The sequence below is a fragment of the Lepidochelys kempii genome, chromosome 1 (assembly GCF_965140265.1).
Source record: "Lepidochelys kempii isolate rLepKem1 chromosome 1, rLepKem1.hap2, whole genome shotgun sequence".
In the NCBI taxonomy this organism is placed as follows: Eukaryota; Metazoa; Chordata; order Testudines; family Cheloniidae; genus Lepidochelys; species Lepidochelys kempii.
The window spans coordinates 146376416-146448504 of NC_133256.1; the positions used below are offsets into that span (position 1 = coordinate 146376416).

General features: G+C 42.8%; 1 protein-coding gene across 3 annotated transcripts; it reads left to right on the forward strand.

Moving 5' to 3' along the window:
* Positions 1-9029: 9029 nt before the first annotated feature.
* On the forward strand, positions 9030-55423 carry GK (glycerol kinase). 3 transcript variants are annotated; one of them, XM_073357779.1, is made up of 20 exons: positions 9031-9252; positions 18202-18275; positions 19055-19161; positions 19679-19756; positions 20744-20823; positions 21630-21767; positions 22339-22448; positions 23108-23174; positions 26199-26234; positions 27257-27324; positions 33545-33587; positions 34675-34755; positions 35640-35718; positions 37929-38025; positions 40071-40155; positions 41186-41306; positions 43199-43342; positions 46120-46200; positions 49482-49568; positions 52852-55423. In XM_073357779.1, the coding sequence occupies exons 1-20, from the start codon at positions 9175-9177 to the stop codon at positions 52863-52865; spliced, it is 1668 nt and encodes a 555-aa protein (XP_073213880.1). In that variant the 5' UTR covers positions 9031-9174; the 3' UTR covers positions 52866-55423. The 3 variants fall into 3 exon arrangements, with proteins under 3 accessions (XP_073213894.1, XP_073213880.1, XP_073213883.1); XM_073357793.1 differs by lacking the exon at positions 21630-21767 and having other exon boundaries at positions 9030-9252; XM_073357782.1 differs by lacking the exon at positions 49482-49568 and having other exon boundaries at positions 9033-9252.
* The last annotated feature ends 16666 nt before the right edge of the window (positions 55424-72089 follow it).

The window sequence follows — 72089 nt, forward strand, 5'->3', positions numbered from 1 at the left end:
GTGTGGGGCCAAAACTGGACACAGTACTCCAGATGAGGCCTCACCAGTGCCAAATAGAGGGGAATGATCATGTCCCCCGATCTGCTGGCAATGCTCCTACTTATACAGCCCAAAATGCCGTTAGCCTTCTTGGCAACAAGGGCACACTGTTGACTCATATCCAGCTTCTTGTCCACTGTAACCCCTAGGTCCTTTTCTGCAGAACTGCTGCCTAGCCGCTCGGTCCCTAGTCTGTAGCAGTGCATGAGATTTCCGTCCTAAGTGCAGGACTCTGCACTTGTCCTTGTTGAACCTCATCAGATTTCTTTTGGCCCAATCCTCTAATTTGTCTAGGTCCCTTTGTATCCTATCCCTACCTTCCAGTGTATCTACCACTCCTCCCAGTTTAGTGTCATCTGCAGACTTGCTGAGGGTGCAATCCACGCCGTCCTCCAGATTGTTAATGTCTGATTATCCTCATTTTCCAGATGAAGAAGTTGAGGCACGGAGAGTTTAAGTGTCTAAGATCACACAGGACAGAACTGAACCCATCCCTCTTGACTCAAAATCCTGTACCTCCGTCACAAGACCATCCTTCCTCCTTGGTTTGTATTTTTTTCTTAAGCCATTGGTCTTCCTTTCAAAGCTCGCAGATCTGCCATGAATGCTGAGACTGCACAAGTACAGTTCTAAAGTAGAATATTCAAATGTACAAACCCCATACATAATAATTGTCAGGTAAGTTACATTTTCCAGAGCTACCCGCAAGCCCTAGATTGTGCTTCTGCAGTAGCTCTGCAGTGTCCCAACTGTGTGGAGTTTGGAGGGCGGGGAGTGGGAATGGGTTTCTGCTCCCAAACCTAAAGAGGAAAAACTGGCAGTTTACACAACTTGAAACTATATTCATTTGTGCTGCTGTCCCTCTGTGCTGTGGAACCTTCTTGTGGGGACATTGTGGGGAGGGAAGTGGAGTGTCCAGGAGCACTATTCCTGCAGAAGCCCTACTTGCCAGAGATCATGCAGCAATACAGAGGCAAAGGGCATCCACAAAGATGCTCTCTGTCTCCTGCGAAGCCCCTGAGATATGAGAGTTCAGGGGGTTGAACATCCAGCTTTTTCCATGGAGCACACAAACTCCACATCCATATGGGACAACATATAGGAAAATCCACAAGTCAAAACTGAGAGCACTCTCCCACTCGCCCTTCCCAATGCAGGTTCTTCCCATAAAGAAGCAAATGCGAGGGCCCTAAAACCATGAAGAAAAGCTTTCAGGAAGAGAAACATCTTCTTCACAATGAACATATAATAATCTCAGATGCTATGAAGGCCCAAAGCTCCTCTCATTATACATAAGACACAGGAATGTTGCCTCCCCTCCCCTACCTCTTAAAAGCTTCCCTGCATCTTTACAGTTTTTGCAGCTGTCTGTAGTAACTTTGATTTACAGGGCTTAAAGAGGTTTTGGCTTTGCCCTGACTCCTCTCACATTTCCAAAGACAGCACAGACCCTTCTTTGATTTTGCAGGTAGTCTGAGGTTCTGCATCGGACCATAATAGTACTATGTGCTGGTTTGGCAGCATCAGAGGTTTTAGTTTGTATATAAAATTTGGAAATGGATTTTATAGTAAATGGCAACAATTTTGGCATGCAAACCAGGGGATAAAATGTCTTATAGCTATGACTTGTGAGGCAGAGAATACCCAAGACCCTGCTCATAAGTATTTATTTCTCCAGTATTTTTTTATTCTAGTTTTCCAGAAATGTTGATTTTCTAACTATTAGATTCTTTTAATGTATTATTTTTGCTTGATTTTCCTTTTTTTTCTTTTAGTTATATGACTGTAAATTACTTTACATACAGGGGTTTATTGAATTAAGCAAAGAAGCACTTAGGATAGTCCAACATATTCTACTTCTTAAATTTGAATTAACTTAATCTAAGATTTGCTTTTGGCCACAAGAATAATACAAAGACTGAACAATGTGTGACAGAGCCTTTGTGTAAAAGGTCATCCTGCGGCAAACAATTCTTTAATACCTGTTCAAAAGTAAGATGCCTACATACTACAAGCTATAAATTTCAACATTACAATTGCAGCTTCATGATTCAACACTTCTGGCCAAATGCTAGCAGGGCGCTGCACAGAGAAAAAACCCAGCACAGGGAGCATGGAGTGGAAGTTTTCCACTCTAATCTTGACTTCCCCTACATCCACAGAGAAGCATATTATTTATGACAGGAATTATAAATGATCATTTTAAGGTGGAGCCTTAGCATTCGGGTCATGATCTATTTGTGGGTGCCTCCTGACCCTAACAGAACCTGTGTGCCAACAAGTGCGCTCTGACACATTATTCATGCTTTCAGCAGGGCACAGGAGGGCATGTAACCAATGACCCAGAATGTGAGTATGCATCAGTGCTTATGATGTGCACCTTCTTGGAATAATGTGCACACTGAGTTGGAATATGATCCTTCAGATCTATCTACAGGAATACAAAATCGGAACAGATTTGTGTGGGATGTTAAATATTTGGATTCAAGTCGCTGGTCTCTCACTAGCATTCAGAGACAGTATGGAAAGATGTGTTGACAGCTGACATCTATGCCTTAATTTACACTGTCACATGCTTGGACAAGCCTGGTGCAGTCACATTTTCCCCTCGGGTTTTTAATTCCAGCAACCCAAAAGTCCCTTTAACGTGCCCACCCCTTCTCTTATCAGTTGCTGTCCTTGGCCAGTTCAGTCCCAGAGTTCAGAGATGCATCTGCAGAGTTCACCTCCCACCCTCGGGCGGGAAGGGGGTAAGGAGGCACCTTACTCGCTCTGCTGCTTGGGCACTCACTCGCCGCCCCTCTCTGCAAGGCTCTGCTCTGGCACTCTCTGCCAGCTGCCCTGCTGGCCACTCGCCACGCCTCTCCACCAGCTGCGCCTCTCCACCAGCTGCCCTGCTGGTCACGCTTCTCATCCAGCCATGCCAAGATGTCTTCAGGGTCCCCCACTTAATACAGCTCTTAGTGATTTCAGCTGTTAGTGGGGGAGCCTTGCTGCTGGTACACACTGGGCAGTCTCTTGTGTCAGAGACACTGCCCCAAAACAGGTCTAATACTTAGACCCAGGTATAAGTGATTTGAGCTCTGCAGCATGTAACAAGACTCTCACTGAGTCTAAATTAGCTCTGTTATTACACAGTGGAGAGAGGAAGGGTCAAATGGTGTCTGGGGCCCTTAGGCAAAACACACACCACCTGGTACAAGAACCTGTCCCTACCCTCTCTCAACCCACTGGGCTTTGGAACCCATGTCCCCTGCCTAGTGAGTGTCATTTAACTGAGGGTGAGTCCCTCAATCGGGAAATGCCAAGCAGAGTTCTGCTGCCCTGGATTCACACAACAAGGATAACAACACTTTATTACTCCTGCCCCAATAATAGGGAGACTGGCTATGTCAAAAGGAAGCTTGGGGTCAGAGGAACTGAGTATTGGCAATTTCCATTTGTGCTACAGCGGGAGCTTAGTATGTTGGCAAAGTCCCTTTTCCTGCTGTAATGACAAATGAATCAGCCATATAAAGATAATTTGCATAAGCACATAAAGATTAAAACCAGGAAAAGGTAGTAAGGAAGAACTACTTATCTGAGCGCTCAGCACTACTCTGCAGTGACCTAACTATGTCTCTTTCCCCTTCTATTATGCAGAACACAGTCCTTCCCTGAAGAATTAAATAAGTTTATTCTTTATTCTTTCTGTCTTTGAACATGCCAGCCAAAAGTGACTATTTGGGCAACCAATCCCATCATGCAGATCACCTGATCAGCTCCTGAAGTCCTTTTCTACAGATCACCACTAGATGTTAGGGGAGAATTCATTCAGACTCTGCTTACACTAAAAATCATGAACTTAATAAAGACACCGGATTTATGGCTCATTACAACAATCTATAACCCATTAACTATAAGGTGACGGGTCATCCCTGTACTAGAACCTGATTAAGCCACATGCATTGAATAGTTATTCTTGTGCTAGGCTCCAACCAAACCACAAACCAGGAGGTAGTCTGGTGACTCTCAGAGCAGATGTATAAGCCACTGTCAGAAACTGTGATGAGGATGTGGGGCCTAGTGGCCGGATCTGTGGCAGTTGGGCCTAATGGTCAAAACCAGGGGGTCAGAGCTGGAGTCAGGAGTCCACAGCAGGATTGAAGCAAGGCTGGAGCAGGACTAGGAATGTGGCTGGAGCAAGAGCAAGTCTAGAGCAGACTAAGACTTGTGATTCTGTTATCAGGCAGGGGAGAATTCCAAGCCATGAAGTGACACTCAGCAGACTGAGCTGCTGTTTCTCCTGTGAAACTTATATACCTGCCCGGAGGGTCATCAAACCAGCTCCTGGCTTGTGGACTGGCTGGAGCCTAGCACAGGAATGACTCATCAGTGCATGTGATTTAAAAAGGCTCTTGTTCAGGGATGACTTGAAGGTCCACCAGGTTAATCTGTTGAATGATCCCTTAGGGATGTGTAGTTTCCTTGAGGGTCAAGAGGTATACAAGTGTTGAGTTGAGAGCTATACCCTGTCTCTGACAGCCATGGGAGGATGGTCCTGTTGATGGTCAGCGTATTGTTTGTAATCCTCCTTGGCAGAGTTTAGGTGTGATTTTAATTCCTCTTGATTGCAGTGGACATGTTGAATCAAATCAGAGGCCACATGGACATGGGAGAACAGCAATACAGATGTATGAAATGAGGGGTAGAAGCAATAACTGGCATAGAAAGGACTGTGGCAGATTGATCTGTGATCAGAGTTATTGTAAGCAAATCTGGTGAAAGGCAAAAGTCAGAGCCAGTCATCTTGATGATAGTTGATGAAGCAGCAGAGATATTGTTCTAGAACAGTGGTTTTCAACCTGTGTTCCGGATTTAATTGACCCACCCAATTCAGTAGTTCATTGATCAATGGAAAGGCATATTTACTCTTGATAGTGATACTGTTCAGCACATGATAGTTTATGCAGAGGCACAGAGTGCCATCCTTGTTTTTGACAAACAGGATTGGGGCCTCAGCAAGGGACATCGAAGGGTGGATAAAATTCTTCACTAGATTTTCATCAAGGAGAATTCTGGGACAGTTGTAGGGCCTGTGTGGGGGCAGAGCACTGGCATTTCTTTTATTGAATACAACCACAAAGTCCTTATATTTTGTGGGGATTGGTGAGTGATCTTCACTTGGAGCCTGCCATTTGCAGAAAATGGTGGCCTTGCCCAGATTGCATCTAACATCCTCGACATCAGGTTGGACTAGGCACTGATGCTGACAATAATCAGACTCAAATTGCATTTCTCATGTTCTCCAGGAAATGCCCAAATTGTGAACGTAGAGCCAGGGGATGCCAAGCACGAAGGACTCACTCCACTTCCCAACCAGGTTAAATCTCAGGATTTTCTGGTGGTCTTCAATTACAGCTTGGAGTGGTGCAGTCTCATAGATGATGGGGCCCAAGGACAGCAAGCTGCCAATGATTGCCTCCACTAAGTCAGGGGTGCGCTTTCTGTACACCAGCATCTCTGCTGTGCACCTGATTCTGTAAGACACTCTTTCTGTAAGGATGAATTTTCTGTTCTTTATCTACTTCTTGTCTTATGTTTTCTTCCTGTTTTTCTCCTCTAGTTTTCTCCTTTTGTCTCTCGTCTCCTCTCCTCCCTCTTGTTTTATTCCTCTTCCCATTGTCTTGCTGTCCTTACCTCCTTGCCCCTGTCACCCCATTCCTTATTTTCTCCCTCGAATAGCTCTGTAGTGCATTCACAGATACACCTGATCACCCTCATGTGGATCTTCCCATGCCTCCAAGGATATACCAAACTGGAAACCCTCACCATATATAGCAAAGTGGTGGGGTTGTTTGGGTGGGTGTTTTGTTTTGTTTTTGCTTTGTTGGGGTAGGGGTGGGAGGCTGTATTGCACTAATGTACCTCTAGTAAACTTAGGAAAAAATAAATGTTTTCACTGAAATTCAAAGCCAATTTATTTAAAATAATTACATTCATATTGGAATTGGATTTGTACATATTTTTTCTTTTACAAAAGAAAATATTAGGCATATGCACATTTACAAATACCTAAATGTTACACATAGACTGATACTGCCCCTTTAATAAAGTTTAGGTGAACTTAGGAGTTACTTAAGCCTGGCAGTAATCTTTCAAGTTCCTGTTTTGTGTAAATACCACTAACTTAGCTGGAATGATTACAAATCATATTATTGGCATCATTTCATATAGAGGGTGGAGCAGTAACCGTAAACTTTGTAAATGGCAAGATTCAACACATTCAAGTAGAAAAATATTCAGAAATATCTCAAATTACTGTGTCCACATCAGCAAACTGTGATACATTTTTCTAATGGCTGCAAGCAGATATGATTCAATGTTACTTATTCTCACTTTAACATTCTTATTGCCATGCTGCCCTGCATCTCAACTCTCCTTTGTAAGGATAACTAAAAGAGACATTCTTCATTTTAGACTCAAATTTACTTCCATCCCACACAAAAACAAACTTTCCTGTCTCTTCTGTTATGGGAAGATGTTGTCTCCTTTTGTCCAAACCAAAAACATGGCCTCTCTTCCTGACTCTCCTCATGGATGTCTAGCTATTAGCTCAAACTCAACATGGCTAAAACAGAGATCTAGCTCTGATGCAGGGAACAGAACCTATGTTTACACCATGCCGCAGTGCAGATTACGGGGGTGTGAACTGCAGAGTGTACCAAAGTGTTGCGGTGTATTTCCTCCATGTAGGTGCTGCTGGCCCAAACTAAAAGATACTTAGTTCGTATTAACACAGTCCTCTTCAAACAAGAGTTTGTTAACACAAGCTAGGTACCTTTAGTTTTAGTTCATGTTAACACCATGCGCACAGGGCAGTTACAGTGCAGAACTCTGGTGTGCACTGCAATTCACCGCCCTGTAGTCCAAACTGCAGAGCCGGGTAGACAAGCCTTTAATCTCCCCCCACAAAACCCTTCCCACTATCTGCTTTCTCAATCACTGTGGACAAGACCAGTATCTTGACTGTCAGTCGGGGTTTGACTAGATTTGACAGTTTCAGATCAACTTGATTTCTGGAGAGAGAAACTGTTTTGCTTCCACATACAAAACTGTTTTTGGTTTCTTTTTTTCAAATTAATTGATGTCTCACCCTCCTCTAATTAATCCACTTTGGAAGCAAGTTACCACATTTGGGATATATTTTCCCACAATAAGGTAGGTGTGGACACATCCCCATTATAATTAAACTGCTCTGCCTCAGCCATCTGCTCCTGGAACTCGGTCCACTGCTGCAACAAAGAAAAGGAGCTCTGCTAGGGTACAAAAATATCAGGGACAATAACAGGACCTCTGGCAGAGCTTGTATGGCCAGTATCTACTATGAGGAGTTGTGCTATATTTTTGAAAGGAAGGCCACCATCAAACACTGGCATGTTGTGGACTTCACTGAGGATGCCCCCATGGACATGAACCAGGATACATAGCAGGAGATTGACCCAGACACCCAGGATCTCTTCAATCCTCTAAAAAGTAAAGCAGAGACAGTACCAAAGACCGAGGAGATCCCTGAATCACAGGTGGAGAGCCAACCTGACTGCTGAAGAGGGGACTTCTTCCAAAAAGTATGATGTGTTATATTACAATACAAATGTGCGGGGTTATTTAAATAACTTTGTTCCGGGTACTGTCAGGGCACCACCATGTTTGGCTAGACTTTCTCCGCCTCCTCAGATTTTAGCTGTGGTGTATTGAAAATTTTGTTAAAACTAAAAGCTCTCACTTTAATTTTTAAGGGATTTCCTGGTCCTGTTTGCAGGCTAAGGAAGCATGTGATCTGAATCAGCCTGAAAGAAGCCAGCCTAGATCAACCTGGATTGAGTTGTGCCTTTCTGCCTGCTTTGTCTCTCTCTCTCTCTGGTTTTCGTTCTTGTGTGCTAGAGTTCTGGATTCTAAGAAAGTAATGTTATGTGGCAACCTTCCAGAAAAACATAAAATACTCTAACTTCTCTGTTGCATCCGATGAAGTGAGCTGTAGCTCACGAAAGCTCATGCTCAAATAAATTGGTTAGTCTCTAAGGTGCCACAAGTCCTCCTTTTCTTTTAACTTCTCTGTGTGTATGCTGAGAACATAACATTACATATCCCCTCTGCCAAATACAGCTGCGCTAGAGAATTTCAAAGCTCCATACAAATTATTCATCTGAAATATCAAATTCTAAAAGCATCAGGAGTAAACGTTCTTGATCCCTGTGACCCTAAGAGCCCCTTTATGCCAACTGGCAAATGGCACATCCAACAAACTGTTGTCACAATATTTAGCCAAACAGCATCATCTAAGGTATCATATCATATAAAAACCGGTGAGACACCCGTCATGGAAATCATTGTGTGACACGTGAATGGGTTGTGTACGAAGAGTTTTGTAGGTATGCTGGTAATATGGTCTTAACACATTGTGAAGGTAGCTGGTAAGTTTATTCTAGAACGTTTCCATTGTAAATCAAGCAAAGGCAGTGCCGGAGACAAGGGAAGTTCATTTGTACCTTTCATTTCTACCTGAATCCACATGAAAAGTAAATTAAGAGGGAGCAAGGATGGCATCAGCTTCCTTCAGCACAACCAGCAAGGGAGAAAAACTTTCTCTGGGAGCATGTTTGTTTGAAAGTCTTCTTGGAGTGAGACCTCCCCAGGTTAGCCCAGCTCGTTGAAGAAAAAGGGCGGAGGGCTGCTTTGCCAGAGAGAGAAACGGGCAGCGGCTGAGGGAGTGAGAGAAATACAGCACACCCCCTGCCTTCGCCCTCTCCCGTCCCTCGGGGTTCACGATTTGACTCCCAACCCGCTCGCAGAGCCAGCGCCCCGCCTGCGACACGTGACCGCCTCCAGCCGCAGCCGCAGCCGCAGGCTCAGCCTCGAACGTTGCCCCGTTGCCCGCGCCTCGCCCCCGCTCCGCGCCCCGCGCGCTGATTGGCCGGGCCGGCGCAGCGTGTCGGCCGGCGCCCCCTTCCCTCTCCCCGCCCCCGGAGCCCAGAGTGGAGCCACGCGCCGGTTACGTACGCAGGCAGAGAGGGCGCTGGAGACGCCGGGGAGCGTTCTGCCCTCCAGCCCGCGGCCAGGGTCGCCTAGGAGACGCGCGGCTCGCGAGCGGCTCCCATGGCTGCGTCGCACCGAGTGGTGCTGGGGCCGCTGGTGGGTTCGATCGACCAGGGCACCAGCTCCACGCGCTTCCTGGTGAGTGACCCGCCCCACGCGGGCTCCGCCTGCGGCTGGGGCGGCGCGGTGCCCTGGCACGGGAGGCCGCCCGCGGCCGGCCGGTGCCCCCTGGCTCTGCCCGCGGCGGCGGCTGCTGCTGCGGCGGCGTCCAGTGCGCCTCTGGTCCCGTGGCGGGGGCCGCCCCCGGGGAGACCCACCGGTCTCTGCTCGGAGACCCGCCGCCCCGCCTGTGGGCATGGGGAGCTGGCCAGCAGCACCTCTGGTAGGCGGCGTGGTAGCCGGGCCTCGTTGGGTATGTCCACACGGAGCCCTGGCTCAGACTCCGGTTTGACCTCCCTTGGAGAGACCAGCAAGCCCTCCCTGCCATCTGCACGTAAATCACTCTGACTCGGACCTGCAGTCCCAGGTGCCTGCTTAGGGGTGGGTCAGAGCCTGAGTCCCCTTGTGAATTGGGTCCAAGCCCTGTCACTTTGCAGGCCGGTGTTACAAGGTCTAGGTAAAAAGAAAAGGAGGACTAAGGTGCCACAAATCCTCCTTTTCTTTTTCGCGGATACAGACTTACACGGCTGCTACTCTGAAAGGTCTACGTAGTGCCCTATGGCTGAGTTAGCAGCACTGTGAGAACTGGGTCTAGCAGTTGTAAACCTAGGTTCACAATGTTGTATGGGTGATCAAGCGTGGGTTTGGAAACACTGGTACACTACCATAGCGCTTGGGTCAATTGACTTAAACTCGTAGGCTTCGGGGCTAAACATTGCAGTGTAGACATTCAGGCTTGGACTGGAGCCTGTACTCTGAGACCCTCCCTTTTTGAGGTGTCTCAGTGTCTGGACTCCAGCCTGAGCCTGAAGGCTACACGGCAGTTTTTAGCCGTGTGAGACCACATCAGCTCTGGGTCCCATGGACCTGGGCTTAGTGTGCAGCGCACCGTTGAATCCACTAGGTGTTTCGCCACTGAGTTCAGAGGCTGCAGGATTCTCCCCATGGCTCTGATTCTCTGCGGCTACATTGCACCTTGTGTTGTTGCTGACACCTACGAAATGTTACTTTTCTGATTTGGAAGTGGCTTACATCCACTGTGAACCTAGCCAATATGTGTGGATGTGAAATGTGTAAACCAGGTGTCCGCACAGAATCCGGTCCCATGGCTTGCCTTAAAGTTACTGATGATGTGTAGTGTAAAATAGCACAGTGACTCAACTGCACTGCCACTCTGAAGCCTGTTTCTGCCTGTATGAATAATGACTCCTGCTAATGCCATGGGTAGGCCCTAATTCTGCGAAGACTTAGCACACACTTAGCTTTACACACTGAGAAGTTCTAGTGACTTAAATGGACTTTTCACAGTGCATAAAGTTTAAGCATATGTGTAAGTCTTTAGTCTACAGGTCTTCGATAGGTCCTCAAATGATAAAGATAATTAAAGGCCCTGGTATGCACCATAGCTTAACTAAAATATATTTGCTCTGAAAGCTAGTGCACAAAGCTTAAGGCCAGTAATGGTTCTTTTATTTTATTTAAAAAGCCAAATTGTGAGTTATTTGTGAGGGTGATTTCCGAATTGGTTGTCAGCTTATTTCCCAGAATTAATTATCAGCTTGTTTCCCAGAGCAGAAAGTGAAACTAAATTGTAGAGAAGGGAATTGTAAAAATAAATTAATGGATTATTTAATAATAACCTCGTTTAATTGCAAAATGGAGGCCCCAGCCATTTGGGTGCTGTTATAATATAAACCTTCATTCAACCTTCCCACCATCACACTGCATGCAGAGCTTCCCTTGAATCTCACTGGTGATCTTATGCAAAAATTGTGGACTCAGCATATTTTTGTGAGTAGGAATGAGTTTTAAATTATGTAAATTGCCTATAAATGTTTTGTTTCTGATCAACAGAGTGGAAGAGTGTTGGACTATTAGAGATCATAGTAGGCTAAAAAAAATGTGGGAACTAATCATACAGAGAGACTGAAACTTACTATATACAAGGTGCTGCCAAATGCACAGAGTATACAAGCTGAGGGGGGGGGGGGGGGGGTGGAATATTCTTGTTCTTGCAGGTTGCCAAAAAAAAATTCCTAAATTGAATCTATTCCATGCAGATGAGTTGCTGAAGAGGGAGACTAGTCTGGAATTGAGTGTCATCTTGACCGATGTGAAAATTTATTTCCCCTTGCCCTTTTCCTTATAGAATTGTCAAATGACAAAATAAAATCTGGGCGTGGAAAGGAATTCTAGACTTGCAGCTGAGGATTGTCCCTTGTGGTGGCAATAGATGCAGCTACCTTGCAAGTGCCAACTAGGAAAATGAAAATATGGAAAAACTTAACCTAATTTCAAGTGTTAATCTGCTTTATTTGTACCAGTAAGTTTATTTGGCAAAAGCTCCTTTTGAGTAGACTTAAGAGACTTACCCAACTTCAAAATTCCCTTTTTTTTTTTTAAATCAACTTTAGTTACATGTAACATGTCAGGTTACTTTATAAGGATTGGAGAAAGTCTGTTTTGTTTTGTTTTTAAATGTCTCCTTTTGACAGCATTTTGTATATAGTCAGACTATCATTCACTCTTGTGAGATTAGTTTCCTCTTCTGGTTGTATTATAAACACACAAAGAAGAGGAAAATATTTTTAAAAAACAGAAGTGTGATTGTAAATTTCCAGGAATATATAGGTGCAGGTGTAGAACCTGCAACCACTCCTAATTCTTTTTTAATTTAAAAAATTGCAAAATGTAGCTGTTTTCTTAAAATAGCGGTGTGATTGAAATATTACAAAAATAAAAAGTGCCATGAACTTGAATGTCAAGAGATCTCCTTTTACCTCAGTGATCAGAGAGTTAACTCATAAACACCAACATTGTGAAAATAGTATAGAGGGACCTATGCTCTACTGCACCATTCGCTCAGAAAAAATGTATATGCATAAAATAACACTAAATGGGGGGGGGGGGGGAGACTTGCTGAGGGAACATACCATTTTACAAGGGAAATGTTTCATGTACCAGTCTACTGTTACAAATCTAGTGTTCTGTTAGTCTGTTTTTTCACTAGATCTAGCCTCTTCTTACCTGTCCACCTTAATGTCTTGGCTTCTATGCTTGTTTTCATCTTCATGTATGTCTTTCCCTATCATTTCCAACTGTTTTTCTTTCTTTTTATGTCTGCATCATCCATCTCAGTAGGAGGCAACAGTTACTTACCTTGCTTATGCCTATTATTAATACAGAAGCACTTGTAGCAGCGGTGTGACTATTACTCTGGCCACGTGATTTTAGGCAACTTCCAAGTGATATTTGCTATTGTCAGGAGTAAAGATATGGTCATGGAGTTAAAATGCTGTGCCATTCTCTTCCTTGGGTGAGTGAGAAGAATGTGTGTGAATCCTACATTGCATTTAAACCTTCTGGATACCACTAAAAGATATTCAAAGCATGGGTGGAAAAATCAGGTAGACAAAACAAATGCTCCTAGATGGATTAAGATGGTACCTTGTGATACGTCCTGACAATTACTTTAGCAAAGCTTTTGACACGGTCTCCCACAGTATTCTTTCCAGCAAGTTAAAGTAGTTTGGGCTGGATGAATGGACTATAAGGTGGATAGAAAGTTGGCTAGATTGTCGGGCTCAAAGGGTAATGATCAATGGCTCCATGTCTAGTTGGCAGCCGGTATCAAGTGGAGTGCCACTAGGGTCATTCCTCGGGCCGGTTTTGTTCAATATCTTCATTAATGATCTGGAGGATGGTGCGGATTGCACCCTCAGCAAGTTTGCAGATGACACTAAACTGGGAGGAGAGGTAGATACGCTGGAGGGTAGGGATAGGATACAGAGGGCCCTAGACCAATTAGAGGATTGGGCCAAAAGAAGTCTGATGAGGTTCAACAAGGACAAGTGCGGAGTCCTGCACTTAGGACGGAAGAATCCCATGCACCGCTACAGACTAGGGACTGAATGGCTCGGCAGCAGTTCTGCGGAAAAGGACCTAGGGGTTACAGTGGACGAGAAGCTGGATATGAGTCAACAGCGTGCCCTTGTTGCCAAGAAGGCCAGTGGCATTTTGGGCTGTATAAGTAGGGGCATTGCCAGCAGATCGGGAGACGTGATCATTCCCCTCTATTTGGCACTGGTGAGGCCTTACCTGGAGTCCTGTGTCCAGTTTTGTGCCCCACGCTGCAAGAAGGATGTGGAAAAATTGGAAAGAGTCCAGCGGAGGGCAACAAAAATGATTAGGGGACTGGAACGCATGACTTATGAGGAGAGGCTGAGGGAACTGGGATTGTTTAGTCTGCGGAAGAGAAGAATGAGGGGGATTTGATAGCTGCTTTCAACTACCTGAAAGGGGGTTCCAAAGAGGATGGATCTAGACTGTTCTCAGTGGTAGCAGATGACAGAACGAGGAGTAATGGTCTCAAGTTGCAGTGGGGGAGGTTTAGGTTGGATATTAGGAAAAACTTTTTCACTAGGAGGGTAGGGAAGCACTGGACTGAGTTACCTAGGGAGGTGGTGGAATCTCTTTTTTTAGAGGTTTTTAAGGTCAAGCTTAACGAAGTCCTGGCTGGGATGATTTAGTTGGGGATTGGTCCTGCTTTGAGCAAGTGGTTGGACTAGAAGACCTTCTGAGGTCCCTTCCAACCCTGATATTCTATGATTCTATGAAAAGGAAAAATAAAGTAAAATTTAGCACAACTGCAGACTGTCACCTTTTGTCCCTTAAACTTATTTCATTCTTTGTCAGTAGGTACTTTCTTTGTGTCTGTCAAGTGGCAGCCCTGGAAGCAATAGTTTATGGGGGAGGACTTTTTAGTCCCTCCCCTTTTTACCAAAAATCCTAGCTGTTTGACTTCAAACACCCTTTTCTACCTCTTTTTAGAGGCTGATGATTAAGTTTTTATGAGGGTTTTGTTTTCTTTGCCAAACGGCAAAAGGCACAACTTAAACCAACAAAACTGGTTTAACTTAAAAACAAAACTTTTTCAGAATAACAGGGAGAATCACATTAAAACAAAAGAAATGGCATATCTAACATATTGCTTGACACACCTTAGAGATTTTTTTTTGTAAATATGACTTCATTAAATTTGTTGCAGCATTGACTGTACAGCTATACAATTAAAGATGTATGCAATAAAATTGTTTAAGGGAGAATGCTGGTTTAATTTTTCAATAATTTGTTGTAAGACTACCTGTACATGACGAGAGCTTTGCAACACCTTTAACCAGACTTTTGTGATTAAATCTCAGTGTTAGTAAAGTAGAAACTACATATAGACAATGCTATACAAGAGAGCATGGAGATATATAAAGTATCTTAGAGGTCACCAAGGGATCATCAAACTAGCATTTTTTTGCACTGGAACTTCCTCAGGGAAGGATTTCCCTCGCCCTGTGATAGGTAGATTCAAGAAACTGGTAAACTTTATTCACTGCAAGGAATATTCACCCTCTCATCCTTCCAATGCTCAGCCTGTGTCACATCCCTCCTCTTGTCTCCAATTCCTTCCTCAGTTATAGTCTGTAATCCTGGTTTGAAAGATGTTACAGAACTCACCAGGCAGATGTTACATTGGCATTTCAATAATTTAGTGTTTTATCAGGTGTTCCATAGCAGGATGGGCATTCAGCAGTCTTTTCTGCATATGGTGGTTACTGTCCCCTGTACAATCTAACCCCTGACTTTCCAGACTCTGGGGCTCAACTTTATCTCAAAACCTAGCATTTTAAATGCCCGTTTGATCTTATCTATGACCTAGTCACCCAAAGGTTCAAAGTGACTGAATCTTAGTTTGCATGTCAGTTATTCCTGGCTGAAGCAGTTAGCTTGAGCCAAATCTGGTCTCTTTTTTTGGGCAACACTATTCTATCCTGTTGTCCAGCTGAAATTACATGTAGAGGCTGTAAGTAATCCCTCAAGGGGTTGGGGAGAATTTCCTCACCACAGACATTCTGTTGGGCTGTTATAATAGCTGGTCTCTCATGAATCCCAGTGCAGGGCATCTGTCAGGAAGGCAGAGCTGTAATGCATGCCACAATGGTCACTGGCAGCGTTGGGCTGACTGCTATAACTCAAAGCAGCCCCGAGGAGTGCTCAAGTTTTGCTGGCAACTGTCTTGCCCCAGGATATATTGTGTCAATGTTTGACTTTGTTTTTGTTTTGTTTTTCGATATACCATTGCAAGAGGTGTATGTTAATGTCATGCTGTACAGTAACCTATTACATTGCAAATGGCTCCAAAGCTATTTCCTTATATCATGTTAGTCCCTGCCATAATTTAATGCCATGTATTGCATCAAGAGAAGCAAAACAGTGTCACAGGTACTAAGTCCATAGTCTCTGTAAGCAAAATGACAAATACAGCACTAAAACAACTGACCAGTTTGTTCTCTCACACTGTTACCTTCCACTTCTGTATAGAAAGATTTTGACTTACTCTTGGCACATTAGTTTATGCTGCTTCTCCATTCTTATTTATACCTTTGGTGACTAAACTTTGTAATGGAATTCAGTGTGTGTGTGTGTGCTGGGAATTGAATGAGCACATAAGTCTGTGTATTGCAAAATGACTGCAGACGTCGAGTAGTAAGAAGTTTTATGTGGCTGCTAAGTGCACATTCAGGCCAAAATGAACTTTTGATTGCTCTTGCCTGAGATCATCTGAATCAGTGGGGGAGGAAAACTGATTGGGGGAAGGGACAGGAACTGTCTCAAAAACCTGGTTTTATTTTTGGCTTACCTGCATCACTGATATCAGAACAGATTTTGTCAGTCTGGCTTGTTTTTTCTGTTTTGTTAAGTATTGGTCTGGTGTCTAAAGCATGTTTTGGTTTTGCTCCATGTGTTAGGAGGTTAGGATTGCTATATAGGAATGGATTGTTTTCATTTGTTTTCAGGTTTTTGATCTCTCTGTCTCTGGTAGAGACAGCGTCTGCTGCTTTGGTTGAGATTGTGCTAGAAGTAGACTGAATGCATCTAAGGAGACCAGAGGGAACACTTACCCAGTTGTGCTCTGTCAGTATTCTGGCAGGTGTTCTCTGTAGGGATGATATTTGATTGCAGTGGTGGAGGATTTCTATTGAGAATTTGTCCCAGTTGATGACAGCATCCTAGTGGTGGTAAATAGTTATGTGAGAACCAACACCAAGGCTGGCAAAATGGGGATGAGCGTGCTGCATTCCAACTACTTCAGCCCTCATTGGCTTGGGAGTGAAAGCTTTGCCTGGCTTAACGTGCTGCCATTAAGCTGTCTGAGTGACTTCACCCATTTGTGCCAGCATCCTTCTTAGCTGAAAGAAAGACAGGAATACGCTGTCCTCCATTTGGGAGTGTGTATGAATGTTGCTAATGTGCCAAAAGGTGTAGTCTGATCTTAGTGAAATAAATGCTTAGCAAATGGTTTTGTTACTCGGCTTTTGACTTTTTTTTTTTTTTTTAAAATTCTTTGTATCTCTTTCCTCTTGATGTGCACACACAAGCCCTTGTAATCATTAATGGAAGCTGGATTGGTGCACTGAGGAAGAAATTATTTATATTGTCATAGCACCTAGAAGTCCTGATGCCAGGCACTGTACAAATATGTAGTATAGACAGTCCCTTCCTGTCCTGAAGAGTTTAGTGTAGCTTAATGCTAAGACTGAACAGGTAGATGAAACAGAAGATGGGTAGATAGAGGGAAGAGGAAGGAAGAGATAACCATAGTATATTTTGTGTAATCTAGCTGTGCATGCCACATTACTAGGCAAGGGGCAAGTTAACAACTGGCAGTGTTCTCTGGCATCATAGCAGAAGTGAGTCTCTGAGCTCAATTTTATCACTTTGGACAGTACAGAAATGAAATCACTTTACCACTTTCATGACTAGCTACTTGATTTGGAAGCATGGGTGGGGATAAAGAAAGTAGCTATAACGTCTAACGTCACTTGGTGTAATTTTACACACAGGCCTAGGTTGCTCAACTAGGGTTGCCAGTTGTCCAGATTTCAACCAGAACAGCTGGTCAAAAATGGTGCTCGGGTCAGCACCATTAAAAGTCCAGTCGGCGATGCAGTGGGGCAAAGCCAGGCTCCCTGCCAGCCCTAGCTCTTCACGGCTCCTGGAAGCACCCAGCATGTCCGGCCCCTAGATGCAAGGGCAGCCATGGGGGCTCCGCCCACTGCCCCCGCTACGACCACTGGCTCCCCAGCTCTCATTGCCTGAGAAACAGAGCCAATGGAGCTGCAGGGGTGGCACGTGCGGGCAGCGTGTAGAGCTGTCTAGCTCCTTTGTCTAGGAGTTGGACATGCTGGCTGCTTCCAGGATCTGCCTGCGGTAAGCACTGCCCATCTGGAGCCTGCACCTCCTCCCACACTGCAACCCCCTTCCCTGCGCCCCCTTCTGCACCCCAAACCACTCCTCCCCACCCCAGAGCCCACACCCCCAGCCATAGCCCTTACTGCACCCCACCCCATTGCCCCAGGTTGGAACCTCCTCCTGCACCCGAAGTCCCTCCAGGAGCCTGCGCCCCTTCCTGCACCCCAAGTCCCTGTTCCCCAGCCCCATCCCAAAGCCCACACTCCCGGCTGGAGCCTGCACCTCAACCCCCTGCCTCAGCCCTGAGCCCCCTCCTGCACTCCAAACCCCTCGGCCCTAGAGCAGAGCCCTCTCCCACACCCTGAATCCCTCATTTCTGGCCCAACCCCAGAGTCCGCACCTCCAACCAGAGCCCTCACCTCCTCCCACACACCAAGCCCCTGCCCCAGCCCAGTGAGAGGGGGGAGAGTGAGCAACGGAGGGAGGGGGGGATGGAGTGAGCAGGGGGCAAGGCCTTGAAGAAGGGGCAGGGCAAGGGTGTTCGGTTTGGTGTGATTAGAAAGTTGGCAACCCTATGCTCAATGGAAATGTAACATACCTTCACTTTGTTATTGTCTCCTCATATATGGTTTATTTAATCCTGTAGGCATAAATTTATTTAATCTGTATCCTTGTTATTTGCAGGTTTTTAATGCGAAAACAGCAGAGCTCCTGAGTCACCATCAAGTAGAAATAAAACAGAAATTCCCTAAAGAAGGGTATGATCTCTGTATATCTTCTGTTCCATTTCTGTCTACCTTTCAATCTGGCAAAAGCCTATTTAATAGGATCTATGTATGCATAATTACACTTGAAGCCTGTTAAGAATATGGAATCAGTTGCTAATGTTTTAGAGTGGTCGGAAAGAATAATTAAATAGATCCTTTTTTTAAAAACAAGACAAAAAACTCCCTCCTTTGTATGGCCTAATGGAAATCTTATTAATTCCTAAAAATGTTTATGAAAGTTCAACCCTCGCAATAGTCACTCACCCATTCTTTCTTCCACTGTCCAGGCTTTCTTAAAATGGTGAAACTATTCTCTTGACTGACTTGCTTATCTTTACATTCTCCAGCTTCACCTATGGAGTCTGCACAACTTATTCTGTAGCTCTAAATTTGCTGTACACTGTTCACTAAGTGTTATCCCTAGACTCTTCTCCCTCTGTACTGAGGCAGTATACATGTATCTATAGAAGATTTTGAAATACCACATTGACTTTTTCTCTAAAAATGTAGACTGACTATTCAAACTATTCTTTTGCTTGATTAAACAAACACTTTCTATATGATACAGAATTAGGTTGGTCATTCTGACATGGAATCAAAGCAAGTTGACTAGAGGGAAAAACTAGCTGAGTTAACTTTTTGATACTCTTTAATATTGTGAACATGTGACTTTATGGCCTGCTCTTAGAATTCATATACAACTCTCCATAAATGTAACATCTGCCTCATGTTTTGGTTCTTTTTTGATTGCTGTCTAATATTTGTTAAAGATGGGTGGAGCAAGATCCAAAGGAAATCTTGCAATCTGTTTATGAATGTGTGGAGAAAACATGTGAGAAATTGAACCAGCTAAACGTAGACATCACCAACATAAAAGGTATTGTTGCAGTTTCTTATGTGTAACTAGTTGCTTTTGAGAACATGCTTTGGGGACTGGGGAAGGTCAGATCATCCAGTAATGAAGCCAGTGATTAGAAAGGAAGTAGGATTTAGCCCCATGTCAAAAAAAGCTCTGCATGTTGGGGAAATAAGATATTGCTGACACTTACTAGCCGTGCATTGTTTTGCCAAATAGACCAAATAAAATTCTCTCCCCGGGGATTGCAAAGAGGTTATGCAGCTAATGGATGAAATACTGATCACATTACACTGCAGTGCCTGCTGTTACAAAACTTCAGTTTCTTTGTTCATGTCTGTTTGTGAAAGTTAAACAGAAGAATAAGAGATGTAGAGCAGAGTTCAGTTTTTTGAAATGAGAGAAAAGTGGTATTCCAAGAATGTAAAAGGCATAAGCCAAAAGGTTTTTATTTTCCTTTCACTTCCTTTTCTTCCTTGCCTGCCCTCTAAAAATCTCTAATGTGTACTTTTCCCCCCTTCCTTTGTTTGTTTTCCAGCTATTGGAGTCAGCAATCAGAGAGAGACAACTGTGGTTTGGGACAAGACAACTGGAGAACCTCTATATGATGCTATTGGTACGTATCACAGTGCCTGCATGGTGTATATGGCTTCTTAAAGTTTATATACTCTTCCTTTCAGTACAGCCTTGCTGCAGTTTTACTTGCAGATTCTTAGAAATCCTATATGAATCTTGTTAGAACCTGCAAATAATAATGACAACTTTTGGTGGCCTTTCCCAAAAATTGCGTGTTTGCAACCACTGATGCTGCAGTTACACAGAAAAATATCCTAGTTAAATATTCTATCACATCACAGTTTAGCTTAATAAATCTTTTAATCAGGCTTCAGCAAAATAGAATGTTGACAGCTTGTGCTTGTCAGAGGTCTGAAGTTCTGCCTTGTCTTTTGCTGTAGAATTGAAGGGTCCTAAGAACTTTCAGAAACCTGAACTTGGCATTGCTTTGAGAGAGGAGATTTAAGTTCTTCCTTCCAAGTAGCTTTTTGTGTTTAATGTTCAAGTGTGTGACGTTTAAGACTTTATCTTAGGTAAAACTGAGCATCAGTAATTCTTTAACACTGTTTACTACTGTAGTTGAGTATTCACCGAGAAATAGTAAATAAACCTATTACTGTATGTACTTTAAGCTTTCTAGTTGAGTGGCCTTGGTCTTCTGGCAAACTATTAAGTATGGTTACTCACTCACTTGTTTGACCTCTGAATTGTTCATTAATAGACTGAGAAACACAAAGTATATCCTTTGTAGCCTCTCTTTGTAGAAAGTCATATTGTGATGTTACAGACCACTTAGCCTTGCAAATAGAATGAGGTTACCTGTCCCTTTTACCTTTTTACAATGATACAGAAATATACATAAGAATATTTCTTTCCTATCAATTTTTTCTTTACTAAAAATATTTTAGTGTGAGTTTCCTGACATTAAGGACTTCAGCAATTTTTAGTAGAAGCTATACAGTTCTGCTGTTCTTTGGCTATGACAAATAGCAAATGGTGGTTGAATTATTGTAAATGTTTTGTCTGTGTGATCTATTTTGGTTTGTAGTGTGGCTTGACCTGAGAACCCAGCCAACAGTTGAGAGACTTCTTAAAATAATTCCAGGGGAAAATAAATCCTTTTTTAAGGTAAGGGATTTTTCTAGAATATCCAGTTAGTAATGCTTTAAATTAAGATTTCCAAATAGTCTCCGTGTGTGTTAATGATTTTCTATTTGAAGTCTTGGGCATTATGTACCAGATGCCTGTCTTAAACCCACTAAACTCAGAGTTAGGGCTTCCACTAGAATAGGAGTTAATATGGTCTTCAACCCACTTTCCCATCCTACGTTTGTCATATTAAATAATTATTAGAGTAACTTTTAATTTATAGCATTAATTTAATATGGCTAATTTGAGAGTTGAGAAGCGGTTTCACTAGAGTCCATCTTCCTTTCACATTCAGCTTTTAACCTGGTGGCTGTATGCTGGCCAAATGATGTCCAGCTTCTTTGTTCTATAGCCACACCTGGTAGGAGTGGGTCAGTGAACCAGCGTATCAGCTTGCTTGTCTATAAAGCTACAAATGTAACTGAAAGTTCATCCTTTCAGTGTCAGGTTGCTCATTGCAACATCAGTGTTTGCTGTCTTACCCCAAGCAGCTATCGCATACGATGTCTGCATATGCCTTTATCTTGTTGCCACGTAAAAGGTCTTTGAACCGTAAACTGATCAGTTGTTGTGATCGTTGTTCATAGGCATGTTGGTCTTTGGCTTTGATGTGTGAGGGTTTTACGGTATTGGGAATGCTTGGTCTTTTTTAAAAAAGAAGAAAAATAAGGTTTAAATAAAGAATCTTGAGTTTCCTTTCTCTTTCCCTAACTTCATAGACAAGTACAGTAGTCACTGGAGGGGATTAGCTCATGGCATGTCCTAAATGACCCTCACTCTTGCAGACTAGGACTGGCCTTCCGCTTAGCACGTATTTCAGTGCAGTGAAACTTCGATGGCTCCTAGACAACGTGGAAGAGATCAGGCAAGCTGTTCGTGATGGGCGAGCTATGTTTGGTACTATTGATTCATGGCTTATATGGGTATGTGTATGGGGGTTCTTTTTTAAAAAAAAGTTTTTTGTACAACAGATTTTCATTGTACACCTCTATACCAACTGTTAATAAAGGAATTCTCTGGAGGTCACATAACCAGAACTATATCTGTTGTGGAACTTGTGTGGCTACAAGCAACGTTTAAAAAAGAAATGTGTTTTAAAAAAAAAAAAAAAAAAATCTGCTGCCTTAGAATATATGGGTGGAGGAAAAATTAAAACTTACATAAAATTTAGACTGGTAACCTTTCATAATCCCCGTTTTGTGTACATGCATTATATATTCTGTCCATTATGGATATCCTGGTCTTGCTCTTCATTCACGTAGTGCAAAGATATCAAAGTTCCGACTTATCTCAGGGGTGCAAAAATACTATTTCTATTTCTCAAAATACTTTATTGATTTCATTCTTACTAACTATAAAACCGACTATTAAACTGTGGCTTTTCAAACTTTCACCAGTTACTGGTGGGCTAGTAACTGGATTATTTTGTTTGAACTGTTGACTAATTTTTTTTTATTATTATTTTTTACTAATCTTCTTGGTTGCTTTTTCCAGAGTTTGACAGGTGGGAAGAATGGAGGTGTTCATTGTACAGATATCACCAATGCCAGTAGAACAATGTTGTTCAACATTCATTCCTTGGAGTGGGATTCTGAACTCTGCCAGTAAGTCTAATTTTTCATTTAAATCTGTTGAAATAGCTGTATTAGTCAATGATGTGTAAAGACAGACACTAATTGTGCTTTTCAAAATAAGAATCTTCCATCAATGCTTGTCTGGTCACATTTGTGACCAAGAAGAGCGATTAGTTGCATTTATTATGGATATAACAATTAGGGTTTATTCTCTCTAAATAGCTACATAACTACTGTTTGGATTAATGAAAAGGCCAGATCTTTCTAGATTGAAAACCTGGTACACAGAAGTGATTTAAATATTAATAGTTTCCCTTTAATTTCTGAGTTACCCAACTATTCCTTCAGCACGTTTCACAAGTATAGTGCAAAATGGTAGTCTCATTGCTTTAAATTAAATTCTTTGATACCCCAGCATGTATTCACTTTATTTTATTTCAAAATAGGAATGATTTTCCAAATGTAAAAATGGAGTTGGATCTGTCCATGAAATGCTCAACAAAGCAAATATTGCTTCATAACTCAAACATTCCAATGCCCTCCCACATCTTACTAGGAAAGACATTAGGTCATGATCTAAGATATGGCCATCAAAGTTCCCTTTATATTATGTTTAATTTGTCTCAAAGTAGAAAATGTAAAAATAATTTCCCTAGCATAACTAAATGCAAAATATATTTTTTTTTCAGTTTTTTTGATGTTCCTATGGAAATACTTCCAAAAGTGCGGAGTTCCTCTGAGATTTATGGTTTGATGGTATGTTTTCTCAAAGATATAGCTATTGGGGCAGGGGGGTGGATTGAAAGACTTTACGCTGATTAAAAGCAAGCTAATGGCTCTCTAGTTTTCTAGAACAACGTGGGTTGCTTTATCAAACGGTATGAATCCAATGTCAGCATCTGTTAGCCTTTTTAATAGTATGTATGTCAAATTAAGATAATTTTTTAGATAACGGCACTCTTGATGAGTGTCAAACTAGTAAAACTCAGTTGGAAAGGTTTTTTTGAGACTAGTAAATATCTGATTCTTATTGCAAACTACTTATTCAATTTTGATAAGTAGCTGGTGAATTAATCTATGAGCAGCAGATTAAAAGTAATAAGATAGCTTCAAATAGTGCCCTTCCTGGGGCCACCATCCAGTGCTCCTAGAACAGCCAAAACTCCCATGGGCAGCTTCCATGTGAGTCTTCCTGGTGGCAGGAATGCTGGGTAAATCCCATTCAGCGTTGCATCCCTGTGGGATTGAGTAAAGGATTTGGTAGGGTTCTGTGGGAGTTGGAAGAAATGCAGATTCCATCTTGTATTTCCTCCTTTTGAGAAGTAAATTCTAGTTGCTTGTGTGTCAGTAAAGTTTGTTACAAAAACATGTTGGAGCATTGTTGATGTGTTTGTAATCAAACAGTGCTTTTAGAGCACCTGCAGAGACTTTCCCCAGGAGTGATTGCTGAACTGTGTTCATGCAGTTGAAAAGAGGTGGAGCTTACTTGCAGAACTTAGTAACAGAACTTCATGGCTGGATGAAGGCTGCAGGACAGGATCCTGTTTACCTGTTGGGAACTTATTTTGCTTTGAAGGGTGTCCTTTTATGTTAACTCCAGAAAAAGATTCTGGATTGTTCTTAATTTTAAAACCCCAACTTGTAGCTTTTTATTTTTTTTTTTAACCAGGTTCTAAATGTGCTTGCTACTAGGAATCTTAGTTGGCGTCTGCTAATTTGAAGGGATTAGATCAGAGTGAATTTTATTCTGATTTGAACCAATGCAGCAACTGGAAGAAGAGATAAAGCCGTTCATGGGAAATGAGACAGGATAGCTGATTATGAACTTTTTTGTCTTTCTCCTTCCTACCTATTATTATTTTCTTGCTGACTGTAGAAAATGTGCCCTAGCCTGGTGAGTAGAGACATTCATTAGGCTGTCCACAAGTTTGTCTCATCCATTCTGTTCAGATACAGTGCATTTCCATTTACTTAGAGGCATGCAACATAACATTTGTAAAACTAGCAGATCCAGCTAGTGTCTCCAGATTGAGACACTGCAGTTAAGTGGCCAGTGTTACTAGTATGTTTGCATAAATTTCGAAGACTTGACAATTTCATATTTATAAAGAGAAACAGGTATGTCTGGCTTTGTAGTGAGAACAACACATGGTATTTCAGTGCAATAGAAATAAGGTTTGTAATGTTTGTTTAAATAAATTTTTAATATAAAACTATCAAAAAGCCCAATCAGTTAAAATGGGAGTTGTGGAAACTACTGAAATTTCCTAATTGGAAATGCACTGTCATGTCTTATGCATGACCTCAATGAAAATGTATGGTCACAGTTCAAGAAAGAACCTACTAGTTAATAAAAGCAAAGGATATTTTAAGTAGGACTGATTCCTGGTGATGCCTGTAGTCATTTACAGGAATACAGCTGAAGAATCTTTCTAGCACATGGTTGTTTTTGTGAAGTGCTGCTTAAATTGAAAACACTGTGTGGTCTTAAAATAGGACCTCTGTTATTGTTTACTTGTTAAATCAGGTTACCATAATCACTTGTAATAGGAAAGTGCCTGATCATAGTACCTAGTTGAACCTTATTGTTACAGGCCACATGCTAGCATACCACAAATGATGGCCTGTTTCTTATTTTAACAAGATTGCTTTTTATTTTAACTATATATGGAAAACTAACAACTAAAACTGGATTCTGGATTCCTCCATCTTAGGTTATGGAGTAAATGCACAAAGCTTGCTGTTTATTGTTTTGATCTTAGACCTGATTTGATGGATTAAACAGAGGTCCTATTCACACAAGAATTCAAACCAAGCTGCTGTAGCAATCCAAATTTCTCCTGTAAGCACTAGGACCTGCTCTGTCCCTTAACTGGAAGGCATCACTCTGCCTCAGTGCTTCTCTCTTGTATTTTACCGAGGGGAGGAAGCCACTTACCACATGGGGAATGTTGCTTTGGGAGGTGGATTACCTACGTTGATGGCAAAATGCCTTCTGTCGATGTAGAAAATATCTATGCAACAATGGTACGGTTGCTCCTGTAGTATAGAGATTCCCTGAGAAGGCTATTTTCTGGTGACAATAGCCAATGGGAATTATCTGCGTTACTGTGTTAGATGTAACTGACTGACTGGTGGAGGAATAAGTTGGAGTAGCTTTGAAGAGATGTCATTGTGATATAAAGTGAAGTCAATGGGAGCTGGACCAAGTAATGTAGCTCTCAGTGACACTTGATGGGTTCCTGAGAGTGGAAAGATCTTTATCTCAAAATTAGTGAGCAGACTGTTGATCTATAAATGCCATTTTTATCAATCACAGTTGTTACACCATATGGCATTGACAGTAAAATGAAAAAGTGTAAAACCACAAACAAGTAGAAAGAGTTTACAATGTTTTTACAGAGCGCCTCTGAATGAAAGGAAAAGTGTTGTTACAAGCTGGCTTCTTCAATGTAATATCTTGCTTGTGCCAAGAGGCAACTTTTCAGTATTGTTGAAACTTTCATCAAAGCACAGTTTTTCTTTTAAATGCTACCTTTATTTTATTTTTTTAATTTTTAAAGGCAGTCTTTTGAAATGGCAGTGTCATGCCTTGTTTTTTAACTTACTACCAATTCTGGTATGAGGACTCTTTTCTGCAGCTGTTTCTGTCCCCACCTGAAGCATGCATATCTCCATTAAAAACTGAAGAGTGTCTTTCCTTCATTGCTTAAATGTTACAATAATTGATAAGCAAGCAGTGTGAAATAAACTGAAGTTTGTGTTCTGTATTTTTGTTAGAAATCTGGAGCCCTGACAGGTGTGCCAATTTCTGGGGTGAGTTCTTTTCCAATTTGAATTCTGGCATGAGGACTTGGGTCTGCTTGGAGAGACCCTCACTGGATATAACTTAAAAATAAACTAATTATTTTAGAAAATCAAGTTGTATTTGCAACAAAATTCTTTCATTTTAAGCAAGTACAGTATACTTACACTAATAATGAAGACTATTGTGAATTAATTAATTAAGGCCTGATCATGCAAACAAGTACAGTAAAACCTCAGAGTTACAAACTTCAGAAGTACAAACTGACCAGTGAACCATATACCTCATTTGGAACCAGAATGAGGAGCCAGGCAGCAGCAGAGACGCCCCCCCCACCCCCCCCAAAAAAAAAAAAAAAAAAAAAAGCAAATACAGTACAGTACTGTGTTTAACGTAAACTACAGGGAAAAGGGGGGTGTGGAAACAGCATTTTTTCTTCTGCATAGTAAAGTTTCAAAGCTGTATTAAGTCAATGTTCAGCTGTAAACTTTTGAAAGAACATCCATAATGTTTTGTTCAGAGTTATGAACATTTCAGAGTTACATAAAATCTCCATCCCCTGAGGTATTCATAACTCTGAGGTTCTACTGGATGTTAGCAATTTAACTCTCACAAATAGTCCCATGGAAATCTAGGACACTTCACAGTAAGTAAACATCATAAATGGATAACTCATCAGAAAATGAAAGCTAGCCATATAACAACCAGATCTACATGTACAAATCTTGAAGTGAGCTGAGAATTTAACCAGTAATGTCAAACACATGCAGATATTGCACTTGATCACACTTGCTAAATTAATTGTTACCATAGCTGGTGGTACTAATTGGCACTTTTTGTTGGCGGTTTCAGTAGAGGGGAGAAGGAATGAATATACATGAAGACTGTGCTTGTGTTCACTACCTTCTCATTTACAGTGTACACAGTTGACCCAAATTGGGATTATAAGCCTAGAAGAAATTGATTTAAGGTTATTGTTGTTACACAGTGATTCATATGCACTTCTTTGCTAAGAACATGTCTATCCTTTCAGTGCCTGGGTGACCAATCTGCTGCTCTAGTTGGACAAATGTGTTTCAAGGATGGACAAGCAAAAAATACGTAAGTTAGCACAACAATATTGAAAGCAAATATTAGATCATCTTTGTCTAGTCCTGAATGTAGGGGGTGTTGTGAAAGCTGGATAAGGTTATAAAGGCTAAACACTAACAGTTTGTGAACACGAGTGTCTGCAATTCCTTCTTTTTTAAAAAAGATATTAAATGGCAAAAAAAATCAATTCTGTTAAGGTTGCCTGGCAATAGCTCATGCCCTTCCAGAATGTCTACTTCAACAAAACTCATACTTGTGAAAACCAGGAAATATTTAGTTAAAGTAAATGCCCATTCAGCCTTAACTCTGCCCTCTTCGAGTGATGCCCCTGTAAGCCCATGTATTTGCACTCTGCTTTTGCCCTGTACTGAACAGGAGCTACCTATGCCTGCTCTACACTCACACACTTAACCTACTCCAGAGAAAGACCACCACGCCTACTAAAGTCCTTCAACCCCTTCATCCTTATGGATACAATACCATCAAATACTGGCCTTCGCTTTATCCATCACTATACTCTCAGACTACTCTTATCTCCCACCTAACTGCTAACAGTCCCCCCGGCAAGACCTCCCCATGCTCTGCTAGTGACATAACCTACACAGCGCAGCATTGAAATGGGGCGTACTGGATATCCCAAGTTACATGTTGTGTTGCTTCCCAGGATTATGAAGCACCTCCTTACTACCTGCCCTTAGCACGCAGAATCCTTGTGTGTGCCTGCTGTGAGTCAGCTCCCTGCCTCCACTGGCAACACAAGTATAGGCACAGGCCATAGGCAACACAAGTTCTCTACTCTCAGCCCACACGGGCTCCACTATCCCTCTGTAGGTTAGCCACAGGCACATTCCAATTATCTACCTGGATTTTACACTGGACATTTGCAGTATTCACATTTTCCAAAAACTCAGTGCATCCCAGGATACCAGATACCCCTCGGATTGCTGCTCCACTTAACACGCAGCACTTGGATAAGTCTATAGTGAAAACAAGTAAAAGTTTATTTAATGGAGTTAGAGATTCAAGTGGTAGCAAGTAGAAATATTGGAAACAATAGTTGCATATAAAATAAAAGAGCACGCACTCTAGAACCTAGACTGACTTAACTAGTTACTGTCATGACTTACAGTGAAAAGCTCTATCAAAATCCTTCCAGTGTATTACAGCCAACCTTGGCTGTGATTGCCATTCATGAGACAAGCCATGCTGTTAGCTTGGCTTATCAGTGCAAACATCCAGGGTGTTTCCCTGTACCTAGAGTTATCCCCTCCATCCCCCCTCCCCAAAAAAACAAAAAACCCTGTTGTCCTTACTCGTAAACAGGATGCCTGCCGCTCCTGCTGGTTGTGGTTTCCTTTTGTGTCCCTTTCTTGTCAATTGCTAATCAAGAGCTTGTGAATTCAGCTCAAATTGAAGATAGGCCTGCATTGTGAAACAGACCACACAATATGCACATGACCAGCCCCAGAGAGATAAGTGTCTCTTTCCTCCTACCTAACAGGAGCATGTTTATCCCCTTCTGGGATGTGCCTTAGCTCTCATACCTTAAGAACATATTTTTCAATACAGATACATAATTCCCTCAACATTACATATACACATATATTTTTGCAATGATTATGAAACCAGTTGGCGACTGGTTCTTGGTAGATACCTCACATGCTGCCTTCTGGTAAATATAATTGTACATATATCTAACCTATAGGATCCCAATATGTACCCCCCTCTGTCAGTTGACCATGAACCTCTTGCTACTGCATATGTGTCGCTTTTTCCTTTTGACTCTTACACACAGGGATCAGAGAAGGGGCTTGCTCACATACCCGCCGAGGGCCATAGCCCCGATCACCACAAATTGCAATCCCATCTCTTTAAAGGCACTCCAGCTTATTCCTCAACCATTTAGTCAGCTACATCTAACACAGCGAATGCAGATAATTCCCAGTGGTTATTGACTGTTCCAGGGGGACAGAGTTAAAGTTGCATGGACATTTACCTTAACTCAGTATTTCCTGTTTCAGAGTAACAGCCGTGTTAGTCTGTATTCGCAAAAAGAAAAGGAGTACTTCCTGTTTCTCATAAGTTTGAGTTCTGCTGACTTAGACACTCTGGAGGAGCACAAGCTATGTTTGGGCAACCTTCACTCTAAGTTAATGAAGCTTTTTGCTGTTTGTTTTCCTAGGGTTTTGTTTTGTTTTTCGTTTTTAAAAGAAAAATGTTGATAGGCACCTGTAATTATCACATCGGTGTGCGGTTCAAGGACACATCTGTGGAGAGGTAATAAGTGCTCGCACTTACAAATGCTTTTTGTCAGTAGATCTCGAGGGAAAGTTATTTTTCTCCTTGTATAGATGAAACTATAGGGGAAACTGAGACACAGAGGTGACCTGACTTGGCCACAGTCACCCAGCAGGCCAGTGACGGAGCCAAGAATAGTCTGAGTCCCTGCCATGGGGGGTCTACACATCCAGCTGCAGCATAGGAGGCTCAGTGGTGTGAAGTGGCCCTTTCATTTCAATTAGATGTTCTTAGCTGAATGAGAATACCCCACGGAGATGAATATAGCCTACAGCAATACGGCTTGGAGACATGTACTCATCTGAGTGGGTGTTACCATCCCCCTCCACAGTGCAAGGGAGCCTATGATATGCATAAAGAAAAGGAGTACTTGTGGCACCTTAGAGACTAACCAATTTATTTGAGCATGAGCTTTCGTGAGCTACAGCTCACTTCATCGGATGCATACCGTGGAAACTGCAGCAGACTTTATATACACACAGAGAATATGAAACAATACCTCCTCCCACCCCACTGTCCTGCTGGTAATAGCTTATCTAAAGTGATCATCAGGTTGGGCCATTTCCAGCACAAATCCAGGTTTTCTCACCCTCCACCCTCCCCCCACACAAATTCACTCTCCTGCTGGTGATAGCCCATCCAAAGTGACAACTCTTTACACAATGTGCATGATAATCAAGTTGGGCCATTTCCAGCACAAATCCAGGTTTTCTCACCCTCCACCCTCCCGCCACACAAATTCACTCTCCTGCTGGTGATAGCCCATCCAAAGTGACAACTCTTTACACAATGTGCATGATAATCAAGTTGGGCCATTTCCTGCACAAATCCAGGTTCTCTCACCCCCCTCCCAAAAACCACACACACACACTCACTCTCCTGCTGGTAATAGCTCATCCAAACTGACCACTCTCCAAGTTTAAATCCAAGTTAAACCAGAACATCTGGGGGGGGGGGGTACATTATGTAAAGAGTTGTCACTTTGGATGGGCTATCACCAGCAGGAGAGTGAATTTGTGTCGGGGGGTGGAGGGTGAGAAAACCTGGATTTGTGCTGGAAATGGCCCAACCTGATGATCACTTTAGATAAGCTATTACCAGCAGGACAGTGGGGTGGGAGGAGGTATTGTTTCATATTCTCTGTGTGTATATAAAGTCTGCTGCAGTTTCCACGGTATGCATCCGATGAAGTGAGCTGTAGCTCACGAAAACTCATGCTTAAATAAATTGGTTAGTCTCTAAGGTGCCACAAGTACTCCTTTTCTTTTTGCGAATACAGACTAACACGGCTGTTACTCTGAAACCTATGATATGCATATATCCTCACCCCAGTCTCAGCAGTGTTGTCTTGATGCATTCTCCAAGCATGCTTGTTCTAAGCTTACTCCACCCAGAGAGGCAGGGCTTCCTCACATCCAGTCTGACATTGGTGGGTGGGGAGGATAGAGATTCCTAGAGGGATAAGCCTCCCACATATCCCTACTCACATGCAGGTGGGGGCAGGCAGAGGGGCTCAGACACCCTCAGGAGTACTAGCCCACTAGATCTCTGCTCACACAGGGGTGTGGAAAGGGTCAGATTCAGTAGCTGGGCAGAGGCCATTTCATCTCCAACTCACAAAGTGGGTCAGGCAGAGGAGCTCAGATTCCCCCTCAAAATAGCAGTGTATCTGTAGACAGCCACTTGGGCTAGCTGCTCTGAGTACAGTCCTGAGCCAACCTCCTAATGCAAAATAGGTTTTTCACACAATATAAGAAAGTGTGCTCATTGCTAGTTGCAATTTGCTCATATCCTTTCCTTAGTAATCGCCACTTTTACCATCTGTTATACTCTAAGTTACCATTTAACTCTCTTCTACTTTACTGGAACACAAAATGATCTACGTTACTGACATGAGAATTTTTTAACCTGTAAGAGCTTTTTTACAAATGCAGAGACTAAAAAATAATTTATTTTCTGGATGCATTTTACTTATCTCGTATGTATATATCAATTGTTTTGTCAAAATATACCTCTGAAATACTTCATGCGTTACTATTTTAAGCTAACATGTTGCCTGCATGTTTGTTACAAAGGAATTTCTCACTGTTTTTAATTACACATTATGAAAATCTACTGTCGTTTATCTGAAGGGTTTTTTATAAACGTGTTTGTCAGCTTCATGCTTTCGTAGAGAATTTGAAAATGTGCCACTCCCATTGTGTGGTGTTTCTGAAAATGTTCTCTCTAGTGAAAGTCTCTTGTAGCAGGGTGGATTTGATTTAAATCATGATTTAAATCACTAGTCAGAAAGACTTGATTTAATCATGGTTTTCTACATAAAAGTGCATTCTTGTTGGTTGTTATAACCTTAATACATATTATTCTTCACAACTCAGAGATAGATGTAGGTTTCATTTTCAGAAGGTACACACTATACATTTTTAAACAGTGATTTATTTTGAAAACTTTTCAGATTAGTTTTATAGCTATATCAGAAAATGAATTATTATTTGGTTATTTCCTTTACCAAAGGTAATTGAAGCAGATATTTATGAAGTTATTGGGAGGTGAACTATCTCCAATTCAACAGGCTAATCATTAATATTTGGAGGATTTTCTTGCCATGCTGTATTAGGAGGAGAACATCACCAGACAGACATTTAAATTGTTTTATTTAACTGAAACAACAATGTTAAGTATTCTGGATTTTTTTTCTTCAACAGCAAACATATAATATTTTAACAAAACAAGCATATGTCTCTCACATTTATCTCAAGACTTCTTCTCCTTGTCCAGATCTATTCCACCCCCAACAATCTTGAATTTTTTGAAACTTTGCACTTTTAGAGCGGTAGGGGATTGACGCTGTGTACACAAATTTGCAGCGGGACAATAGGGTTGAGGTCTGTTTGTTTATTTTATTTAAAAACATTTTTTGCTGTTAACAAGCATGTTACCTCTGGAGACACAAATGGACAGTTTGAGAACTGCAAAACTAAGCATCTCGGATGGTATCTTCTAGATCAGGGATCAGCAACCTTTGGCATGCGGCATCCTGGCGGGCCGGGCCGGTTTGTTTACCTGCCGTGTCCACAGATTCGGTCGACTGCAGCTCCCACTGGCCATGGTTCGCCGCTCCAGGCCAATTGGGAAGTGGCACAGGCAGAGGGATGTGCTGACACCACTTCCTGCAGCCCCCAGTGGCCTGGAGAGGCAAACCGTGGCCAGTGGGAGCCGCAGTCGGCTGAACCTGCGGACGCGGCAGGTAAACAAACTGGCTTGGCCCGCCAGGGGACTTAGTCTGGCGTGCTGTGTGCCAAAGGTTGCCAATCCCTGTTCTAGATTGAGCATTGAGTCCCATTGGGTAGATAGAAAGATTAACCTAAATCTATACAGAAGCCTGTAGAACACCATAAAATTGGGTCCTTAATCCATGAACTAATGGAACTCATTTACAAAACATTACATGAATATATTGTCTCATACTAGAGAATTAGAATTCATAATCCCTCTTCCATGATGAGAGATCTTTGAGCTATAATGTATCTTAATTAAAACTATCTTTGCTTTTGTCCTCCAAAAAGCATTTTATCAAAAAAATCCAATTTAAATCGATTTTTTTTAAAAATCATGGATTTTTATCCACCCTGTCTTGTAGTTATAGTCTTAAAATTACTCATCCTATTACAAGCTCTGCAAACTGCCCTTCTTCCTTAATTGCTCACTTAAAAGTTGGAGACATAATTCAACTAAGATTTATACGAAGCTCATTTTATAAATTACTCCTAGACTAATTGTAAGGTGGTGGTGATGTTTTGCTATATTAAGTTGCCTTATCATGAAATGCCCATAACTCTGTGATAAATGAATGTCACAGATGTCTGTCTTCTGTTCCTGGTTCTTCATTTTCTTTTTATAAATTACTACCTTATGTCTTTTTCCACTACAGGTACGGAACAGGATGTTTCTTGCTTTGCAATACAGGTCAAAAGGTTGGTTGCTTGAATTAGAAATAGCTTGCTAGGAGTATGCATTTTTCAATTAAGTTGCTTCTCTTGCTAAATAAGCAGATCTTGTTCCATAAACCCTTCATACTCAATAGGAAAATGTATCACGTGAGTCACTTCACTTCCTCCTCATCCCCCTATAATATTTTGGAATGTGTTTTTTTTTTTTTTCTTTTGGTGCAAGGTCATAAAGTGCATAATGCACATAGGATTAAGCAAAGTTACCTTATGTTTTTAATGTAGAACAAATGTTAATAGCAGACAATTAAATATACGAAAGGTCAAAAAGAAAACTAGCTCATTTGTGCTCATGTACTCTCTTGTTAAGCTTCAGTCATTTAAAATAACTTCTGCAAAGTACCACTTTAAAACTAGTTTTTCTTGTTCCACTTAAAGTTGCTAATATAGTTCCTACAGATGCGGGAAAAGGGGCATCTTCTAATCTACAAGACTAGAAAGCAACATTTCATTCAACCTATGGCTTGGTGAAGCTCCATTTCCTGGCTCCTAACTTGCTAAAAAGGGAAATGACAAACTTTCATAATCTCACCCTGTTCTTTTGCATATGATTTTCTGCCTCACCTAAACATTTTTCTGCCTGTTGATTCCCTGTTCCCCTAGCCGTCTGCTCCTCTTCTAGTCCCTTGGCAGTACTACTTGACTACTTCAATTGCCTTCCTTCTGTTTTCTTGGAAATTTCTTTCTTGCCTAGCAGCTCCAGTCTAGAGATAGCTAAGCTTGAGTCTGCTCCTTGTTACCAGCTTCTTCTGCAAGCCTCCAGGTTCTTCTTTGCAGTGAAGACCCTGGAAGCTTCTGGAAATAAGCAGAATCAACAAGTTTCCATGGGTTGCGGATTGGGATCTGTGCTAAAACATTGGCTAATTTAGTTTCTAAACTTACTCACCTGTTATACTAAAGAATTTATTTTTTCTCCTTTACTCTTTATAAATAAGGACCTCTCCTTCTAATTTGACTATTTTACAGTATTTTATGCAGTAATTTCTCTTAGAAAGTTGACTCCTGACTTTTCCCGTTCAAGTAGTTGATGGTTTATCCATATTTTATTTTTTAGCCTGTATTGTCTGAACACGGCCTTCTGACCACAGTGGCTTACAAACTGGGAAGAGACAAACCTGTATGTTATGCACTAGAAGTAAGTATATGTGGCAATTGCTTCCCTCCCACACACACCTTTTTGACCCTTCCCCCCCCAATTCTTGGAATCTTGATTCAGAAAAACTGTCCAGCAGATGGAAGAGTAAATCCTTCTATGTGCACAAAAGCCATAATTACGTCAACATGTTTATGAGAGACCATCTACACATACAGTAAACAAAAAGGAAAAAATAAGAGGAAGTCCTAACCTTCTATTCCATTCTTAAATATACACTGTTACCCTTAAAACTAATTATCTTCACTCCTCACTCAGGGCAAGCGTGACTAGGTATTGCTTTGTCATCTAATGTAGTGTTTTTTAGAGCAAACTTCTAAAAGATCAGGAGCGTCTATCAAACCTGTGGAAGGCTCTATGTTCGTAAACATTGATCCTCCAAACACTAAGTACATGAGTAGTCACTCCAAAGTCAGTGGAACCATTCATGGGTCTGAAGTTTAGCACACTTTTTGTATCATCAGGATTTGGAGGTCTTAGGTTGGGATACATAAGGCATTCAGACCTCGCAACTGTGTATAAAGAAGTCTAGATATGACAGCTCAGGGGCCTGCGACATAAAGCCAGTCTGACCAACATCTTCACATTTCTTCTTCGGGGGGGAAACAGATCTCTATGTGGTAGAGAACTGGAGTAGTGTTGACTTTCCTGCACTGCTGTGCTTTGACACTCCCCCAGCCACTGGACGCCTGTGGCTCCAAAGTGGTGGTCAAATACAATTTAGAGCAGTCCTGGCGAGCCCCAGGGTCCTAGATCTGCAAAGATGATATTTAGGCGTTTTTGTCCCACCTTTCTGAACTCTTGAATTTTTTTGTGCTAGAAATTAGTAAACTCCAGCTATGACCATTTGTTTTCTGTTTCCCTAGGGCTCTGTTGCCATAGCTGGTGCTGTTGTTCGTTGGCTACGGGACAATCTTGGTATAGTAAAGTCTTCAAGTGAAGTTGGTGAGTATTCATAACTTGTAAACGTTTTTTTCAAACTGAATAGAGGGCTGACACAGTTTTGAAGTCTCTAGTGTTGAATAAAAGGTTAAAAGATGCAAGTAAAATAGAAGAGAGGGACTATAGTAAAACATGCATAGATGTATAACCAGTTCTTTCTGCAATTACTAAAAAAGAATACGTAAAATTACATTTTTTACATATAGCACTGTTGCTCGTCTAGGAAAACCTCTTGTTACTGCTGAAGTATGTAGAAATTACTAAGAGCTGTGCTACACTGACATAGCAGATTTATTGGCTCATTTAATATTGAGAAGTTTGGGATAAATAGTATACAGGTCTCACTGTGTAGTCCACTGAAAATTGTGTCATAACACCTACAAACTTGTTCCCATACTAAAAAATGGGGGACTGAGGCCCCAGACCTGCAGTGCGCTCTGTGCAAGGGGTGCATGGAGTTCATTGAAAACTTAATACCTCAATTTGCAGTACTGTACCAAATGACATTTAACTTGAACTGTGAATGTAATATCTGAGGATAATCCATTTTACCGGAGAATGGATTAACCAGGAGAAACCAGGGTAGCTAACACTTTTTTATATTAGAAAATTTAACTAAAAATGCAGATGTGTAGTGCTTTGAAATTTTGGAACAGAATTGACTTCTGAAAAATTATCCAGATACATGAGATAACATTTTGAAAAAGCATGGTCAATGACACAAAGGTTCCTAAGTCATTTGGACAGCCTTGTAAGTTTTACACCAAATCTGAATAGTTTTCATGTTTTGTATTACAATAAAAAAGGTAAGAGTCGAATATCAAACCTATTTTATAAAGTTAGGCTCCTAAATCCATATTTCGACATCTAAATAGATAGATCCTGAAGTGCTGAGAATCCCCAGTTCCCACTGCCTTCCGTGGGAGCTGGGGTTGCGTGATTCCTGCACAGCTGCAGCTGAACTTCTGAACATTTTAATGGTTCAATCTTCAGTTTTTGTCAGCATTGCTCAGCATTTAGGAACATATCTTGATTACCCTCATCTGTGGGTAATCCCAGAGAACTTCTTTAGAGGGAAAATGTATTATCTACACATGAATACTTTTCTAAAGGGGCATTGTCAGCATGAAACCTGTTCAGTTTCAGAAGAGTTGAAAGTAGTTGCAGATCCTATGCATGACCCTACTTTCTCCTCACCAATTTTTGTAGTTTATAATTGCATATTCCTATTCCTCTTCTTAGTGTCTATGTTTTCATCCACACAAACAGGGGAAATTTACTTCACTGTACAGGGGAAACTATGAAACAGTCTCTACAGTATTGTCAGATGCAGAAAGCAAATAAGTTGGACGGGAGCGGAAAGAAAGCAATACTCATTTTTCAGTTAAGGTTGGCACGGGTGCTACCTTTAACGATAGTAGGTAAAACTTTCGAAAGTGCAACTCTTAAATATATTGTCCCTTCCAAGAACCAAATGAAATATCCAGAATTGCAAAGGGAGAAATAAAATGGCTCCTCATTACTGAAATCTAAGGGTATGTCTACACAGGGGTTAGAGGGGTAAATTCCAGCTCAGATAGACATACCCATGCTAGCTTTGATTTGAGCTAATGTGCTAAAAATAGCAAGGTAGCCATACTTACACCAACAGCTAGATAGGCTAGCCACACTGAGAACATACTTAGGATTTCAGATGGGATTGTACTCAGGGTGACTAGCCTGTCCCACCACTGCGCTTATCTTTAGTGTGCTAGCTCTGATCAAACTAGTGCAGGTATATGTATCAAAGCTGGAGCTGGAAGGTGTCTTTTCCAGTGTAGACATAACCTAATTGAGCATTGCTCAGACTCTGAGGCATCTTGCTTTTCAGAAGAAAATAGATTCTAGTCCTGTGATACCAGTTTTTTGGTGTGTTCCTGGTAATGAATTTCAGCTTGTTTTTTTCCCACAGGGACCTATGCGGGGTTTGGTGATCAAATTTAATTGAATAACATTGTAACTGGCTGAATAACAATAATACAACCATCTAGATGTCAGAGTAGCCAGGTGTATCTTCTAACTGCAGTTGATTTTGTTAACTGTTTTCATAAATGTGTTGTGTCTTTGAAGTATTTTGTGTCTCAAATAATTTCTGGAGCAGATGGCAAAATTAAATGTTTCTTTAGACTTAGATGTATTTGTGCAAAACTAAAGGCTTTTTGTATGTGTGCTAGAAAAACTTGCTGCAGAAGTGGGAACTTCTTATGGCTGCTACTTTGTCCCAGCATTCTCGGGATTATATGCACCATATTGGGAACCCAGTGCACGAGGGTAAGGATAACAATTATATTTGCAGGAATGACTCATTATATTCTGAAAAATCCATAGGTGGCTGCTAGAGGGCAACCAGAACCACTAACCATCATGGACCTTTCAAAACACAAACTTCCTTGAATTTGTTTTTGGGTCACCGGAGAGCACACCCCCTGCTGTCTCACCAAAGGGGCCTGGAGCAGGGGCTGCTTGTGGTACACAGCAGGTAGTGGTGATGGCGGCTGCTGCTCAAAAAAAAGTCGTCTAAAATACACCCGGGAGCAGGAAGTTCTGTGTTCAGCATCCTTCCCCAAAACAAAAAACTCAGTAGAGAAAGCAGGGAAGAAACCTACCCTGGAGAAATGCAGCTGGCTGTGGATGAGGGGAGAAGCCAAAGTCTCCACCTTACCTCAAGAGCCTGGCAGTCTGTGGTAGGAAGTGTGGGGCAGAAATTAATTGTGATGGGTGAGTTTGGGAGGCAGTGCTCCAGAAGATCTCAACCTTCCTTGCAGTTGCATTGTCTGCTTCTTTCCTTCCCATTTTCAATGCTGGTTTCTCGTTCACTTTTAATCTGTCTCAGGAAGAGTTGAGGATGCAGAGCTTGTGTGTCGTCTTCTCCTTGGACGTACCTCTGCACATACAGTACATGGCCTACTTCCTCTCCTCTAGAAGAGTCACTAGGAACCAGCAGGCAACAGCAGTAGGAAGTGGGGAACTTGGTGCTGAGAATTGTCAGAGTTCAGTTCCATCAGTGCTCCCCACACGTTCTCTGGATATTTTTAACTATCCCGCTGTGAGAAGGGTTCTCAATGTGGGTCCCATAACTGTCGTTCCTTTTGGAAAGGACATATGCTCATGGCCAACTCTCCCTCTTTCCAGCTTATTGGATTCTGTCTAGTGTATTTACAGGCCCCATCAGATTTAACCAGCTGTAGTTTCAAGTAGTAGTCTCTTCAGGTTTGCGCGCTGCTGCTGCTGAGTTTCCCCAGTCTCAGTGGGCCTTGGCAGTGGGACCTGTGGGAGCACCACAAGCATTATTTTTTTTCTTAAAACTCTTAAGTCACTTACCCTTCCTTCTTTGAAAAAAAGAAGGAAGGAGGAGAGAGTGGGGGAGGGTAACCTCACCTTTTAAAACTTTAAAATAGGCATCCCATTTAGTGTAACACCTATGCAGTCCTGTTGAACCTCTTGTCCACCTGTTCAAGATTTTTTTTAATTAAGACAAAATTTTGTATAAAAATATTGATGCTAATTTTTCAGGCCACTCTTCAACATTTGTTAGCTGTGACCCATGCCAAAATCAATTCTAAGAGAATGTCTAAAATAATATATAAATTGGCTTGTACTCCTTATTGCATCAAACTGGGTTTTTGTGCACTGTATGTTAATGCATCATTCAGATGTAGAACTGTTTGAAAAATTAGGTTGACTTGCTATCATATTCAAAGTACCATTGCTTGATGCAATTTATATAAGGGAAAATACTGCATTACTTACAGACCCCAAACTACTTTTGTTGGAACTTGACTATTACTTGTTTAACGCAGACTGGGTAACAGTTTTACGTACCAAGAACATAGTCCTGTCCCCAGTGAAGCCCTTGTTTGAGAACTGAAAGAACAGATATCTAGTATATGGAGGAAGTCGGAGGTTCTTTTGAAACACGAGATGCTTTGCCTGGGGAAGTCATCCTGTTTGCATACTTCATCTCTTTTTTTTTTTGGGGGGGGGGGGGGTGGAGACTAGTAGAATGTAATATTAGTTGGTTTGTTTTTTTCCCTGTGTGGCAATGAAATGAAGTATCCATGTTATAAAGATAATTGTGTTCTGTATGTAAAACAAAGACATTTTTAGGATTAAAATCTAAGGGGAGAATAGTCAATGGGATTTTAAAACATTACCATGAGAGGTTTTTATTCTATTTTCAGGTGTTCTAACTTTAAACCACAGTGTCTATACGCAGTGCAATATGAATGTGCTTGAAAATCTCAGGTGTAAGACTGAAACATAATCTGACCAAGATACGTGATCTTAGTCGCTTAATATTTGTTTTGTCTTAACAGTATTATCTGTGGCCTTACTCAGTTTACAAATAAAAACCACATTGCCTTCGCTGCATTAGAGGCTGTCTGCTTTCAAACACGAGAGGTAAAGGCAAACTTGCTCCTAACTTCTGGGGGAGGGGGGTTGTTTTTGAGTTTGAGTACAAACAATAATGACTTGTGGTATTTAAAAATTTCTCCAACAAACTGATGAAAAGATCCAGTTAAGTTTAGTAGCCCCAGATTTGTACAGCTATCAGGACATTGCTGTGCTCAGTGTTCCAACACCTATCTGATTTAAGAGCCTAAATCTCATTTTCAAAAAATGATTTAGGCATTTAAGAATCTAAATCCCATTGATAGTCCATGAGATTTAGGCTGTTAAATCAGGTAGGCGTTGCAATATTGAGCACAGCAGTGCTTCCCTACCTTTACAAATTTGAGCCATAGTGCATATTCCACCTCTAGAATTGTTCTCCTCTGTGTTTCACCTTATCATAACAAATATTTAATATTACAGTGTCCGATGCTAATTTGGGCCCCACTCTGCTGAGCTCTTTGTGGTTTAAAAAAAAAAAAAGTCAGTCCCTGCTCTGATGGGCCAACCAGTCTACCCCTACAATAAATCACAGCATTACAAGTTCATTCTTTTTATGAACTGCCATCAGTAAATCCTTACGATCCTCTTTCACCTCAGTTCCTCTTCCTTGCCCAAAGAACTGTGGAAGACCTCTAAACAACCTGTCTAGGCAGTCAAAGGTCTCCATTTGGTAGTCTGAGTCTCCGGGGTCAACTTTGTGTGAAGATGAAGCCATCTTCTCGGCTCTAGAGGTTAGATATATTTTTATTCAGGTCTGATGTACATGGGCCTTTTAAGCATGGTTTGTAGACTCTCTACAAGTCTGTAGCAGTAATAAGAGTCTAACACCTTTCCTGTACACATATTTTAAGAGTATATGTTTGAGTAATGTGGGAGCAAACCAGTATCGTCACTGCCTGCTTTCTCTTTTGTGGATGAATAGGACTTCAGAGGAATGTTCTCAGTCTGGAATTCTTCAACAATCTTTCTTTGTATTGAAAGAGGCTCTTGTGTTTCTGCACAGTAAAATGTATAATATGTAGTGCTCTTCTTTCAGATTTTAGATGCTATGAACAAGGACTGCGGGATACCACTGAGCGAGTTACAAGTAGATGGAGGCATGACTAACAACAAGATTCTTATGCAGCTCCAAGCAGATATTCTATGTATTCCAGTAGGTAAGTGCAAACTGACTGTTTAGACTTCTCAAGAACACAATCAGAGTCTAAAAAGCTGAACAAACTTCATATGTAAAGTATTAGCTTTTTTTGCTGCTGGCCCTTCCCATCGCTGTTCGGGGGTGGGATGGGGATTTAAATAAAAGCACTGGCTAGCCTGGTTTGTGGGAGGGGAGTGTCCAAGGCCCAATAAGGATTGTAGTATTCTAGAGGTGCTTGGCTCTTTCTGACTTCCGTTACTGAAGCATTACAGCATCATAGTAGAGATCTAAGATCTGGTGCAGGTTCTTCTTACGCAAGGTTTCTCATCCCGGTTCAGATTCTAAACCCACATGTAGGTTGTTGGAGTCTGATGTAGAGGCCAGTTCACAAGATTGCACCCCAACTGCATCATATATATGGGGGAGCGCTAAACAAAATCGCCAGTAGGGTGGCAGCTGCTAGGAGTTGTACCTTCCCCCCCCTCACTTCCTTACCCTCTCCCCCCCCCCCCCCCCCCCTTCATTCTGCCCTCTCAGCTCTGCCACGTGGCTTAAGTGGAAGGAAGTTCCATGACTCAAAGTGTAGAATGTGGAAAGACCAAAGAGAAATGTCAGTGTTCTGCACCCAATGATGTGGGGGGAAGGGGTATCTCCCACATTGGCTATGAAGAGGTGGGTGGAGAAGGAAGAAAAGAAAATAATTTAAGGATTTTCCATGTATTAATGTGGTGAATGTAGTACAGAAACCTAGATAAGATCCCTCCCACGGAAGAGGCCAGCTGAGGGGAATAAAGAAGTTAGCACTTCTTCAGGAAATGAAGTTTCACAGACGAAAGATATTGATGCAACAGCAGCGCAACGGGATTATAATAAAGGGCATCAAGCTGTGCCTGCAAGGCCATTGTATGGTGAAAAGGCTCTTCAGCTCTTGAGACTGAGCGCCATTGCTCTAAGTGGGTTGCTCTTTAAAGCCTCTTGCAGTATTATACCACAAAACTTTTATAGGATTACAGAACTTCAGCAGCAGTGAGAATAGAACACCTTTCCCAAACCCTTACTGTAATACTGCTGTGGCAATGTGGAGCTGCTGCGAATACTGATATGTAATTTATTAATGTGGTATCTGACCTGGCCAGGGTAGTTTCCATATAGTTGTATTGAGTTAATAGAATTTTCTGTGTCCGTGTATAGAGCTAACTTAATACGGGTTGCTGGAAAAACAAGCAGGAAGGCAACACAATGGCTCCCAGATAAGAGAGCCCTGGCACACACTTCATAACTTTGAGAATCCTATGTTCTGTCTCCAGTGAAGTTGCGAGCCTTATTTTTGCCATTGCTGAGAGTTAACAGACCGAAGGGTTGTAAATAATTAAAGTGATGTGTTCCCTGAGAAGGGAAGGGATCAGAAAGACTGAGCAGAGACAGGAGGAAGAATTATCTCCCTCCTGCTTCCCTTCCCCTGCGGAAGATGGAAAGACACCTGTCTAGCTAGATGTGTGTATAGTTTTTAATACTAGTTTTCTCTGAAATGTTTTTGTTCTAAATAAATAATACTTAGCTTTAAGAAGGCTATTTGGTCACTGTGATAACCACAAGTCACTGACTAAGGAGGGCACAGAACTGCAGGTACTGAACGTAAGTCAGGCTTGTTGAGGTAATGGTGGTTAGCATCTGGGAACCACAGCCCGAGGCTGTGAGAGAAGAGTGAGAGAAGGCTAGAAGCTTGAGGGAGATGCACTCCATTGAGGTCAGACATATTAGACCAGTAACCGTGACAACTGTGTTTAAAGGGAGGTTTGCAAACTTTAAACCTTAGGGAAGCTAGGTGTATAATAGCCCAGTTAGGCCTCTTTTGTCTATGCACTTTGACCCATAAAGAAAGATGGTTTGTGTTCCTTTGTTTTACTTTAGTGAAGCCATCAATGCCTGAAACAACAGCACTAGGAGCTGCAATGGCAGCCGGAGCAGCGGAAGGAGTTGGAGTTTGGAGTCTGAATCCTGGGGATTTGACGGCAGTGACATGGGAACGATTTGAACCACAGATCAATCCTGAGGGTAAAAGAAATTTGAAATTTGAACTTTAAAAAATTATCTGAAAACTCCCCAGCAGCCCCTTTCTGTTAGCATACATATAAATTTAAATTGAATGGTTGGCCAAAAGTTGAACACCCCACTGTAAAGATAGTTACTGGTAATTAGCGGTACCATTTCATAGAATCATAGAATATCAGGGTTGGAAGGGACCTCAGGAGGTAATCTAGTCCAACCCCCTGGTCAAAGCAGGACCAATCCCCAATTTTTGTCCCAGATCCCTAAATGGCCCCCTCAAGGATTGAACTCACAACCCTGGATTTAGCAGGCCAGTGCTCAAAACACTGAGCTATCCCTCCCCCCTACCACTCAGACTGTGGTAACAAGTCTGTAGTGCTTGATGCTTCTGGCTTTTTAGGAGGGAGGTGTGGGTTCCGTCTGCTTGCTTTGCCAATAGTTGGACAATAATGATGGAGCAGGCAAAAATGACTTAATACCAAAGCTCTTTACATAGGAGCATGTCGTTTAGTGTGACTGGATTTGGTGGCTTTTGGTTTCAACCAATTAAAAACTGATTAAAAAAATCCCACTTACCCCTCTGAGTCCTCAGTGTTGAAAATTGTTGGCAAAGGATGCTAGTGGCCCCTAAAGAGTCCACACAGTTGTCAGCCCACACAGGGCTGCAGAAGGGGCCAACTTTTTATAATTTTAGGAGAAACTTTTTCTATGTAGAGCAGGTTGTTATCTTTAAAATTAGCTCACTGTTCTAACTAATGTGTCATCTTGTATTCATTATAATGCTAAGTTTCTGTCTCCAGAAGAACCTAAGAACAGATACATGTGCAAGACTCAAGCATTTCTCCCTTTTTATTAGAGGTTTTAATATTTGATTGCATTGCTCTTTGCACAATTTTTTTGTCTGGGTGTTTTTAACAGCAATAAATTTCTGTCGATTTCCTCTCCTAGTATATTAACTTCAAAGTGACTACTACTGCTTCAATTTGGATTATACTTACCAATCTGCCTAGTGAATTTGTAGGGGAAAAGTTGAGTTTTAAAGCCTGATTCTCCACTACCCATATCCCAGCATATTTAGTTTTACCTGTGTTGAGTCACAGTTGAGTCAGAATGACAGCAAATGACTGCTTAGGAACAGGTACAGCAGAAAAGGATCTGGAGGTTATAGTGGATCACAAACTAAATAGAAGTCTACAGCATTATACTGCCTCAAAAAAAAAAAGCAAACATCATTCTGGGATGTGTTAGCCAGGAGTGTTTTATAAGCAAGATGTGAGAAGTAATTCTTCTACTCAACTCAGCACAGATAAGGTGTCGGCTGGAGTTCTATTCAATTCTGGGCACCACACTTGGGAAAGATTTGGACAAATTGGAGAAAGTCGAGAGGAAGGAGAGCAACAAATGATTAAAGGTCTAAAAAACATGACCATGAGGACAGATTGAAAAAAGTGGATGTGTTTAGTCTGTAGAAGAGAAGACTGAGGAACTGTGGGCGGAGGGGATATGACAACAGTCTTCAGGTACACACAGGGTTGTTATAAATTGTTCTCCTTAACCACTGATGATAGGACAAGAAGCAATGGGCTTAAATTGCAGCAAGGGAGGTTTAGGTTGGACATTAGGAAAAACTTTCTAACAGTCAAGGTAGTTAAGCACTGGAACAAATTACTTAGGTGGGTTGTGAAATCTCCATCATTGGAGGTTTTTAAGAGCAGGCTAGACAAACACCTGTTAGGGATGGCCTAAATAATACCCAGGGCATGGCTACACTTGCAGACGTAGAGCAGCCTTCATAGAGCACAGTAGGGAAAGCGCTGCATTCTGTCCACGCTGACAGCTTCAAGCACGCTGGCGTGGCCACATTTGCAGCACTCTCATTGGGCGTGGTGCATTATGGGCAGCTATCCCAGCATGCAAGTGACTGCAACATGCTTTTCAAATGGGCCGGGTGGAGTGTAACAGGGAGTGTGTTGTGTGAATGTGGGGGGGGAGAGCGAGTGGGTTTTGGGGGGGCTGAGAGCATGTCAGCATGCTGTCTTGTAAGTTCAGACAGCAGCAGACCTTCCCTCCCTCCCCTGCCCCCCCCCCCCAGAGCATTCCACACTAATAGTTGCTTTGTCTTGAAGCAGATAAGCATGCGGGCTGTCAGAAACAGCGCTTTCAAAGGGCATATCTGCATTCCTACAGTGATTCAAAAACAATGAGAAGAGTGGCCACTTGACTTAAGGGGATTATGGGATGTTTCTGGAGGCTGATCAGAGCGCAGTAATGCAATTGCGCTCCAGCGGGGGGCGCAGCAAATGTTATTCCGCTCGCCAAGGTGGAGTACCAGGAGTGCTGTAGCCGTGGAGTCAGAGCGCTCTATGTGCCTTGCCAGTGTGGACGGGTGTTGAGCTAGTGTGCCTGGGGCTCCTTTTATTGCGCTGTAACTCGCAAGTGTAGCCAAGCCCGCAGTGCTGCCTCAGTGCAAGGGACTGGGGTAGATGACCTACAGAGGCCCCTTCCAGTCCTACATTTCTATGATTCTAAGTGAAATGCAGTAGAGAATAAAGTCTGTAATCCTTACTCTATAAATGTTTAGAGCTGTGAAGAATTGATAAATTGCTAGTTGTTCATGCATGAGTCTTTTTTTATCACTCCAGATATTCTGTTGTAATGGGGATGAGTTCTTAAATAACTGCTGTGTATTCTTTGGGAAATCTTTGCAGGACAGAGGCTTAATGGTGAATTTAATGTGTGGAAATCTAACGTGAAATTACATTAATTCCTCTTTGTGATTCCAGAAAGTGAATATCGCTATGCCAGGTGGAAGAAAGCTGTAATGAAATCAATGGGCTGGGAGACATCCGAACCTCAGGCAAATGGTAAACCATTATATTTTATACTTCAGTGACTAGCACAAGTTGAAGGTCCTTCAAAACATCAGTAGCCCTCTACATTATGGAGATATATTTTTCTCCTGTAAAAGACAGAAAAAAACCTCGCTTTTTATTACATTTTAGCACTTGGTAACACTGAATTGTCTATCTCTGCTTCTAAGCAAACAGCATTTTAAGGTTTAAAAATCTTTATCCCTGGAGCTCTGAAATCAAGGTATTTAACCTTGTTGAATAGTTATTCCTTTTAAAATATAAACTGTACAGTTGAAAGGATAATGGCCTATTTCCTTATTGACATTATCAGATCCTTTAATTGAAAAAAGATATTATTTGCAGTAAAAGGGCTATAGATGTAAAACAAATCAAACAGGAAGTGGATTTTCCTATGTAACTTTTAAGGAGATTTACTTGTGATGCTTAAGTCACTGCAAAGATATTAAAATCTTGGGCATGTACACCAAGAGCAGACTGTAGCTTCCTCTGAACTGCATCAGTAAAGATGTCTGCAGTAAGAGAACAAACATAGTATAAAGCTGGAAGCTAAGAGTTAATACAGCGGTTCTCAGACACTTCCATAATGTGGCCCCATGCTACAAAAGGAAAATGTTTTAGGACCCTCATGTCCCTATTTTTAAAAAAAAAAAGAGGGATGGAGAGAGGGGAGGGCAATAACTCCTTGAAACTGATTGTGACCCACAGGTTGAGAATCCGTGTACTAATTATTATGAAGTAAAAATAACATGGCTCTGACTATATGCCCCATACAGAGAAAGCAACAACTTTCTGAACAACTAAACAGTAGCTACATTTTTAAAGTAGCATATCATTTCATACTCTGTGGTATCAGCAAGTTCAATTTAAACAAAAGCTGCCGGAGTTGGAGTGTAATCATCAACTGATTAAGAATAGTCCCATATGGCTAGATTCAGGCCTATAAAATAAGGCTGATTTTGATTTGAGCTAAATGAGCTATAGAAATGGTCCATGCAGCATGCTGCCCTCTCTGTGAAAGGGCAACCCTTCCTCAGAGAGAGAAGTTGCAACTTTAGATCCTTGCAAAAGACATTCTCAACTCATGTTAGTAAGGTAAATGAAGCACTGACCTAAGATCAGTGAAAGTATTTCTGACAATGTTTGAGCTAGACTGCTCAAAGTAGATTATAATATACGTCTTATTTGGGGAGGGAGAGAGATTTAAAGCACACAATGCTATATGTATTTCTCTAGAGCACACAAAAAATACAACTATATTGCAATGTTACAAAAATTGGATTTAAGAACCAAACTCACGAGAAAATGGAGAGGTTGAGGGGGAAGCATTTTGAAAGAGGGAAGCTGCAGCAACTAGAGGGAATTACTTTGCTCCTGGGAACAGTTTAAATGCATATTAATTGGACATCTTATTAATTCAGTGTACATTTAAATACTCAGTTCATTGTCATTTTTTTAAAAAGGATTGGACTAGATACACATACCTCATTTAATGTCACAAGCGCAAAAAACAAATTTATCTGGAATCCCTAGAAGAGCAAATACATAATCTTAATACAAATGACAAAAGTTCTTTTTCAGTAAAATGTCAGTTGTGACTGGGATGCCTTACATGGGACAAACTCGAATGTTATGTACCCTAAAATCACCAACAGCTAGAGAATGAAGTGCGTATACAGGGTGTTTCCCCATTAACAGAATTGAAAATTCTTCCAGCCCTCAAAAAATATGCTTATTTCCCTTTTCACTTAAAGTGATAAGCAGTGTGACAGGTTGGGTCACAGAAACTCCTTTGGGACTGCCACCTGGTGTGCTGAGACTACCTCTGAGCCCATTTTCCCTGGCAGCTCGGGACGTCAGTACCCTGTCATGTTGAGCCAGACCCGCTAGCCTGCTGCAAACACAGACACAGGTCTGAACCATGTCCCTCAAAAGCTGCAGGCTTAACTGAAAACAGCTTAAGAATTGCTTCCGTCTCCAACATCCAGATACCCAGTTCCCAATGGGGTCCAAACCCCAAATAAATCCATTTTACACTGTATAAAGATTATACAGAGTAAACTCATAAATTGTTCGCCCTCTATAACACTGATAGATATGCACAGCTGTATGCTGCCCCGGGAATTAATACTTGCTCTGGGTAAATTAATGAACAAAAAGTGATTTTATTAAATAAAAAGTAGGATTTAAGTGGTTCCAAGTAATAACAGACAGAACAAAGTAAGTACCAAGTAAAATAAAGCAAAACATGCAAGTCTAAGCCTAATACATTTAAGAAACTGGTTACAGATGAAATGTTCCAATAAGCTTCTTTCACAGACTGGACTCCTTCCTGGTATGGGCCCAATCCTTTCACTGGTACAGTCCTTGTTCTAGCTCAGGTGGTAACTAGGGGATTTTTCATGACTGCAGCCCCCTTTATTCTGTTCCATCACTTTACATACCTTAGGCACAAGGGTGGAAGCTTTTGTCTCTTTGGGTCCCCGCCCCTCCTTCTAAATGGAAAAGCACCAGGTTTAAGACTTGATCACATGTCCTGTGAGACCCCCCCCCTCCCCAGCCTTCATTCTTCCTGACCTGACTCATAGGAAGGCTTGCAAATAAACAGAGCCATCTGCAGTCAATTGTCCTAGTTGATGGGAGCCATCAAGATTCTAAACCACCATTAATGGCCCACACTTTGCATAACTAAAGTAAGACCTCAGAGTTATATTTTATATTTCCGGTTTCATATACAAGAATGATACATTCATACAAATAGGATGAACACACTCGGTAGATTAAGCTTTGTAATGATACCTTACAAGAGACCTTTTGGATGAAGCATATTCCAGTTACATTATATTCACACTCATTAGCATATTTTCATAAAATCATATGGAGTGCAATTTCACAAGCAGAATATAACTATTTACCAAAATCTACTTGCAGTGATCTCAGGTTACCACTGGGAGAATCTTTGGTACTTGCCTTCACTCTTATTTTGGAATAATTGTGCTTGCTTTCTGCTTGTGGCTTTATGCTGAATAATATTAGAGATGGGCTCTACCTAATAACTTTTGAAAGAGGATTCTGGATCCAGATTCAAATGTATATGGCTTGGACTTCTCTATATGGCATGCATGTAACACTTTTAATAACATTTTTGTGAATGTTACTACTCTTTTTTGTAACTTTTTTGCTGTTCATATGATTCTTAACGCAAATACTGCAATTTACATATATTTCTCTTTTCGTTTGCTTGACTGGAAACTCCTTCTACTGGATGACATCAGGTGACTCTAGTATCTTCTCTAGTCTGCCTTTGGGTTTTTATATAGTGAGTAGCATGATAATGTTAATCGGAGCAAAGTACATCTCAGGTTAGTTATTTGAACTAGATAATTCTACAGGGTCTCTACACTAGTTTAAATGTTCTTATCTTCCATTTGTTTGTTCTCAACAAGAAAGTTTTCAATGCTATTTGTTGCTCATGCACACAGAGAAAAGTTAAGGGTGGGAATTAAACCTATAGTTAGTAAGAAAATGCAGGTGAATGCTGGAACTCTATTTGCAACTCATCCCGTTGCGCTGTAAGTTCTTTTTTGTTTTTTTGTTTGTGCAGAATTCTTACCTGAAGCAGGAGTTCTGCATAAACACTTGAACTGTATAGTCCATGGTGCTTTTTTGATTTGATTTGTACATCTAGTAAACAAGATGTACCCTTTGGAGCACGCTGACAGAGAATCATATTCTCTGCAGTAGTGTGGCATAACTGGGAGTTTAAAATAAGAGTTTTAGCCTGTGTCCTATACTTTTTTTCTTTTAAACTACTTTGAGGGCCTGGCTTAAAGACCTAAAAGGGCAAATGTATTTTCAGCTCTCCTTGAAAGAGAGAGAGGAGTTCAAACAATTCGAATGTGTGTTCAGTTCTGATCCACTTGGAGCTATTGGTCTGTTTGTACAGACTTAGCAAACTGAACAGCTTCATTATTTTGCTCATATACACTTTTTTCAGTCTTCTCTTGATGCCGCAGTGCATCCTGTAATATAACTAACTAGATTTGTCCATGTATATAAAGTGAACAGAGCATGGTGGGCCTATGCATTTTAAAAAAAACAAACTTTTTTTTAAATGGGAAGAATTGTGTGCATGTGCAGTAAATATTTATTTTCAGAGACAGTCCTTTGTTTAAAAGTTAACAATAGATTAACAAGGTTTAAAAATAGTGTCTTTGAACAGCAGAAACACAAATGTCGTATGTATATACATTATTTTGCTTTCTTACAATATAGACCCACGTGGCTTATTTTGAGCTTTTTGTTTTAAAAAAAATACAAACGGCAAGTTTTCAGCCTGAAGCAGATACTTAACAGCATAGTGGCCATACATTTCTGAAACACTGACCCAAACTGTTAATGACTCTGGAACACTGTTCTAGTGATCTGAAAATAATTTTTCTATTCAGTCTGTTGCTCATACTGTTCAATGCTACTTTTTCTTGCATTGTGTTTTAAAGATTGCGTGTGGCCTGTACTTCTCAGAAAGTTTAATGGTAAAAATCAAATTGAGAGGCTTGCCTTTGATTTACTAACTCTGGAATATATCCGAAAATGAGTTTGATGAGCTGCCACTTAAGTGGATAGTGCAGCACTCGAAGGCGGGCCCTGGCTGAGAAACCCAGTTACAAGTCAGTACTCTATTAAAACAAATTTGTACAAGTAGGTACATTTTTAACAAGCTTAATGAGAACTCTTTAGTTTTAATTGCAGTACTGATTCCTGACCGCATCTGGGACACCTACAACAATATGAAATTTGACATTAGAAAGCAAGTCAATACTGTGCCCATTTCTGCTTATGATTATTATTTTTTTTTTTAAATGTTGGGTTTATTTGTTTAAAAATGCTTTGTCCCGTAATCTAAGTGCATATCTAAACTCTCATGCTTGGAACCAATGTGAATCTTAATTCCTTCCCACCCACTAAAACTAAGTCTTATCAGCTCTCACATGACACCTGCAGGAATAAAGGCCTGGGAAAACAGAATCTCTGAATCTCTCTGACCTTCAGATCATGTTCCTCCTCTTGTTTTCAAGTTATCATAAAGTGAGGGTTCACTGGCTAAAAACAAACTTCAAAACCTCAGCTATATTTTTAAAAGAAATTTAAGGCAGGCATGCAGAGATGGGCTTTTAACATATTATTTACATGGTAGGCTTCGGGGGTGGGGAGGATATAAAATTGAAACTGGTTAACAAACTCAAAAGGGAAAAATCCCTTAATTAGAAGGGACTTCCCTCTTTAAAAAGTCACATTTGGTCACATGCTTTCTTATTTACAGCAGCATAATCCCACTGGCTCATTTGAGTCTTGATGACTGCATTGGAGCTGCAGTGTCAATTAGAAGATTATTTACTTAATTTAACTGAGGTTAAATTTCCTGTCTTGTATGCAGTGAATCAGCACCAGGCAACAACACAGTTGTTGTTCATCTGTCTTCTGGGCAACCTTGTGATACTAGAGCTACTGCAGGGGGAGAAGAATCTCTCCTTGCTAGGACAGTATCTGGAGCACTAGTGCAGCAAAGCCATTTTATACAGAAGCTGCCAAATTGTAAATTGTCCTGTAATGTAGTCGCTTCATCACTGTACCAGAAATCAAACGGGAATCACTTAATTATTAACACCTAAAGATGTCAGAGTATGACCCTTGCTCCAAAGGAAAAAAGACTAATGGTGCATCTAATAAACATTGTTCTCATTAAAAAGAGGAGGAGGACTTGTGGCACCTTAGAGACTAACAAATTTGAGCACAAGCTTTCGTGAGCTACAGCTCACTTCATCGGATGCATCACAAAAGCTTATGCTCAAATAAATTGGTTAGTCTCTAAGGTGCCACAAGTCCTCCTTTTCTTTTTGCGGATACAGACTAAAACGGCTGCTACTCTGAAACCCATTGTTTTCATTGTAACTTATGTAGCATACTGAGTCCTGGAGCTGCAATCTCATTAGATTTATTTTTTAAGCTTAGCTGCTTGACTTCTCACTTGATGATGTGAGATCTCTAACCAAACATAAAATAAAACCTTGGGTGCTTTTTGAAGTTTCACTAATTATTTCTTGTAGTGATTTTTCTTATTTTGGTGAAAATTAGCATTCTGTCCTTAGAGTTGAAACTGAAGCAATGTCTCCACATGGTGTATTGTGCTGTCCAAGTTACTTCCTCTGAAAGATGGTATAAAAAAGATGGTATAAAACTTCTGGTTAAGATCCCACAAAGGGCGGCATTGGCCCTGCTGATGAGGCTATCTTCCAAAACATGTCATATAATTCCACCTACCTAAATTCCTCTGCTATTGCACATGTATGAGACATTCTTCCTCACCTTTTGTCTCTTAAATTGTTGGGTGTTCTGGTGGCTACTGCATTCAACCAGAGAGATGGCTGTGAAATTGAAAACTAGTTACAGATGGGCATAACAGCACCTACCGCTGAAATGCAGAAAAATCTATGCAGATTGGCTAAATTAGGATTTTAACTGTGGAAAGCTGATCCCCGTTTCAAGAAAATGAAGCTAAGAGCATCCTATTTCAACCCCTCCATGTGACATTAAATGTGTTGTGGTACATTCTGTACTTTTGATGCATAATCTTTTCTGTTTAAGGAATTGACAAATGAGGCTACTTAATGGATTACCGGAATACGGCCTGTTTGGTTTATGTACGAAGAGAGAAGAATCCAGTTATCACCCAATATGATGGCACTGTTTGTTTGATTAGTTAATTTATAAACCCATCTGTTGTCTGACCTACAGAGACATCTAAGGTGGTGGATTTCTAACTTGAAATAAGGAAAGTAAGCTCCCCTACCCCCCCACCCCCACCCCCACACAAAATATACCATTCTTTTCTCCTCTCTGACCTCCATTTAAGTATCCTTTCAAGGTCCATAGGTCCTAACTTTGTTTGAGGACGTGCCATAAATAGAAGTTGTAACCTGTCTAATTGTTGGTACTTAATTTAACTGTTTTATGGCTTACTGTAATGCATTATAATAATTTCCCAGCTGCTGTGAATTAGTTGTATTTCTGTGGTTGCTAAAAGGATTTTTTGTTCAGTGGCTGCTGGATTGAAACATCTCTATTGGTATAGGGTTTTTGTTTTTTTAACACTGACTTAGTACCGGACACTTTAATATCTGCAGACTCTTCTTAAATATTGATCAAAACATTAAATGAGGTTTGATTTATTGTCTCTAGTATACATTCATGGGAGGATCATTGATAAGAACTATTTAAGACACTAAATCCTAACTCTGTCTCTTGGAAGGGAATAGGGAGAATCAACTTTTTTGGTAAAGGCCATTTTTGTACATTTGCATTGTTTTGAAAGCCAGATTTTACACAGGCACACTGTTCACAGGAGAGCCTCGTAGTCCGTAACAACTGATAGCCCTTACAGTTAAAGGGATGTATTGACCTTTGTTGTCCCATGCTGTATTTGGGCTTTTCTCATACCAGTTTAGGATACTACATGATGCACAAAACTTTACAAAGATGCAGCTATTGCTGTTTACACAAAGAGGATCCACTCTAAATAAGTTGTTCTCCCTCATCACTTCATGTTCTTGATCACATTTAGTGTATCTTGGGGACAAAAAGCTGCTTCTGAATGTGCATGACCATGTTTTTACTTAATGAGCTTGTTTTGTGTCTTGAATTGTGATGTTTGCAAGCCCAGATCCAAGCTTTGGGATACACAAACTTGAGTATCCAAAACTAGACACTTAAGGTCTAAGCCACAAACTTAGAAATTGCCTTCAGTCCACTTAAAAATGTAGACCCAGTATATCTAAACAGATAGTCATCTAAGATGATCATAGGAAAAGTGACAATCTGACAGTAGCAACATAAATTATTTAAAAGCTTATTTGGTAGGGCAGAGAAGATGTTTCTGCATATGCAAGATGATACTAATGTTACAGTGACACTGAGGAGGAGAGTCAGTGTGGGAACTTTCCTGTCATTTATTTTGAATATTTTTCATAGGTGCACTAGGAGCTGAAGGGGGTGTTTTTGTGTTCAAAAGCTCTCTCCTGGTCTGTTTTATGCAAAAGCAGTCATTCGCTAAAAAAGCTTTATTTCTTCCATAAACTGTAAAGGAGGAGCTAGTAGAGAGTAATAAGTATTGGAGCTGCATAGAAGTTCAGGTCTTTACATGTTTTTAATATAAACTGCCTTTTTATTATCAAGTGCAATGAAGTCTGAAAACATCTGCTTTTTAAATGTTCACTGAGGAATATATTTTCCCATTGATGCTTATATAACTGATTGATACTCGTGGGAGTCTTCTGCATTGGTGGAAATATATAACCTCCCTTCATACCCATAATCTGTTCACTCAGGCCTTATGTCACTTGAACATACTTTGTCCACACTAACTTCTGTAAATACCTAGTGTTTGGATACATGTAGCAATAAAGGTTTCTGGTTTTCAATATGTATTCAGATGTAATTGTAGAAGTATACTGAAGGAGGAATGTAATCAGTAAATAATGGTAAAACCACAAAGCTCCTCAACTTTACACAATTCTCAATCTTCCCTTTGTGACTTACTCTCTAGAATCTCACATCTATACTACAGGGACTACATTGGCATAGCTACGGTGCTATACTTATGCCATCTTAATTCTGTATTGTGGAAGTAGCCTGCTCCCATAGAAGTTTTTCCATTGGTATAGGAACAGCACCATGCCAAGGTGATGGTGTTTTGGTTGATAGAAGCATGCTTTTGTTGACCTAACTGCATCTACACAGGGGGTTAGGTTGGCATGGCTACATTGCTTTTGGGAGGTGAATTTTTCACATCCCTGAGCAATGCAGCTATGTGGAGCTAATCCCTAGTGTAGACCAGGCCAAACACCAGGGACCAATGTAGTGCTAGTAGCCCCTGGAGGAGGACACAGATTAAGGGTGGCCATACCCTAGAAAATGGGGTTTCTAGTTAGTTATTTGCCAAAATTAGTTCCCAAGTGGTTATTTTCTCCAGATTAATGCTGAAACGGGAAACCTGTAATATGTAATGAACCTGAAATCATTAATTTCATTGTGTTGCCTTTTACACTGGTGTATCTGTTTTTTGCATAGAGTATTGATTCTGCTGTTTTTCTGACATATACAACCTATTGTGAGATGATGCTGTTCCAATTGCAGTTTGTGAGTAAATGATTGTAACTTATTTTTTGTGAGATTCAAATTACTGTTGCAGATATTTTTTAGGTGTTATTTCAACACCATTGTTAATTTTCTACCAAAATAGCTTAAATTAACTATAAATAACTTGAAAACCTCTTCAAATAAATTGTGTGAATAGAAATTGACTTTTTTCTATAAATTGCCAGATTTATGAATTCTTACTTGAAAAACATTGACATTGAAATACAATGAATAAATTGGCTTAAAAATTTGTCTCAGTTCTTGCTTGCAGATGTGTACTTGCAGAGGAAAACATGAATGAAAACTTAACATGCAGGATGCCATATGGACTCCAAGAGGCGTAATACGCAGTGGATTCCTATCTAAATCACCCCCTCCCCCGGCTTTATTCAACTCTGGATAAAATCTTATTTTCCAAAGTTTGGTTAATTGGTTCTGCTGCTTGCTCTCACTTGGGTTGATCGGTGGCATTTTTCAGTTGTAAGGATCAGATTTGAAAGTGCTTTGATATTTTTCTGTTTCTAAGTTATTGAAGGAAATAAGACTATTGTACGATGAGGAGCCATTGCATGGGGGCAGGGGAGATGTAAAACAATGAAAGGACTATGGTTTGAGGGTATTGTCGAGGGGTAGGTCAGTAGGTGCATGCAACTGCATGGTGCTATAGAATGGATTGGGAGAAGAAGTCTGTCTTAGAGAGAGGTTACCTATGTGTGGTAACTCTCTTGTTTTCTGAGTGTATATTGTCTCCAAAGGCACACTGTGGGTATATGGCTACCACAGACTTTACATCCATGTAAATTGCTGTCGTGTGACTGGTTATGGGTCTGAGTAGTAACTGGTGTGTAGGGGGTGCGTGCAAGTCTCTGGCCATTATATTCAGACCCCCATCTATTTCACAAATCCATGTCTGGGACTTGCTGCAAAATCCATCTTTCACACATAATTGTGCCTAGAATACAAACTTCCATTCAATTAAAAATTTTAAACAGCCCTTATGGCTGAGAGTCTGTAGAACAGTGGCTCTGTTCCCCCATCAAAATGGGTGACTTGCCTTTAGGTTTCAGACTTAACGAAAATGAACAACACCCACTTCACTGCTGATCATTTTAGCAGAAACCTCCAGCAGATGTGATTACCCCACGATATCAAGCTGTTTCCATTCCTCTGCAGGTATCAAACACCCCAGTAGCCCCTTCTTAACAGCCAAGATTCTAGCTGTGCCCCAGAGAGCTGACATTAGGAAATATACAAATCACTAGTATATCAAAACCTAAAAATAGTGATGCTAGCACAAAATCAAACTTGATGTAAAAATACATATGCCTACTGTACTGATTTGTTGTGCAAGGAAGCTCTTAGAACTCTGTCTGCTGGAGCAAGGTGCTGTAAAACTCTCATATATGTAAAATTAGACTTCCGAGTAAAGAGAACCTGATTCGCAGGGGCACTGCAAATTTTGGACTAGATTATTATTTTTTTTTCCCCCCAGCACCCAAGTCTGCGAATTTTGGCCACCGTCCTTCTGCCTAGAAAATAATTAATTTTTCTCAGTGAGAAACAAACATACTATGAGATTTAATAAATTCAGTGTGATTATTTTCCTTTTTTATTCAGTTTGAAAGGAATATGTTTAGCCCCAGTGATGCCCAAACTTTTCCTGTCTCGCCCACCCCTTACCAGTAATGGAATCTGTGTGTGGGGCTCCTCCCCCCTCCCCCCATTACTGCACAGTTAGCTCAGCAGAGGACCTTGCGCTGATGACAGAGCTGGGAGTGGAACTAGGGATGTGGGAGGAGCTGGGCCTGGAGGCAGAGCTGGCCTGGGGGCAGAGAGGGAGTGAGGGCGGAGCTGTGATGGGGGTGGAGTGGAGCTGTGGTTGGGGCCAGAGCAGAGCTGGGGGCAGAGCAGGAGTGGGTGGTGTCCCTACCCCACTGTGTGGCCCCCAAATGTTCCTCCTCACAGTTTGGGGACCACTCATTTAGCCTGATGGAAATGCAAATCTCACTGGGGCAAAGGGCAGGCAAATGGCTAGCAGCCCTGAAAAACTGCAAAATGTTGCTAGCACAACTACAGAATAGGACATTTACCCACAGTCCTTAGGGAACAACCAGTGAATTTTGTCAATGTTCAAGTCTTGCACACCTCAGAATATGTGAGTGATCCTAACTGTATGAAAAGTTCTGTGGAAGGGATTAATTTACCCACAGTAACTTAATGGATCTTGAAGATGATGCAGACCTGTCTTCTTTGATGTGAAGAGATTAAAGCAGCTATTAAAATGCTAAATATAGGTAAATCCTCTGGGAGGATGGCCTGTCTGCAGAGTTTCACAAAGCTGCTTCTGATAAGATAGCCTATTCTGCAGTCATTTATGCAGGGAAAGCACCCACTGACTTCAGTAGGAGTGTGTCTGCATTGTGAACTGCAGCTTGAGCCAGGTAGTATTAGAGGCTGAGGAAAAGAAAACATCAGTTCATTATTTTGTAGAAAGCAGTTGGCCCTTCCATGGCAGCTTTCATCCAAGGATCTCAAATATTTGTATTGCCATTTTATTGTTTGCCTTTTTTTAAAAGGATTTTGATGTTTAGCTGTTGACAAGGAGTTAGTCAGTTGTTGGTTAGGAATTACCATACTGGATTGGACTCATGATCCACCTAGTCTGATATCCTGTCTCCCACAATAACGAGGATCACCCATCTCACAGAGAGGCTCAAAGAATCCAGCTGTAGGAAGATGTGAGATAATGTGCTCCCTATGAAGGCCTTAACCTAAGTGTTTTAAACCCTAAAGCATGTAGCTCTAGCAAAAGTTTAATTTTTAAACCTCTTTAATTCTACAATAGCCTTTTTGAGATGGGGTGGCCAGTACAGCATCCAGTATTCTATATTAGGGTGTGCTATAAACTGAGCATAATGGTGTGTTTTCAATATTCTTCCCAAGCCTCTGGGTATTTTTGTGGTCTCCAGAAGTTGACTTACTATTAAAAGGTTATTTAATGCTATGTGTCATTGGAAGCTATAAAACACTTTACAATTCTAAGCCCCTTCAATTAATAAATTATGACAGTTCATTATAAGAAATGATTCCCTGTTAGTGTTGAGTGGTTTGTTTGGAAGGTTGCTCTAATAAGTTTCTTTCCCAATATGCTTACAGGTCAAATAGAAGGCAAGTGAGGGCTTGTCTACGCACTAGATCAGTTTGGAATCAGTCAGGTTAGTACAATGCCCTCTAATGTAGACAGTTATATCAGTGTAAAGGTGCCTTGTACTGGTGTAGCTTATTCCTATAGATTTAGGGGAATTCTGTTCCCTTAGCAGTGTGCATTGATACAGTCATTACTTATGTGACCATATAATATTTTTTCCCCACATGACCTCTGCCTTGGCCAGTGCGTAGGCTGGATGATCTGTATTTTAGTTTTAAACTCATTGTTCATTGAATGGCCTATGATTTACTACACACTATTCGAACCCTGCTCAGTCTCCATGTTTCCTCTATCTTCTTTTCATCTGAGTCTGGTGGATTCCTCTTCTACGCTGCGTGGGTGTAAGCAGGGCCCAGGGGGTCATTGAGAGCACATGGGGTAGGGAGGAGAGACTCGGTGCTCTCTGTTCTGTTGCCCAATCCTACCCTAGCCTGCAGCAGCCACTAGTGGGAAAGTCCTGAGCTGGAGGGAGCATGCTCATTAGGATGGCACATATGTAGGCTGGCTAGCACTAGCATCTATCAGAGGCTTGGGTATGCACTGTGATGACAGAATCTTCAGAGATATTAGGGGCTAAACTGAGTATCTACTGGGCATGTGCCAACTCTGACTTAATTTTTTTAAAGGCATAGATCTTGGTCACACTTGTGCACATTTTCACAAAAACAGCAAAATGTACATCCCTGACCTAAAGTTCACCTCTGCCAAGTTTTAAGTCCCTAGTTGAAAATGTGGGGATACTAGTTTCTCAAAGAAAAGGTTGCTAGCTTTTTTTTTTTTTATGGGAAACATATTTTCCCCTAGCCTTAGTCTCAGAAACAGCTGAATCATTTTGGCTAAAAATTTCCAAAACAAATGTAGCCTGAGGGAGAAAATCAACACAGAAAACTTTACTTCAAATAATTCAAGTTGGTAAACTTATAAGCAACTTAAAGCAGGGTCTTACAATGGGAAGACAGCCTTAATTATGCAGCGCTACCTATCCAGCCTATAATAAATTAATCATCTAGTTCTATTCACAGTGGGGTAGGGGAATAGGATAGTAAGATATGAACCTCAAGCAGTTGGACACTTGAATTGGCAGAGAGTTGTGTGACAGATGAGTGTTTGAGTGTGTGGGTGTATCCTTCGTTGTTTAAGGGCCATTACAGCTCATGAATAAAGTAGGCTGTGTTTATGGCTACTTACGTCTTTCCTAACACGATAATCCCCTCTTGTTAGCCAGACCTCTTCCTGGTTTCATCTATTACTGTTACTACAGAATTATCTTTTTCTTCTAGCCCCATTTGTTACACACAATCAGTTTGCTGCATTTCTACAAGGTGTGAATATTAACTAGAGAAGTAGGATTCATTACACCTTTATTTCAACTTCTGTGTTTAAACAGAACCCCTGTTGCAGATTTTATGAGTGAAACTTCAGGAATATGCCAGCTGAGCAGCATAAGAGGCTTACAGCTGTGTCAGTGCACTTCAGGAATGTCCTGTTGAAAAGAAAAAGAATTCTGGTGAGGCACCAATCTTCCCTGCAAGGCACTCTAAAATTACGTCTCACCAAGCACAACACTGGCTTCCCTAGACCTACAGCATCCCAAACCATCCTCCTGTATCTCATCCTCAGTTACTCCCAAAATCCCTCCCCCAAACACAGGATGAGTTTCAATGGACTGAGCCTACCCATTCCCATCACTGAATGCTCATGCCATGCACTAAGCCAGCCCGTTGTCTACTCAGTGGTGTATGCCAATAGCATTTAATGACCTCACTGGTTCTCTACTCCCCATTTTGATCTCAGCACTTTCTTTCTATGGTATGACCTGAGCCTGGCCGTCCTGTCCACCTGCACTTAGTGTTCTGTGCCCATGCAGAGAGGATGTCTGTGGCACAGGACAAGCCCATGTGTTCTCAGCAGCTATTCCCAGTTGTAATGTGGTGTGCCTGTGGCAGGCCGCACACCTGCCCTTTCTCAGCTCACCATTCCCTTTCTGAGCCAGCCCGTTCTCAACTCTGTCCCATCACAAATTTGTGGCCTGACGGCCCTGTCTCCCACAACCTTGATGACTGCATGAACCACTGGGCTACAGGGTTGACGCTATTAGCCTTTTGCAAGAAAGGGCTGACCAGGCTTACATGCCTAATGCCAGGCATAGGCTTCAAGTGGAGTTAGGTGTTTAACTCCCTGTGCCAGGCAGGGCTGGGGCAGGGGAAGCGAAAAAAAAAACCCATGGCAGAAAGTCTTAGAGGCCAGGGCAATTAACTAGGGCTCCTTGAGCTAAAGATAGCAGTCCAGACTTTTTGGCCTGGGCTCTATGACCCCCCCACCCCCTTAGGGATTCAGAGCCCAGGCTCCAGCCCAAACTTGTTGCTGCAGGTCTTTTGTAAACCTCTTATTTGTGCCTCCAGTCCTGAGCATGCCTATTCTCAGCTCCCCATTAGTACATGTCCGTGCCATGCTCTGAGCCAGGCCATTACCACCAGCCCAGCCCAGCTCAGCTCAGAGTTGTGTGTCCTCAAACTTTTCAGGGTTTTGCCCCAGCCCCAATCTCTATCCACAACCCCTTCCAGCCAGGGTTGGGAATGGGACCGCCGCTCTGGGGCATGGGGGAACGGGGACATGGATGGGGTAAAGGGGCCAAGGCTGGGGTCACAGCTGGGGGCGGAGGCGGGAGCAGAGTGGAGACCCAACTGGAGGGCCGAGGCCAGGAGCCAGGGCTGGGGCCAGGAGCAGAGCTGGGTGACACTCCCTCCCTGCTCCCTGTGGGGTTTGTCCAGGCCGCAGCTGTGTGCCCCCGGGTAGACCTCCAGGTCTACAGCAAATAGTGACCATACCAGGTCTTTGCACCCCATTTCAGTCTTGGCACTTGCTGACTGTGGTATGAACTGAGCCTGTCTATTCTCAGCTACATGACCAAGCTAAACAGTGTGTGTCTGTGGCATGGAGCAAACAAACCTGGTCTCAGCAGCCTACTCTGGCCTCACGACAAGGTGCCTGTGATGTACACCATTTCTGAATGGCTGTGCCCGGCACCAAGCCAGCCCAGTCTCAGCTACGCAGCCCCATCTAAGACCAAACCAACCTGTTCTCAGCTCCCGCCCACCCTCGTCAGGTTGTAAGTGGGGGAAGGGGTGTCCACACCTGTTCTCTCAAGCCCCTTTTTTTTGAGCTTAGCACTTGCTCTCTGTGCCAGGCATTGAGCTTTCCTGTTCTAATTGCCCCACCCCACGCTGTTTACTGGGTGACTGCGCTATGTGCTGAGCTTGCTGGTTTTCAGCTTCCCTCCACAGACTGCCTGTTAAGTTCCTGTGCCATGCCCTGTCCCAGCTCCTTGCCCCAGCCTTAGCGCTTTGTGGCTGTTCTCTGTGTGGTTGCACAGCTCTCACTCTGGGCGCAGGGCTGTGTGCCTGTGACATGCACGTTCTCAGCTCCCCACCTTTACAGCCAAACTGGGGGGAGGTATACACTGAGCCTGCCTCATCTGAGCACGGATCTGCAGTCTCGGCCAGCACTTTTGCCCATCCCAAGCATGCACTGAATTGTCCATTTCATGGAAGAGGAGGACTGGAAGGGTCCTCAGTAAGTCATCTGGTTCAGGCCGCTACACTCAAGGCAGGACAAACTAGACCATTCTTGACAGGTGTTTGTCTAACCTGTGCTGAAAAAAACCTCCAATGACGGAGAGGCCACAACCTCCCTAGGCAATTTCTTGGCTCCCTTATGTGTATCGACAGTATGTCCCTGGGTCGTGCACCAAGCCTGGCCTTTCTCAGGTCTTCTGCCCCGGAGAGTACTGGCTGAGCATGTCTGCATAGCCAGCCTGTTCTCAGTGTCTGCCCCAGCTGTAGCCTGGCCCAAATAACTCCAGTCTTAGTTCCCAGCCTCAGTCATAGCTCTGTGTGTATAGACCATACGGAGCTATGATTGGGGCTGGGAACAACATCTAACAACACATGCCCATTCTCAGCTCCACTCTACCGAGGCAGCAGTTCCCGGGGCCTGTGATATACACCAAGCGTATCAGTTCTCTGCTCCCCAACCCAATCCCATTACTGAGTACCTGGCTCAGCCTGTGCTCAATGCTCCATCCTTTTTCAGTACAACTGGACACTATGCTGTGTGCGCCCATACCAGGCCTGTTATCAGCTTCCCCATTTCAGTCTCAGCACTTGCTTTCCATGGTATGAACTGAGTCTGTCTGTGCTCAGCTCTCCTGTCCCCACACAGTTTAATTTACCTGTACCATGCACTGAGCTGGCCTGGTTTTAGCGCCTCTGTCGGCACTGTGTGATTGTGGCATGCACTGTACACATCCATTTTGAGCATCCCACCCAGATAATAACTGTGTGCCACGGCCAGGCACCAAGCTAGGTCAGTCGGCACTATGCGTCTGTGGTATGGAGCAAAGAAACCTCAGCTCCCAGCCCTAGTTGCAACTCTGCATGCTTCTGGCATACAGCAAGCCTGCGCATTCTTCGCTCCTGTTCACAGCCCTCATACTGTGTGCCTGTGATATATCCCAAGTCTGCCTGCGCTCAGCTCCCCCCAACCTCTGATCCCATTACTGAGAGCCTGTCCTATTCCCTGTGCAGTGCTGTGTACATATGGCATATGCCTGGTTTTTTAAATCTTAGTTGCTTTTTGTGCCATGCACCAAGCTTGCCTGGGCACATCTCCCCACCCGAGTCTGTTTACTGTGTGTGTCTGTGCCATGCACTGAGCCAGCCTGGTCAGAGCTCCCTGCCCAAGTCTCAGAGCTCTGGCTGCCTGGTCTGCTCTCCCAGGCTGTGGGTACTGTTCTGTGTGCCTGTGTTATGTACCAATCCTGCCTGTTCTGCGCTCACGTCACTTGCCTTGCAGTGTGTGATTATGCCAGGGACTAGCCTGCCCCTTCTCAGCTCTGCACACTGGGCTTAATGCTGTGTGTCTGTGACATGCATTTTCTGTTTTTAGCACTCCCCCCTGGACTCAGCTCTGTGTGCCTGCACCATGCCAGTCTCAGTTAATCCACAATCCTGTCACTGTGTGCCTTTGGCATGTTTGGCTGGTCTCAATCTGTCAGCCTAGTCTCACAGCTGCATGCCCTTGCCATCCACTAAGCTTGCCAGTTGTCTTCCTGCAATGCTACTTGTCTGTGTCAGTCATTGAGCAAGTCTGCTTACAGCTCCCGACCCTAGTCTCTACATCGTGGGTCTTTAGCATGCACCTGGCTCCCAGCATTGTGTGCCTGAGATGTGCACTGCCTGTGTCAACTCCCCAGTTTCAGATGTGTGTGTTAGTGGCATTCACCAACCCTGCCCAGTTTCACTTCCCTCCCCTGCTCTCTATGCTGTGTGCATGTGGCAAGCACCGAGCATGTTTGTTCTCAGCTCCCCAACCCAGTCATAGCTCTCGGTGCCTGAACTATGTGCTGAATCTGCCTGTTCTCTGCTTCTCATCATGTGGCATACAGTATATCTCCCAACACCAGTCTCAGTGCAGTGAGCGTGTAGCTTACACTGCCCTAGCTAGTTCGCAGCTGCCAGCTCTCCAGGCCCATCACAGTAAGGAGTGTCTAAGACATGGACCGTGCCTGCCCACTTTCAGGACATGTTTAATGGGACTGCCTAACCCCCTACTGCCTTTAAATATAAACAGAGCCAACAAAATAGTCATTATAATGTAATTTTTTTCATGAGGATAAATATTTAAAGCATACCAGAACATTAAATTACTTTAACTTAGTCACTTAAAGTTTATAGGGTCCCTCTAAAAACTGTTTGAAAGATTAGTTGCGTATATTGATTGATAAGACTTGATGCGCTCTCTTGCTTCCTTTTTGAGTCGTCAGTCTCTTTTATGTCTTTGAGTTCCCTTTCCTAAACAAAGTTCATTACAACCTGTTCACTGGAACCACAAATGGTTAAAGGTTTTTTCCAAAGAACAGTGCAACTAAACTGATTTGTCTCCACTGCCATTTCTCTATCGCAGCAGATGTTAAGGAAATGCAGTTCTGGTTGTAAAAACAAAACTCCTATTTGATCAGCTGGGTAGCTAGATACTGCTGGCCCTAATTCATGGGGCTTGCTTTATTTGAGTAAACAGTGCTTTGTACTAAGAAGTCATTGGCACAGATGTGATATTTCTGTTCATTTTTAACAAACCTAACTTTGCTTTGCTGCTTGATAACGTCTTTCACCATGTACTAATACAGCCTGAATTAGCATTAAGGAAATGTCACAAGCAAATTGTAAATGATCACATAGTTTAGGGCAGTCGCAGTAGGAAATGCTCCTATGTTGCTATGCAAGTTCTGCTTTTAATTTGGGGCTTTGGTTGATTAAGTATAAAAAGCATAAATTATATTTTCTGAGCAAAAGAGCAGAGAATTGTTTTTGCTTTCTTAATCACTGTTTTTTGCCTTAGCTCAAAAATTACCAGCTGTTTTTAATTAAAAACAAGGCACTTGTTGACTTGACTCATTTTTCATGAAAGTTGAATTCACATACTTAAAGGTGCTCAACTCACAGCACTGTAATGTGAAGTCCTGTGTGTAGCCACATAAGTCATGCATGGCAAGCAGACTTCCTAAGCTTCACAATGTCAGTGTGCCTTAGGGTGACCAGATGTCCTGATTTTATAGGGACAGCCCCGATTTTGGGGTTTTTTTCTTATACAGGCACCTATTACCCCCACCCCCGTCCCGATTTTTTACACTTGCTATCTGGTCACCCCAGTGTGCCTCCTCCCTCATGTTCCACATAAACAGGGAAAGCAATTCACTCCCTACCACCTCTTTTGAAATTACAAAGGGTGGTGTAGCCACCTATCCACTAGGAACTGAAAGAGTCCCCTTAACTCATTGCCTTCAGGCCAGCACCATTAAAGGGAAGTTGCCTTTAGCCACTAGGGCCAGATGTGACTCAGTAATCCATTAAAAGAAAGTTCTGGATCCCACTACCAGTCAAGTAGAAGCTGTCCAGTCACCTGTTTGTTTACAAGCCTTCAGGATCCTGAGCGCGCGCACACATGTTAGGTTCAGGCTTTCTTTGCAGAGCTAATGAGAGTTTTGGTGACTCAAGGAAAGCAGGCTTGACTTTTAATGAACACGTGTTTTTTTAGGATGAATCACACTGTGCAACAGGCCTGCACCACGCCTGTGCAATATTGCCATGACTGAGCATTCAAAAAAAACATGAGTCAGGTCTCTCCAAAAACTGAGATTGGCTTAAAAATCATGAGATTTAAAAATCACAATCAACATTGGATTCTTTCTATTACTTGCCTTCTGTTTTTTGCGCTTTTAAGGTTTCACATTTTCAAGCTTTTGTCTGCAACTGCATGAGCTATATATAGATAGATAGATAGATAGATAGATAGATATATGGAGAGATATTTGAAAGTTGAGCAACTCATATAATAATATGACCCCAGGAGCTTGAGTTGTAAGAAAAACAACAAATATTGCAAGACTTATGATAAAAATCTCAAGAGTCAGCAACACTTGCTATGCACCAATTAAATCATACCTATGGCCTCAAAATGAGGCTCAAGTGGGACGTAAGCAATGCACAGTCCTTGTGTTGGACCTTTGTACAAGGGCAAATGTCACCTTTAATTATTCTGAAATATTTATTATAGTAGGTCAACTCTGAAAGGGATCCCACTCAGGGTTGGGGGAATAAGGGAAGGCAGGGTTTTATGACATATGCCAATGGAGTGTGTCTACATATCAATGATACTTATGTGGCCCCCATCACCTTAGTATTTGAACACCTCACAATTAATGTATTTATCCTCACAACATCCCTGTGAGGTAGAGAAGTGTGATTACCCCCATTTTACAGATAGGGAACTGAGGCACAGAGAGGCTAAGGCCCAGATCCACAGAGGTATTTAGGCTCCTAACTTCCATGGAAGTTAGATGCCTTTGAGGATCTGGTCCTTAATGACTTGCTCAAGGTCACACAGGAACAGAGTAGCAATTTGAACCCAGGTCTTCCAACTCCTTGGCTAGAATGTACAGCAGGATACTATGTTTAGCAGACTGAGCAGTTGAAAGAGCATGATGCTCAGGAACAAGTCTTGCTCAGCCATTTGTGGCACGTTGTCCTTCCCTAGGTGTCACTTAAAACTCGTGAAAGCTCATGACAAAAATAAATAAAAACAATTTAAAAATCCAGAATACTGTTGTTGCATCTATTTATCAAGTTTACCAAGTAATTATATAAAGTAACTCAGTTTAAAGCACTGCACAAGTTTTAATTAAAATTCACATCTATATAAAACAAGGAATTCATAGAGTCTTATACCTTGACAGAAGGATTTTCATGGAAAATGTCAATGTTTAACTTGCATTAATTATGTAATTAAAATCAGTATGATTTTCCCTATGGCTTTACTGATGGAGTGGGAGTCAGAAAACCTGAGGGGAAAAAAGGGCCACAGCAGAAATGTCTCTGCGTAGGAGACGGCATTAGTCACAGAGGCTGCGGAAGCTTACCTGGAATGCGGGAAGCAGAGGTGCGTAGTGAAATTTAAACATACGAAGCACCATGCTAAGCACTGGGAGAGGGGGACAAGTGAGGTGTCAGGAGAAGTCAGGGTGGGTGCTCTGCATAGGGAGTGGGGGGCAGTCATGGGTGCGGGAGGGGAGGTTGGCGTGTCACTGTCAGGGATAGGAGTGGGGTGGGAAAGGAGGGAAGCTATTGAGATTTGGCAGGGAGGGGCAGCTGTCTCCAGGCTGGGAAGCCAGTACTGGCAGTTCACATCTTGCTCCAGGGCTTGTTGCTCCCAGCCCCGGTCTGATCACCCTGGTTCCTACCTGGTCTCTGGCCCAATCCCAGGTGCTGTGACAGCCCTCTCTGGCCTCTGCCCCCAGCAGCCATGGAGCCTCACCCGGCCTAACCATGTGAAACAACTCATTTAAGAATGACTGGCAGGGGTGGAATTAATGTAGATCAGCCCCCACAGTATTTCCATTGGGAAGGGTGCTGGCCTCCACAGCTGCCTGGTTCTGCTGCCCCTGATTACTCAGTCACTTCAAAACATTGCATTGATTATTAAAATATATTCACCTAATTTTCTGCAGGAGGAAGGTAGTATGTTCTCAGTGGTAAGAAGCACCTGGGTAATATTAGGGGCTTGCTGTCTACCCAGGGCTTTCTCCACTTTCACAAGCACCTAAGAAGACCTCAGCTTATTTTCCTCCCTCCCTCCCCTTTGCATCTTTGTCACAGCAAGTTTCTTATCCCATTTCCTACATTTTAACCTGGCCAGCTCCACGTGATAGCTGTCCATTTGGCTCAGACAGGATGTCCTTTGAAGCTTGGCAGTATCATTCCTTACTCTGCCAAAGGAGTCACTGTTGGATAACATTAGACCAGGGGTGGCCAACCCGTGGCTCCGGAGCCACATGCGGCTCTTCAGAAGTTAATATGCGGCTCCTTGTCTAGGCACTGACTCCGGGGCTGGAGCTACAGGCGCCAACTTTCCAATGTGCTGGAGGGTGATCACTGCTCAACCTTTGGCTCTGCCACAAGCCCTGCCCCCACTCCACCCCTTCCTGCCCCCTCCCCTGAGCCTGCACTGCCCTCGCGCCCCCCCCCCCCCCCGCCCAGAGCCTCCTGCACACCACAAAACAGCTCATAGGCAGGTTTGGGGAGGGGGGGAGGCACTGATTAGCAGGGCTGCTGGTGGGCGGGGGTGTGGGGGAGCTGATGGGGGGGCTGCTGACATATTACTGTGGCTCTTTGGCAACGTACACTGGTAAATTCTGGCTCCTCTTAGGTTCAGGTTGGCCACCCCTGTGTTAGACATTTCTTCTCCTCAGCACTCCATGGTACTACCACCATTCCCTCCATCTCACTGCAGAACTCTGCTAGCCCAGAGGCTGAGAAAAGGAATTAGTGGTCTCTGTCAGTGGCCCCTTCACAAATGAGATTAGTCTTCTACAGACTCCGGCAGCGAAGCCTGGCTGTTTAGCTCAGAAGAGACTCAGGGCTTGTCTCTGTGAATACCTACTTTGGGGCAAGCTGGGGCATAAATCTCTCTCTTGCAGTAGCCTGGCGCACATTAAGGTAATTGGAGTGGGGGGAGTATGAGTCCCAGCTCAAGGAGACATGCTCATCAAGATAGTGTGCTAAAATAGCGAGGTAGCGTAGGAAGCAGCAAGTGGTGGGAGGGGCAAGCTGCCCCAGTACAAACCACTCCAGACCCCAGGAGTGTGTACTTGAATAGCTAGCCTGAGCTGCCGCTGCCCCTGCTACTGCAGCTACTTCGATTTTTAGTGTGCTGGGTTAATGAGAGTCAGCAGGAGCCTGTCTCTTCAAGCTGGGAATCCCACCTCCAGCTCCAAGTGTAGACATACGCTAAGTGGCTGGTTGGACCCCGATGCCCTGCACTAAAAGTGCCCTAGTGTATTTTGTTCTACCTTGCTTTGAAAAGGGAGTAGATCAAAGCGCACTGGAGAACGTTCAGTGCCTGGCAGCAGGGTCCATGCACATGGACACCTAGCGTGCGGCAGGCTTGGAGCAATTGGAGACACCCCAAAGTGAGTTTCAGAAACTGCCCAGCGCTCACCAGCTGGAAAAAAAACAAGCAGCCCCTTTGCAGCAGTTTAAATTGGGCACCCCCAAAAAAGGAAGCACCCAAAATTGCTAGTCACTTTTGAAAATCTTGGCCAGTACCCGGGGGAGGTCCGAGGTCAGCTATAGTGTAGCCACATTCGCCCCCCCCCACCCCGCCCGCCCCCATGGCATCAGGTGTTAGAGACGCTAAGTCACTCACACGCCAAGAGCGTGTTTGTTAAAAAAAAAAAAAAAAAAAAAAACCACAACAAAACAAACCAACCACACTTGGAAACGGGCCATCTCCGGGCAGGGGGCTCCCCGTGCTTAAAACACCCTTCCCCTTCCTCGCACTCGCACGGCAGCCTGGCAGACGCAGTCCTGCCCACTGACCATGCCTACTGCCTGTGGCTTGTGGCGGGGCCGCCGCTGCTGCCCCAGCCGCCAGCCCGCGGCAAGTCCCGGCCTGCGCCGTCCTGTAGCAACAGCGGCGGCTCCCTGCCGGCGCCTGTCAGCAACGCTGGGCAATGCCCGGGCGGCGCCGCCGGCAGCCGGGGCGCGGGGCACGCCCTGCCGCTGCTGCTGGCGCCCCACGGCGGGGTTCACGGGCCGGTCGCCGCAGCCCCGAGCCGGAGCGGGCGTCAGGCACCAAGGGCCGCGGCCAGCGCGTGTCCCCCCCGCCCCTGCCCCTGCCCCTGCCCCTGCCCCTGCTCCTGCTCCTGCTCCTGCTCCTGCTCCGAGCCCTGCGGCGCCGGCGCCGCGGGAGAGGCGGGTAGGTGCAGGGAGGCGCCGTCAGAAGGAGCCACCAATTCTCCGCACGGCAGCCCGCTGGCCGGAGGAGTGGGTGCGGCCAGACTCCCTGGGTCACGTTCTCAAGCTGTCCGCAAGGCGGCGCCTGGGGCTGCGGGTCCCCCCTCTTTGTGGAAGCGAGCCGCCCGCTGACAGCAGAGCAGGTGGGGGGCTGCCCGGGGCGGGCGGCATTGTCACGCGTGCTTCGTTTGGAATTCCCCGCCTCCTGAGAGGGCAGCCGGGGCTGTCCTTTGCTGCGAGGAGCCGGCTCCTGCTGCTGCTGCTTTAGACCATGCCAGCACTCCCCCCAGGGACAGAAGAAGGGCCACACTGGGTCAGCCCAAGGGTCCATCTAGCTCCCTGTCCTGTCGTCTGGCAGTGGCCACTGCCGGGTGCCCCAGAGGGAATGAACAGAACAGACAAGCGGAGGCTTAGGGACACCCTGGCCAGCGTGGCGGAGGTTAAGATTTTGTCATGGTTATTTTTTAATAAAAGTCACAGACAGGGCTCAGGCAATAAACAAAAATTCACAGAAGTGCTGCCTGGTCCCTAACTTTTACTAAAAATAATGACAGGTTTCAGAGTAACAGCCCTGTTAGTCTGTATTTGCAAAAAGAAAAGGAGGACTTGGGGCACCTTAGAGACTAACCAATTTATTTGAGCATAAGCTTTCGTGAGCTACAGCTCACTTCATCGGATGCATTGCATACAAAAGCTTATGCTCAAATAAATTGGTTAGTCTCTAAGGTGCCCCAAGTCCTCCTTTTCTTTCTCCTTACAATGTGTATGATAATCAAGATGGGCCATTTCCAGCACAAATCCAGGTTTTCTCTCCCCCCACCCCACTCTCCTGCTGGTAATAGCTTATCTAAAGTGATCACTCTCCTGTTACAGACTAACATGGCTGCTACTCTGAAACCTGTCATTGTAAGGAGAGTGATCACTTTAGATAAGCTATTACCAGCAGGAGAGTGGGGTGGGAGGAAAGAAAACCTTTTGAAGTGATAAACACCCATTTTTTCATGGTCTGTGTGTATAAAAATATCCTCACTGCATTTTCCACTTTTATGCATCCGATGAAGTGAGCTGTAGCTCATGAAAGCTTAGGCTCAAATAAACTGGTTAGTCTCTAAGGTGCCACAAGTATGAGTCACTAAAAATAATGGTGACAAAATGGGGCTGAGCCCCAGCCCTGCTGCAGGATGGGAGGTGGGGGGGGGGGGGTCCAGCACCCGCCACCACTGTGGCTGGGAGCTCCTGGGTCCCTCCATGGTCAGCGGTTGCTGGGAGCTCCAGGGTTCCCCAGCTGCCCATGACAGCTCAGAGCTGCAGGGCCCCAGCTTGGCGCTCCGGGGCTGGAAGCTGACCCCCACTGACTGCAGCAGCTCAGAGCTGCAAGGTCCCTCTGTGGTGGCTGGGAGCTCTGGGTTCCCCCCAGGCTCCTGCTGCCCATGGCGGCTCAGAGCTCCAGGGCCCACACGGGCTGACAGCTCCAACCCTACCCTCCGGGGGCTGAGGCGGAAAATGTCACGGACAGGCCAGCCATCTCTGCCATAGTTTTCCCCTTTCCCCTGGGCACAACACTCTGCAACCTGGGGACTTGTGTATGTGAGGAAGGGAAAAGAGTGCCCCCACCACCCACTCACTCTCTCTCTCTGTAGAGCTCAGCATTCTAAATTGCAGCGTACAGGAGCTGGAGTTATTTGCAAAGTGCCAACTACTTTGGGGTGCCTCCATTTTTGTGTGGCCAATTTGAGAAACCAAGAAGCCTAGCCCAAAACAGAGGCACCCAGAATTAGTTCACGCTTTTTCAAATAGCTGGCCCACAGCTGCATGTGCTCTCATTTCACCCACCCTGGCCCAAGCTGTTCTGCCACTCCTGGGCCCACATGGTATTTTTCTTTGTAGCCTTATGCAGCAGGTCTGCTTTCTTCCAAATCAACCAACCTGTTGCACAAGTCAGAACAGAGGCTAAGTAATTTATATTTAAAGGCGATTTGTCCAAGGACAACCTTAGCTCAGCTGTGCATCTATCTCTATCATACAGAGAGTTGAGGAAGGTACAGTCCAGCTGTCAAGGTTCCTCCCCCACTCTGAACGCTAGGGTACAGATGTGGGGACCTGCATGAAAACCTCCTAAGCTTATCTTT

What these genes read in the sequence shown, in the direction of transcription:
- GK (XM_073357779.1), top strand. Translation starts at nt 9,175, where the DNA reads ATGGCTGCGTCGCACCGAGTGGTGCTGGGGCCGCTGGTGGGTTCGATC. An exon ending in ACCTCTATATGATGCTATTG is followed by an intron (nt 19,757 to 20,743) that starts GTACGTATCACA and finishes TTTGGTTTGTAG; the next exon opens with TGTGGCTTGACCTGAGAACC. An exon ending in CAGGTGTGCCAATTTCTGGG is followed by an intron (nt 26,235 to 27,256) that starts GTGAGTTCTTTT and finishes CTATCCTTTCAG; the next exon opens with TGCCTGGGTGACCAATCTGC.